The sequence below is a fragment of the Mustelus asterias genome, chromosome 19 (assembly GCF_964213995.1).
Source record: "Mustelus asterias chromosome 19, sMusAst1.hap1.1, whole genome shotgun sequence".
Classification (NCBI taxonomy): Eukaryota; Metazoa; Chordata; class Chondrichthyes; order Carcharhiniformes; family Triakidae; genus Mustelus; species Mustelus asterias.
The window spans coordinates 47,062,600-47,134,688 of NC_135819.1; the positions used below are offsets into that span (position 1 = coordinate 47,062,600).

At 42.0% G+C, this 72,089-nt stretch overlaps 1 protein-coding gene across 1 annotated transcript; it reads left to right on the top strand.

Annotated features, from left to right (window-relative positions):
- The first annotated feature begins 654 nt into the window (after positions 1 to 654).
- On the top strand, positions 655 to 53,503 carry LOC144507926 (pendrin-like). Its single transcript, XM_078235481.1, has 20 exons — positions 655 to 998; positions 8,592 to 8,731; positions 13,556 to 13,666; positions 14,274 to 14,455; positions 14,840 to 15,004; positions 19,143 to 19,295; positions 24,470 to 24,552; positions 24,701 to 24,848; positions 28,693 to 28,806; positions 30,569 to 30,646; positions 32,275 to 32,370; positions 33,219 to 33,325; positions 33,425 to 33,494; positions 33,592 to 33,684; positions 34,885 to 34,980; positions 37,017 to 37,247; positions 40,249 to 40,303; positions 43,501 to 43,646; positions 45,795 to 45,878; positions 50,193 to 53,503. The coding sequence occupies exons 1-20, from the start codon at positions 862 to 864 to the stop codon at positions 50,214 to 50,216; spliced, it is 2,313 nt and encodes a 770-aa protein (XP_078091607.1). The 5' UTR covers positions 655 to 861; the 3' UTR covers positions 50,217 to 53,503.
- Positions 53,504 to 72,089: the final 18,586 nt, after the last annotated feature.

Genomic DNA, 72,089 nt, shown 5'->3' on the forward strand with positions numbered 1-72,089 from the left:
TTCCACATATCGTTTCCTTATCTGTGTGTGTGTTTTTAAATCATTAACTACATTTTAGCTGTGCACCCTCGGAGTGAATTGGGTCGATAATCATTGTCAAAATTAGGATTTAAAGAAAAGGTTTTTCAAACATAGGGAAAAAAATCCATCCGAAAAAAAGTGCTGTGAAGGGAAAAGTTGAACTAATTTTAAAAGGGGTTTTTATGGGGTCAGGAAGTCACGGGGAGTGGGGGTGGTTGGCATCCACGTGTTCAATTTTTTTGGAAGGTAAGGGTTTTCTTTAATCGTTAGACTGTTCTGTTTAATTTTTTTAAATGGGTTTCACCCACAAGAGTATGGGACGGGAGATTCTATGAATGGAACTGGGGTGACACAGTGTCAGTCTATATTGTGGGTGAGTGGCTTTTCTGAGTGTCTATTGATATGAGTCGAGTTGTGAAAACTCTTAACAAACCTCCCACTATTACGCGCTCTCTCGGGTTATTGTAGACTTTCAGATAGTTTTCGTCTGTTATTTTATCCGGAAGAACCACTTTTTTTTGGTAAACTGCTGGAAGGTGGCCGTTCAAATGATCCGACTTTTGAGAGTTTAAAATCGCCGCCCCTTCTCCCTCTCCAGTGGACGGGTAATGCTTTGGTGAATGAAATCCAGAGGGACATGGGAGTGCTTTCCAGTTTAGCAAGTCTGAATATCTTTTACTGATAGAAGAAAATGTCTCGAAACATTGCAATGGAGAGTGAAATGCCCTGGGTGGTATCTCCTCGGGATGCCCAAGCTCATGGTTTGTTTTAACTGGGGATCATTCTCTTTCAGTGTCCAGCCATCTGTTTGCTGAGCAGGACAGCCTTGGAGTAGCCGAAATGCCGACCACAGACAATGTCAACCACAACTACTTTGTGGCCCGTTCAGTTTACTCTGAGAATAGCTTCCTGGAGGAAAACGAGAAAAAGGAAAAAGTCCCCAAAACCATACGTGACCGAGTGGCCAAGAGGTGCAGGTGAGTGAAGGTTCTCCATCCATATCCAGTAAGCGCCCCCCCCATTGTAAATCTCTCTCCCTCTCGCTATTGCGATGCACCTAAAAGGTAGCGGGTTCCGGCTTCCCTTACATTCAGTAACAGTGTCAGTACGTCATCAATATTTGCCAGCCATGAGGTGAAACTATTTTTAAAAAATATCATGGCCAATTGAAAAGAATATCCGAATGAATAATTTCTTTTGAGAGGACATTTTTCAAACGGTGCAACAGTATAAAACAGCCCCCTTTAAAGAAACAGACTTTGAGATAAATCACTTCCTTTTGGTGTAACTTTATAAACAAGTACTGGATGGAGTTAAGACAACTGATATTGCTGCTACTGCTCATCTGGTTAGAATGTAGGGTAGGAATCAGAAAAGTTCATCCAGTCATCTGGTGTAGTTCTACCTAACTAGCATTGTCAAATGTTCCAATACCCATCTTGTATTTTGCACCAACGTGCACTTTTATATTGTTGGTGTAGGAAAAAATCCCATGGCTCTTCATAGAGGTACAATATAATGGATGTCGAGCCAAAAAAAAATTGAAGGTAAAACAAATTGCTGTGGATGCTTGAATCTGAAATAAACCCTGACCAAGTGTCATCCAGACACGAAATGTTGGCTCTATTCTCTCTCCTCAGATGCTGTCAAACCTGCTGAGGTTTTCCAGCATTTTCGCTTTTGTTGTGGATGTTGACCATAAACTTTAATGGATGAGGTAGGTGTTTAAGGAGAATAGGGAGAGGTCTTGGGAGGGGAGGGGATTCTATAACACAAGTCTCAGACAGCTGAAAGCACAGGTGAGGAGTGGGGTTTTGATGGCGTGGGGTAATCCATGGGGCCAGCTAAGAGGAATTAGATAATAAATACAGAGCAGTCATAAATACAGTCTACAGGAATAGTGCCAGAAGACTGGAGGATAGCAAATGTTGTCCCCTTGTTCAAGAAGGGGAGTAGAGACAACCCTGGTAATTATAGACCAGTGAGCCTTACTTCTGTTGTGGGCAAAGTTTTGGAAAGGATTATAAGAGATAGGATTTATAATCATCTAGAAAGGAATAATTTGATTAGGGATAGTCAACACGGTTTTGTGAAGGGTAGGTCGTGCCTCATAAACCTTATTGAGTTCTTTGAGAAGGTGACCAAAGCGGTGGTTGAGGGTAAAGCAGTTGATGTGGTGTATATGGATTTCAGTAAAGTGTTTGATAAGATTCCCCACGGTAAGCTATTGCAGAAGATATGGAGGCATGGGATTGAGGGTGATTTAGCGGTTTGGATCAGAAATTGGCTAGTTGTAAGAAGACAGAGGGTGGTGGTTGATGGGAAATGTTCATCCTGGAGTTCAGTTACTAGTGGTGTACCGCAAGGATCTGTTTTGGGGCCACTGCTGTTTGTCATTTTTATAAATGACCTGGATGAGGGTGTAGAAGGATGGGTTAGTAAATTTGCGGATGACACTAAAGTCGGTGGAGTTGTGGACAGTGCGGAAGGTTGTTGCAGGTTACAGAGGGACATAGTTAAGCTGCAGTGCTGGGCTAAGAGGTGGCAAATGGAGTTCAATGCAGGAAAAGTGTGAGGTGATTCACTTTGGAAGGAGTAACAGGATTACAGAGTACTGGGCTAATGGTAAGATATTTGGTAGTGTGGATGAACAGAGAGATCTCGGTGTCCATGTGCATAGATCCCTGAAAGTTGGCACCCAGGTTGATAGGGTTGTTAAGAAGGCATACGGAGTGTTATCTTTTGTTGGGAGAGGGATTGAGTTTCGGAGCCAGGAGGTCATGTTGCAGCTGTACAAACCTCTGGTGCGGCCGCACTTGGAGTATTGTTTACAGTTCTGGTCACCGCATTATAGGAAGGGTGTGGAAGCAATGGAAAGGGTGCAGAGGAGATTTACTAGGATGTTGCCTGGTATGGTGGGAAGGTCTTATGAGGAAAGGCTGAGGGACTTGAGGTTGTTTTCGTTAGAGAGAGGAAGGTTAAGAGGTGACTTAATAGAGGGATACAAGATGATTAGAGGATAAGATAGGGTTGATAGTGAGAGCCTTTTTCCTCGGATGGTGATAGCTAGCACGAGGGAACATAGCTTTAAATTGAGGAGTGATAAATATAGGACAGATGTCAGAGGTAGGTTCTTCACTCGGAGTGTAGTAAGGACGTGGAATGCCCTGCCTTCAGCAGTAGTGGACTCGCCAACATTAAGGGCATTTAAATGGTCATTGGATAAACATATGGATGATATTGGAATAGTGTAGGTTAGATGGGCTTTTGATTGGTTTCACAGGTCGGCGCAACATCGAGGGCCGAAGGGCCTGTACTGCGCTGTTATGTTCTATGGGAATGAATATAATCATTGTAAAGCTTTCAGGATAGAGAGCAGGTGGAAAAAGTTACAGGCAGACCGATGGGTCTTTCTTCCATTCTGCTAATATCATAATGATTTACATAATGTTCTCTTCAGTGAGTACAGATACAAAGTACTAATTTTGTACCTAAGCCATGCCCTTTGCCTCCACAAAGTCTCTCTTTAATTTCCTTAATTGATCCCACCTGTCTAGCGACTGTTTTATTATTTATGTTTATAAAATTATTTTATTAATCTATTTTCATACACTCTAACCTTTTTTGTTTTCTTTACTTTCTGTAATCAGTTTGCTTCATGACTGTATTATGAGCCTAACATTTATTATAAGCCTCTTTTATTTCCTGTTTCATTTTTAATCTATATCTTTAGTCATTCCGAGAACTCTAGCATTGGTTTCTGTCCAATCTCCCTCTCGGAAATGTGTCTAGTTTGTATCTGAACTAACTCCTCTTTGCCTTTCATTGGTCACCTGTGGTTTTACCTAACTCTACATGGGGCAAATGCACTTTCAACTCACTGAAGTTAGCCCTCCTTCAGTTGAGTGCTTTTACGTTTGAATGTAGCTTGTCCTCTTCCAGGAAAAAGCTTCAGACCTGTGACCAGTTTTCCCAAATGCTTTCCCATGGAAATTGCTTCACTTGCCCCAATACTTGGAATTATATTCCACACTGCTTCATCCCTCCATTGGGCTGAAACCTACTGATCAAGGAAGTTCTCTCTTTTTATATATACACATTTCAGGAATTCCTCTCCCTCTGTTTTGCTAGCAGATTCACCAAGAAATGTAACATGCTCCCCTTATCATCTTGAAAATCGACTAACTGGTAATGAAATGGTATTGAGCGCCCTCCAAAACAGTGTCATGGTGTTGTGCACAGCTCGAGAGAACCTTGAAAATCTTGATCAGAAAATATCAGCTGTTGTTTCACATTTAGCACTTGTAGATCTTGAGGGATGCCAGCTTCAATCTGGATATAGATCTCTGGGACTATGCAGTGAATAGCCAAAGATCACTTTGGTTTGCCTTTACTTGTTGCGATGCCAACAAAGTCCCTATGTAGCCCAACCTCATGACAAATAATATTTATCTTTGGTCCATGTGCAAAACCTCTAGTAGACTGAGCTAGATCTGTTGTGAAATGGAGAAGCAGTTGACAAAGCACTGGCCTGTAATGAATCCCTCAACTGGATTAAGGAGTTGATGTATACGTCTGGTCCATGACATCGGGCTTTGATACACGGCACATTAGAGTGATTGGCAAATGGAGGTTCTTTCACCATGCTGAAAACAAAAACCTGTTGAGATAACTCTAAGGGCACTTGCCGGATTTGGTAGTTTTGTAAGCAAATGCATCTTGGCAGACTTGATACCTGGACCTGGTTGTTCTGCAGTGATCCAGTGCTCTCTAAAGACTGACTAGCTAGTGTGGCTCACAGATGGAATCTGGAGGCATCCCTCCTTGGGATATGAATTTTTCTGACTTGGCTCCTGCAAACCAATATCCTAACAGATAGGAGGTCCTAGCTGGATAAGCAGCAGAACGTGACTCTGGGAAATTGTGCAGCTGTAACTGGTAAATTTCAGATGCACCAGCTGGGATGAAGTGGCGGGGGGGCATCACTCTCGTTGAATGAGTGGATTATGCCCCTATGGGGAGAGTCTGAGTGATTCGTGTGGGATGCTACATTTCTTAATAGCTTGAAATGGATACTTTGTGGCTGGCCTATAAACAGCCTATTTTAAACATTGTTATGGAAAAAAAGGACTTTTAGAAAATATAAGGAATTATTCTATATAAGAAGCATTTTATTTATGAAGTTTAGCGATTAGAATATTGGAAAATAGCTAAAACTTCATGCTCTACATGCAATACGAAAAGAAAAAAATAAGTTTTCTGCTAAGGACATAAAATAGGAACAGGTGTATTCAGCCCACCTGAGTATACCCTATAATATCGTATAGTCATGGCTGATCTTCTACCTCAACTCCACTTCCTACCCAGTTCCTGTATCCGCTGATTTCCTTAGAGGCTAAACATCTTTCAAACTGTATTAAGTTTATCCATCAAGTGAGCATCCACAATCTTCTGGGCTAGATCATTTCAAAGATTCGCACACCCTTGGGTGTAGAAATTTCTCCTCTTCATCAGTCCTAAATGCCTGAGACTGTGGGGCCCTTTGTTGGAGACTCCTTTACTTGGAGAAACGTGCTTCCAGCATCCATCCTGTCAAGCCCCTTAAGAATGCTAAGTGTTTCAATTAGATCACCAACTCAATCTCCTCATAAGAAAATTTTCTTCATCGTGCTTCCTCCAAGAATATCCTTCCTTGAGTAAGGAGAACAGAACTGTACACAGTACACCAGATGCAGTCTCACTAAGACCCTATATAATTGTAGTAAGAGTTCTATACTCTTGTATTCCAATCTCTTTGTAATGAAGAATAACATACCTTCAGCTTTTCTAATTGCTTCCTGTATGATAGCATCCAGTGTTTAGTATAAACGGACACCCAAATTCCCCCGACCATCAACATTTCCAGCCTCTTATCTTTTTTCTATTTTTTTTCTGCAAAAGGAAGTAGCTCCACTATATTCCATCTGGCACATTCTTATCCACTTGCTCCGCCTGTCGATATCTCTTTGCAATCTCTATGCATCCTCCTCACAGGTTGCTTTTCCATCTAACTTTGAATCATCAGCTAATTTAGATAAATTACACTCAATCCCATGTATTACACTTAATCCTTAAACCATTGATGTAGATTCTAAATAACTGAGGTCCAAATATTGATCCTTGCATTACTGCACCAGTTACAACCTGTCAACTGGAAATTGACCCGTTTATTCCTATTGTCTAATCAATCCTCAATCTAATATTATCCTATCCCATCCCATGAGCAAAAACATTTTGTTCAAATATCTTATCAAATTTTTGCGAATCCAATTACACTACATCTGCTGGTTCCTCCTTAGCTATTCTGTTGGTTCCACCCTTAAAACAGTTTGTTTAACAGGGCTTCCCTTTTGGAAATCCACATTAACTCTGTCCAATAATATTATGCTTTTCTAAGTGCCCCATTACCACATTGCTAAAAACAGATTTTAACATTTTCCCTGATATTGATGTCAGGCTGACATCAAACTTGAGTCCCCTGTTTACTCTTCATCCTGTTATGTGGGTGAAACAGTGTTTAGCACTGCTGCCTCACAGTGCCAGGGACCCAGTTTCAATCCCAGGCTTGGGTCACTGTCTGTGCGGAGTTTGCACATTCTCCACGTATCTGCATAGATTTCCTTCCGCAGTCCGAAAGATGTGCTGGTTAGGTGCATTGGCTACGCTAAAATTCTTCCTCCGTGTACCCGAACAGGTGCTGGAGTGTGGTGACTCGGGGATTTTCACAGTAACTTCATTGCAGTGTTAACGTAAGTCTACTTGTGACACTAATAAATAAAATAAAACTAAAACCACGTTTACTACCTAACAACCTGTGGTGACCTTTCAAAAATTTAGGGAATTCTAGAAGATCAAAACCATTGCATCCATTATCTCCGCTACTAACTCTTTTGAAATCCTAGGATTTAGGCCATCGGGATCAGAAGATTTGTCAGCTTTTAGTCCCATTGATTTCTCCAGTGATATTTCTCAGTACTAATTTCCTGAAGCTCCTCATTCTTGCTAGTACAGTACCTTAGTTTCTGAATATATCCAGAATTTCTATTGTATTTTCTACATTGTTTTTATTTAATAACGTCCCTGCAATTTCTCTGTGTAACGTCTTCAGATGTTTTTATAATCTAATTTTATGTCTCTTACAACTTTACTCTTAACCCTCATTCTATTTATTAATTTCTTGGTCATTCTTCACTGAATTTTAAAACTTTGAATCTTCAGGTTTACTACTCTTTTTAGCAGCATTATAAGCTTCTAATACTAATGAATGCCTCTTAATAGCCATGGTTGGACAGCTGTTCCCGCGGGGGTTTTTATTCCTTTATTCCTTTCTTGAGTAAGAATTCTGAATTAATTCCTTAATTGTTTGCCATTGCTATTTACCATCATATATATGTATTTTTATCTAGTTTTTCAACCTACCTTAGCCCTATTGCCCCTCCTATCTACATAGTTTGCTTTGTTCCAATTTTAAGACCCTAGTTTAGGACTAACTGCCTGTCAAACTCAATATAAATGTCTATTGTGAGTAGGTTGGGAAAGCAGAATGTTCTATTGAAAAATATAAAATTCAAAGGCACTTATGGGTACACCTGCTCAAATAAATTACAAAAGAAAAGACCTGTATGAGCCAAACATTTTAATCCGTCACATAAACAAAATTATGTGGATGCTAGAAATTTGAGATTAAAAACAGAAAATGCTCAAAATACTTCTGATGAAAGATCATTGACTTGAAACGTGAACTCTTCTCTCTGCATACTGTCCTTCTCAATAGTTCCAGCATTTCTGTTTTTGTGAACTGTGTGTACTAACTGTTGAAAGAGAAATAAAATCTGCATAATGGGAACTTTAATTTTGGAATGCTGTAAGAAATCAAGGAGACACTATTGGAATGAATCAACTTTTCAGAAGGATTTAGACGGTCTGCAAAGGGTATAGAATTCAGAGCATTAAACTATTGAAAGATGTTACACATTCTTACTGGATACAAGAGGATTTTTGGGAGCAAAGCACAAGTTTTCTAAATAAGAAAGATGCCAAAGAACCAATTATGTAGAAATGGGAGGCAGTTTGTGTAAGAGTGGGTTTATATTGTCAGTTAAAGAAACCAAAAGCTAAACTTATCCTTGTAAATTGCTTACTGATACATTTATAGCATTTAAAGTTGGGTCAGGTCAATCTCTCGTTCGCCAAAGAATGGAAGAAGGTACAGTTTGAATAGGCAAACTAATAGGCAAAAGAGTCAGGTTAGACTCAAACCAGATTAAAACAAGATCTTATTTTAATTAATAGAAAAGGTAAACATATGTTTTATTACATACGTGATATCTTATTGAAATCTCTCCATTTTGTGTTTTGTTATAATATGCCCATAGACTTTCTTATTTAGTTTTGGTCTGGTTTTTATTATGAAGGGCACTGCATGATTTGACTGCACGTTGAGATTGCTCCATATGAACGGAATTGAAATGATTTTGATTTTGCTGCATGTATTAAGAGGTTATAAATTATGATTTTTTTTTTCTTCTCAGTTGCTCAGCTAAAAGGGTCTTTAGTATAATTAAAGGCTTCTTTCCCATATTGGATTGGTTACCCAAGTACAAGTTGAAGGAATGGTTGCCTGGTGACATTGTTTCTGGAATCAGCACTGGCCTAGTAGCAACATTACAAGGTAAGTTTCTTTGCAGAATACATATTTTCTATTTAACTTTATGCCTTTCTGTTAAGGAAATGATAGCTCTCCTGGTCAATGCAGCTGTAGTTTCTGCAATCATTGGTTGTTCTTCATTTAAAATTTTGCCCCTCTTCATTGCATAAGAATCATTGATAATTTAAAACTTGTGAATTAAGACCAAATTTCTTTGCATTACTTTCTTTAATTGAGCCTTTAGTTTTGTTCCATTCCATACATGACACAGTTAATTTCATTTAGTTGTGTAAGAACTTTTCCCACAACTTTAAAATAAATAAAGTATATTTTTCTCTCTTATAATGACATTGTAGGTCTATAATCTGCTATTGAAGAGTAGGATCAACATTTATAAATTGCATTAATCATTACTAGTGCCAGGAACATTTTATTTTTTGCCTAGAAGGACAATTTACCAAGGAGCACATTTGAGCCAATGAAATGAAGCTGGTCATCTTGTTTTTAAATTGCTGTGGTCCCAAAAAATTAGTGTAATTCTCACCAAATAGCGGGTACACCGGATAACACTTGTGACTCGTTGGAGTACCTTTGTGCATTTTTACCTCTTAAAATTGAGATGAAAGGTGACTAAACCTTTTGTTGAATTTAAAACCTTACTGAGAACTTGTTAACATTATGGTCATAATCAAAGCAACTTTAAATTTAAATTCTTGTTAATAAAAAGATATGAAAAAGTGCATTCACATTTGGGGAACAATTTTTGTGCTTGAATAGTTTAAATACTGCATTGTGATCACAATAGCCTTTCTCCATCAAGTGTCTGGTCTAATAAAGTTACACACCTTGAATGCAGTGCGGCTTATAATAGCATCGCAGGAGATGTTAAGTAGAGGCTATCTCTCTGTTCTAGTGCAGATAAAGGAGTTAGATGTTACTCGCCATAAGGTATTCCTGAACAATTGCCTGTTGGTTAGGCTAGTCGCAGAACTATATTTGTATAATCTGCAATTGAGTCTTGAGAATTCTCAGGAGGAGGATGCAGTTTGCAGTTATAAATTAAGTCAAAGTAAATCAGTATGTTCCTCTGGATCCTACTTCCCTCTTCACTTTTCTGATTACTTCCTTCTTCCAATATAATCTTTAGTGTTTCATTATGCCCTCCAACCTTCTCTTTGACATTCTGACCCCTCCACTGACACCTACCCTAAAGATCAGCCCCCACTAAAGACCTCTGCTTTATCCTCTTTCACCCCACTTTAGTTAACGTTGAGCTTGATACAATGCTGAACTCTTCTTCCTTCTTTCCTGGAGTAACATCTTTGGCAAAATATCTGTTCATCATCATCCATCCCCCACCACTGCTGTGACAAATAGATCCTTTCTCCTATCGTCAGAACTCTTGTTTCACCTGGACCTCATCCGCTGCCACCCCGCCTTCTCTTGGTCTTTTCATTTGAAGTTGCTGCTTCAATTTCTTGAGTTCCCTCACCTTTTAACCTACGGCCCTCTGAACCTTTAACGCTCCATCCTCTTGGGTACAACAGTAATGCTATCATTAAATCTGCTGACAAGGATAACATTGTAGTTTTGCAAACAAACCTTCATCTTGCAGAGGCTGAATGTGAACTCTTTGACACCAGCTTCAACCTTCCCTAGGCTATGACCCCACATCAAGCCACTAATTCATTTCCTCTGGACATTTTCCTCAACTGTTTCCAACCTCCTAGCTGGCGACTCTGCACAGCCTGCTTCTACTTCCTCCCCAAGACCCACAAGATTTGTTTTGGCATACCCATTGTTTCAGTCTGTTCTTACCCCAGGAAACGTGTCTTTCTATCTGAACTCATTTTCTTTATTGCCTTGTCCAACCACCTACTCCATACATCTGTTTACAATACCCTTGTCACCTCAACAGTTGGGTTCTGGTTTCCTGGTCCTAACCATCTCCTCTTTGCCATGGATGTCCGGTTCCTCTTCTCCCCCACCACCCCCTCCATCCCTCACCAGGCAAATCTACAGGCTCTCCTTTCTCCTTCAATGGAAACCGAGCTACACCTCATCCACATTGAACAGCTTCTCTTTTTGATTCCCTTATTTCTTCCAAATAAGCTTTTCCATAGCAGTCCTTTTTGTTTCAGTCCTACTCCGATCTCAACCACCACAACTATTTTTCAAGTACATTGTATTGATAGTTTCCTGCTTTCACCCTGAATTGGATTTTTTTTAAAAAAAGTCAAATTTGCTTCCAAATTCTAAGTCTTCCTTGGCTGCCAATGGTTCATCTCCAGCTCTTCTTTCCCCATTCTCAACATCTCTATCTTCATTTCTAGGTACAGGCTGTCAATCAGTATCATCTGTAAGCTGAATGACAGCCATGGCTATCTTGATTGCACTTCTTTCCACCCCTTTTTCCTGGCAAGATTCTATTCCATTTTCCCAGTGTCTTACTCTGTTTGCATCTGTTTTTGACAATGCTACCTTCCAATTTAGCGCACTATTTTCACTGCTCACAATGTTGCCTCCATACTTTTTCCTTTTCCTCAACAGAGGATTCCCCTCTCCCATGGTGGACAGGACTCTTGAACAAGTCCACCTCATTTCCTGCACATCGCCTGTCATCTTGCCCTCTCTCCAGGAATTACAACAGGCTTCCTTTTGTCCTCAAAACCATTCCCTTCCTGACACCCTGGTTCACTAAGTGGTCATCCCAAACACCAGATCTCCTTTCCCTGTAACCTTTCTCTTCCTCCATTTCCAATGCTCAAGGCCTCAATAATTCTCTCCAGTTGAAACAGTTTGATATATTCTACTGGCTGCTCGCAATGCAATTTCCTCTACATTGAGGAGTGCAAACACCGTTTGGGTGATCATCTCCAAAAACCTCCATTCATTCTACAAGCATAATCTTGAACTTTTGGTCAATTGCTGTTTTAATTCTCCACCCTACTCCCACTCTGATTCCCCTGCCTTTCGCTTCCAGTGTTATCCTAATGAATCCTTACTGGTAATTTGAGGAACAGTGTGTCACCTTTCAGTGGGGCACGTTATTCCAAACTCAACGTTTGAGTTCAATAATTTCAAATTATAAATCACTGCTTGAATTTTTTGTTCAGACAGTAAGTTCTGGTAATGATTCTACTATTGTCACTTATAATTCCTCTGGACCCATCTTTTGTTATTTTTCCCATAACCACCTCTTTTACCTTGTACCATAATTCCTTTTGTCATTTAGTCACACCTCAGACGAAGTAGTCCGTGTCCATATGCAGCGCTACCTGGACAATATGCAGGTTTGGGCTGATGTGTGGCAATGAATGATTACTTTCCACTTCAATGCTAAGCAATGGCCAACTCCAATAACTTTGAATCTCCCTTTGATATTCAATCGGATTATCCTCGCAGAATCTCCCACTACCAATATCCTGGGGGTTACCATTAACCAAAAACTGAACTGAACTGGACTAGCCACAAGAATACTGTGTCTACAAGAGCAGGTCAGAGGCTGGGAATTCTGCAGAGAGTAACTCCCCTCCTGATCCCCCAAAGCCTGTCCACCATCTACAAGGCACAAGTGATGGAATACTCTCCACTTGCCTTAAAGTGCAACTCCACCAACAGTCCAGAAGCTCAATACCAACCAGACAAAGCAACCTGCTTGATTGGCACCCATCCACCTCCTTCAACGTTCACTCCTTCCACACTGACGCATAGAGGCAACAAGTATGTACCATCTGCAAGATGCACTGCAAAAACTCACCAAGACTGCTTTTGACAGCATCTTCCAAACCCATGGCCTCTACCCACTGGGAAGACAAGGGAAGCAGATGCATGGGGACACCACCACCACCTGCAAGTTCCCCTTCAAGCCGCACACTATCCTGACTTAGAATTGTATTGCTGTTCCTTCACTATTGCTGGGTCACAATCCTGGAACTGTGGATGTTCGTATAAAACATGGACTGCAGTGGTTTAAGAAGGCAGCACACCACCACCTTCGAGGGCAATTGGAGAGAGGCAATAAATGCTGGTTTTGAGTGATGCCCACATGCCATGAACGAATAAATAATAAACAACAGCTGCCTGACATCCACCTGTCACAGACTTTCCCCTTTGTTCTTTCTTCCACTTTCTTACCCTTATACTTTTTTAAAACCTATTATATCTCTAACTTTGCTTGCACCAAGGAGAAGGTCAGCAACTTGAAACATTATCTCAATTTCTCTTTCCAAAGCTGCTGCGTGACTTGCTGAGTAATTCTAGCATTTTTGTTTTTATTAAAACAGTGACAAATGGAACAACTAGTCGGGAATGTCCACATTAACTTTACTTCTGCAGGGAATTTTAGTTTCAAGGTACACCAGACAAGAACTGAAGAATGGTGTCTGGTGGATTCATGGGATGTGATGTGGTAGCTATGCAAGAACTCAGCCTGGGAAGCAAATCGTGTTTTGCAATGCTCCTTGGTCTCACACTATTCATTTTTCACTGGTTGTACCAGCAGCTAACATTTCTTAATTAAGGGAGAGAATAGTAAAACTGATGCTAAACCTTTGCTGTGAAATAACCATGAAGATAAAAACTAAATATGAGGTGCGAGTATTTATCTAGACTTTTCCCAGTCCAGGACTCCGATATTATCACAAGATAGCACCACAACTTTCCATGACAAACTTTTTTTCACTGGTCTGGTCAAAAATGTCATGAAGCTAGAGTAGCCTCAAAAAACATGTCAAAGTGATGGATTTTTGATCTGAACTATTTTTGTTGCTTGCTGTGAGATTATAATACATAGTAAGATGGTGAAAACTAGTGTTATAGCAAATATTTCACTTCTCTTGAATTTAGGTCTTGCATTTGCTCTGTTGGCTGAAGTCCCTGTTGGCTATGGTCTCTATTCCGCATTTTTCCCCATCCTGACTTATTTTTTCTTGGGAACCTCAAAGCATTTAGCTGTTGGTGAGTACACTTTTTGTCTGAATCTTTGAGCTCTATTATTCTTATACATACCTCTAGTACGGTTATGTTGAAAATAAAATGTAACTGTTCCCTACATTTTCTGAAATGGGTCATCTATTGGATTAGCAAAAATATTTTGATTTTATCTGATCGCGTGCAACTCAGTAGGCCAGTTTTAGACTTGTACAGAATGAGTCTATCCCTAATACAAACCTACCTTTAGAGTTAGGTTGTACACCTGCAGAAGTATTGTTGATCAAATCGACACATTTCCTTTACAAAAATAGAAACTGTAATTTGAACATTGGGATAAGAATTGGGTGACACTCCATTGTGGAGTCTGCAATGCGGACCCTTGTCATCTAGAGAAGTTCATGTAAAAATAATGGATAAGCTACAGGATGGCATCTGGCAGGTGTGAAATCTTACCCCAGGATGAGTTTACACTTAAAAGAAAAGTAGAGCAAATTATATGGGGAAAAGAACTGGTTTACAAATGATTGGAACATCCCTATCTGAAAGTTCCCATTGTATCTTATCCGTTACGATGATATGTAATGGTTGAGATCTGCTTCTGACATAGATATATTTGCTTGATTTTGCACAGGACCCTTTCCAATTACCAGCTTGATGATAGGATCTTTAATTCTACAAATGGCACCTGATGAAAATTTCCTGATTTCAAGTAACACGACAGATCTCAATGATACAGTTGTGGATATCGTTGCCAGAGATGGCCAGAGAGTCATAATTGCATCCACGGTCACAGTTCTTGCTGGCATTATTCAGGTAATAAACTTTTTAATTGTGTACCTATTTCTGCTCATCAGTCAAAATCATGAAAGGTCTGGATAGAAGTGGATAGAAACAGTTCCAATTGGTAGAACCTGAGAGTTTGTGGTGACAGCAAATGAGAGAGAAGGTTTTATAGTTAGGAACTGGAGTACACTACCTGAGAGTGCAGTGAAGGTGGATTCATTCACAATTTTTTTTTTTCAAAAGAAAATAGCATAATTAGCTGAAGAGAAAATATTTGTAGGGCTGCGGGCAAGTGGGGCTAGCTGGGTTGCACTTTAAGAGATCCAGTATGGACACAATAGGCCAAATGGCCTGTCTCTGTAACCATTCATCATTTCAATAGCATTTGTAACCACTGTTTCCTTAACATTTCAGCTTGTGCTTGGGCTCCTGCAAGTTGGTTTCATTGTTCGATACCTCTCCGTCCCATTAGTGGGAGGATTTACGACAGCTGCTGCCTTTCATGTTTTCGTGTCTCAATTGAAAATATGTTTAAGCGTCCCAACAAAGAGTTACATAGGCATCCTCTCGGTCATATACGTGAGTATCGTCTTGCGCTTGTTAAAGAACAAAGTCTCGTTTTTATGTGAAGCAGTTTGTCTGCAATATCAATTTCAATTGTGACTAAGTTTTTAGTTAAAATATGTATAGGAATTGGAAGGTAAGCCTTGTTTTATTTCTTAAACTACTGAAATTGAAACCGTAACCCCCCCTTTTTATAACATCATTTCAATTAAGGAGCAAATTTTGAGGTAATTGGATCTAACTGGCAGGCTAATAATCCTCACTCCATAAAAAGATGTGTAAGACCATAAGACATAGGAGCAGAATTAGGCCACTCGGCCCATCGAGTCTGCTCCGTCATTCAATCGTGGGTGATATTTTTCTCATCCCCGTTCTCCTGCCCTTTCCCCATAACCCCTGATCCCCTTATTAATCAAGAATAGTGAGACACTTGTTAAGAAAGAAATATAAATTCATGTCATTAGCAACAATAAAGCCAGCAGTTAATCATGACTTGTGCTTAAAAGAAGCTGCCAAGAAACCATTTAACTTCCTATGAATTTCCAAAGGTTCTAGCTTTTGTGTGTGAACAAATGGTGGAAAAATTGAAATCATCTTCAAGGAGACTATAATGTTGGTCATGGGGGGAAAATAGCATACTTTTGTTTGGAAAGGGCATCCTTCTAACATGCAGACTGTGTGTCAAGCTTGGAGATGTGCTACTGATGGCATCAATGCTGTTTCTGCAACCGGACCTAGCATGTGGTTCAAATGAAGCTGCACACAGTGTAAGGCAGAATACATGAACTGAATGTTTTAAAGTTAGAGAACAGAACGTGTGCAGACGAGTAATTGTAACTGATGAGCAAAAAAAGGTATTATACACAAGTACTGACAGGAATGTACGTGAGGTCTCAGAAGCAAAGATGATAGATGTACACACTGCAACACTAAGGTATGTACAGCATCGAGCAATTTCTATGGGCCAAATGTAGCAGTATAAACCAGGATTGCTTTATCATCTGCTGGCAGCCAGTGAAAGATTGTTGGTTGTTATACATTGGGCACATTCCCTGTGTGGCAGTGAGACACAGGCAGAGGACAATGAGGCATAAGAGGCTATAGCCAAAGCAAGCATTGGGCAACTTTCCCAGGAGGACAAAGGCCAAAGGTCCTTTGGCCAACTTCTCTTAAGAGTTCATCATTATCCTCACCTTGTACCTGTGGGACCTCATTCCCTACCTCTCCTGGATTTCCCCTCCTGCACTAACTGACAATCACAAACTTCCTTTTTGGCACCTGCACTTTCAGTAAAAGTTTGACTTCTGCACTAAACTATCCAGAGTAGTTTCTCCCCCTCCCTCTGTGTCAGTGTCTTGTAACCTGCACTCCAGCTCATGACCCTGAGTCAGAAGGCTAAAAATTTGTTTTGTCCCTTTTTTTTGTATGTGCGATTTGCGAGCTCTGGACGCTGGTTCCGTTGGAGTTGACCAGCACACAAACTTGGTGCTTCAGCCTCATTTACCTGGCAGAAGGTGGTACCAAGTAGGTTCCTGGCTGCTAGTGTCATCTTCATGCTACTGCCTGCCTCTGCCCAGCAGAGGGCAGAACAGTGTTGTGCTAAGATCACATGGTGCAACCAGCCTACTCCGAAAGGAAAATGGTGTCTCCAAAATGAAAGCTGCACAATAATTTTGGTGGAATTTGAAAAAAAGGCAAAGGGAACACCCAGGACAGAAAGGAGATATTAATGGTGCAGGTGGGCAGAAGGAGAGATGCCACTGTTCTGTGGGGAGCCAGAAGCCCCTCAAGGATCACTATCTGAAGAGAGTATGAGCAGATGGTCAGGGAGGCAACTCCGAGTCATTGAGCTTTACAGCACAGAGAGGCCCTTCGGCCCACCGTGTCAACGCCAGCCATCAAGCACCTATCTGTTCTCGTCCCATTTTCCAGCACTTGGCCTTGGCTTTGTATGCTATGGCATTTCAAGTGCTCATCTAAATACTTCCTAAATGTTGAGGGTCTGGACCAGAGGACCTGGCAGCAGTGCCACAAGAAGTCTAATAACTTCACAAAGTTGGTCAAAGTCAGTGAATGTATCGTCAGGTGACAACAGCTAATCACCATACCAACAACCTTTGATGTTCCTCAGTGCACCATACCCCTTTCACCCAGCAGCAGTCCTTGGCACAGAGGAATCAGACAGCTCATCCAGATAATTGGCCTACTAACCAAGGTCATTCTTAAGCTGTCAGCTTTTTTGAAACTACAGTGTTGATTTTATTTTTGCTAGTTTTCTAGGTTGTCATGTTGAGATACTTATCACTAAACTCTGCCACAAACAATCACATACAAACAAAAGGTTTTGGCAACAAGGCGGGTTTGCTCAAGTAAGACCCATCTTAACATAGCTGTGTTTTCAATTCAGTATAAGATTGGAACAGTTGTCATGTTGTTTGCTTGTGTAGTCTGTATAATTTGAGTTCCACTCGCTTTGCAATCACACACTGGGACATTTCAAATCTCTCGGAGAAGGGAGGAGAACAGTATAATAAAACCCATTTGCCACAGGATACACGTTTTTACTCTACAATTTAATTCAATATTTTATTCCTTCCATCCATTCCTGTCGGCATTGACTCCAATATTATGATACAGTTCCATGGCTAATAATCACCAAGTGGGCCCATGCTTAACTCACCATTAATCATGAATGATGCTGCCGACTGTTTGATTTTGGAGAACCTCCTACCCAAATCTGATTTGTCATTATGTGGTCTCTGTAATCAAATACATTGCATACCTTCTCAACTTTATAGCTAATTAGCTATTTGGCATGATTGTTATTCAGCCAAATCAGTTTCTGCACAACAAGATTTCACATGTAGAAGATTAAATGAAATGTTGATTTGTTTATGGGAGTCAGAGATTACAAGGTAAGGGTGATGTTAGGGGACCAGATCAGAAACTCCAAGGTATATTCTGAAGTTAGTCTAGACCCCAACTTTATTTTGGCACTAATGCGAGCATCAGGTGTTTTGCTCCAGGTGTGATTCTATTGATCCACTAGGAAACTTTTATTAAAACAAATTTTATTTAAGAACACAGTTAGAATATAAGAAAGAATGATCATAACCTTTACCAGTTTAAAATACTTAAACATGACAAACTATAATTCTTAACAGCTAGCTATCTCTTTCATTCCAATTTAAGCAATATCCCCATAGACATAAATCTTTCTTCAGAACCAATTAGCACCAAAAACACACATGCTCACGTGGATACTAGATTTCCAGCCTTTTAATACTCTGGACAGAAACAGAAAGGCACCTGCCTTCTGACTCCCATACAGCAGTTTTCAGAGAAAAATCTACCTTTCAAGCAGCAGACCTTCAGAGAGAGACCTGGTTTCTAGCAGATCCAGTCTCCAAATTTCAGAGAGAGAAAGAGCAACTTCTCTATGTGGCTCCCAAACAAAAACTGAACTGGGGTTCTCTCTGTGAGCCTAGCCCCATCCAGTCACATGACTTTGTTTGTCAAAACTGAATCAAGCCCCCTCTGAAAAACCCCAGGGGAAAACACACTAACCCGGCATTAGTCCAGATTACAACAAACATTTCAGCAACTAAGATCAATTATACCACTGAATGAATGATGGGGCTTCCATATCCAGACAAAATGGAACCAATAATAAAACAAACTGCTAAAGAAAAATCCTGCACAAGAAACATGACACACATAAATTCCTTAAAGGCACAGTATCGTCACAGTGGAAACCGAAACAGGGGAGGGAAGGAGTGTTTAACCACGATTTTTTACCCATTGTGGTGTGGGATAGGCTTGATGGAGAAACTGCACTTTTCCCTGTCCAAATATATATATCAAAAAGTGCCATGGAATCTTGCATAGCCAGCTGAACAAGTTACTAGACTAGATTTAAAATCTTAAAAACAACACTTTCAACAATGCAGCACACCCCTTAGTACTACAGCAAATATGTATTCGAGTCCCTGATGTGGTTAGATTCCAGAACTTGCTATGCAAGAAAGAATGCTACGAGCTGAATCAGCTGGGTTAGTTATGAGAACCTAATCAACGTACCTTTTTCTAACCCACGTGTAAGGGTCAAACTGTAGCATTTGTTAGAACCTCTGCTTTTGAATTTATTTTGTAGACTCTTATTGACATACTCCGGAACATTCGACAAACCAATATCGCGGACTTCGTTGCTGGTTTGATCACCTTTGTGGTGTGTGTAATTGTCAAAGAAATCAACAATCGTTTCAAAGATAAGATTAAAGTACCTATTCCTATCGAAGTGATTGTGGTAAGTAAGTTATGTGGTAACACCAGAGTAATAGTTTAAATCAACCTCATAGGAAAGGGTGGAGCATCAGTGCTTTCTTTTCTCTCCTTTTTCCTCTTGTTTTTCTAAAGACATTGGTTTCATTGCAAGAGGCAGCTCACTGGTACTGTTCTTAACAGAAGAGTCAACATTGAGTGTTCAACAATGAAAGGGTTAATTGGGTTACCTAATGTTGTCATATGATGTCCACCCTGGGGCAGTTGGATCGCAATCAAGAACTGGAATCGGGCCTGATTTTTACTTCCTCTAACCCTCAGGACTGTCATGCCTACTCTGGCATGCCACCTGCAGCTCTGTCAAATTGATTTAAGTCTTTCCAATTCAATTTGGCTTGTGAAATGTTTGGCTTAGTACCACACAATGCCAGGGGAGAAATGGTCCATTTTCTAAACCATTTGTTACACGAGTGAATTCAGTTTTTGTACCTGCTTCGAGACAGGACAAACATAGTGTTAAGACCCACCCTGTTTATTTATAAGACAGATTTGATTCCACCACGTAGATAGATAAACCACCTGCCCATTCATAAACATGTTTAAAAATTGTATTTCGTCTTTTTACTTTTTGGTTGAAACATTCTTTTTTGAATGATTGCGCAAGGTTCATTCGAAGCATTCAAGAGTGGATTAGATGATTAATGGAAATAATATGCAGAGCAACGGCAGTAAGCCATGATGCTCATTTGGAGAGCTGGTGCAAAAATCATGGGCCAAATGTGTTTGAGCCTCTCAGTTGCAATCCAGTAAAGGAAACGCAAGTATGGCTTCTTCATAAACTCTCTTTTCTGATTCAACTCAACGTACATATCCAACACCTAGTGCCACCTGTAACCTCTTTATATATCCCAGTGACTTTTATTAAATAATTAACATCCAATTTAGGACTTGAGTGGAAGGTAACTGTTAACCCATTCCTAACAAAATGGGCTCCTCCGGTTCCATAAAAGTTCCGTGAAGACCCATACAGACACATATGACTTGTCTGTAAGCCTTTTGCCTAGCGAAGTCAAGAAAACTGAGAAAGAAACTACTTGGATTTATATATAACCTTTAACAACCTCAAAGCTTCCAAAAATTCTTCATAAACAATATGGTCACTGTTGTAAAGTAGTAAATACAGCAGCCCATTTTGAACAGCAAGATCCTATAAACAATATTGAGATAAAGGCCAGTAAATTTGGTTTTATTTAAGTGATGTTGGATGAGGGATAAATATTGGCCAGTACATTTGGGAGAACTCCCATGCTATTCAAATAGTGCTACAGCCTCTTTTATACCCAACTGAGAGGACCGATGAGCCTTGTATTCAATGTCTCAGCCAAAAAAAGGTATCTGCAACACAGCATTCCCTTAATATAGTGTTGGGACTGTCAGCATAGTTCATATGCTGAAGTCTCTTGAATGAGGCTTTTGATTTGATTTATTATTGTCACATGTATTAGTATACAATGAAAACCATTGTTTCTTGCACGCTGTACAGACATTACAAAACATACCATTCATAGAGAAGGAAATGAGAGAGTATAGTCATAGCTAGGGTGTAGAGAAAGATTAACTTAATGGAAGGTAGGTCCATTCAAAAATGATGGCAGCAGGGAAGAAGCTGTTCTTGAGTCGGTTGGTAAGTGACCTCAGACTTTTGTATCTTTTACCCGACGGAAGAAGGTGGAAGAGAGAATGTCCGGTATGTGTGGGGTCCTTAATTACATTGGCTGCTTTGTCGAGACAGCGGGAAGTGTAGACAGAGTCAATGGATGGGAGGCTGGTTGCGTGATGGATTGGGCTACATTTACGATCTTTTGTAGTTCCTTGGGGTCTTGATCAGAGCAGGAGCCATACCAAGCTGCAGATGGTGCACCTGTAAAAGTTGATGAAAGTTGTTGCTGACATGCCAAATTTCCTTAGTCTTCTGAGAAAGTAGAGGCGTTGGTGGGCTTTCTTAACTGTAGTGTCGGCATCGGCTGTTCTGACTTATGCAACAGTGCTACCATTGAACCAGGGTTGACACCTTCATAGTGGTTATCTTCATTAAAGACATAATTGCTTGGCATCTACACAATTCAAACGCAGTAATGTACTATATTTGCCTTGAAGTATTGTCATCATAGTTGGGGCTGCCACCAGCAGCTGCTGAATAAGTTGCACAGGCTCTAAGATTTCCCACTGAGGAGCCGGACTGAAGCTTTTGACTTTGATCTCGAGGGAGTGAGAAAGGACATGCTGTTTTATTTATTACTGCCTACAGCTTTTCAGCTACATTAGGATTCCTTACGCTAATGAAGAAAGGGATGGCTCAGCACATTCAGCTGTTTTAACTGCAGATAATGAAATGCAGCAAATTCTGATGGAAAAGGACAAAGTAAAACAGAAACATTTTTGTTTTTAAAGTGTGCCCACATTTTCTTCCACAGTTTGCCAGATTCCTACCACAACTCCTGGATCGGTGCAGTGAAATTATTTTGGGGAGGGGGAAAGAAACCCAGACCCGCTTTTGCTGGGTGCTAATTTCAGAAGCAATGCCCCCTTACTAAGCCAGTCATACCAAGTAGTCATGGCCTCCCAACACTAGGGATCCTGCTTCCTGCTGAAGAGACATGAAAATATTCAGGGTCAGTCAGTCATGTTGGAGGAAGTGCTCCCATTGGGACGAACTGTTCCAAACTAGGAAAGCATCCTGGAATCCTAAAGATGGGGATTTTTTCTACCCAGTATTACCCCATAAGGAGAAAGCAGGTGGCCACCTTCAATATGTCTACAGTGGGGAGGGTGGTCACACCTCATGCTAATTAAGTGACTTCCTGGCAATCACATTGCAGACATGATGTGGAGATGCCGGCGTTGGACTGGGATAAACACAGTAAGAAGTCTCACAACATCAGGTTAAAGTCCAACAGGTTTATTTGGTAGCAAAATCCACTCGCTTTCGGAGCGTTGCCCCTTCATCAGGTCACCTGACGAAGGGGCAGCGCTCCGAAAGCTAGTGGATTTTGCTACCAAATAAACCTGTTGGACTTTAACCTGGTGTTGTGAGACTTCTTACTGTGTTAACCACATTGCAGAGCCAGCACTGGTTGAATTTTTTTTTCCTTTTTATTCTTTCATAGGATGTTGGGCATCTTTGACAAGGTTGGCATTGGTTGCCCATTGCTAAATGCCCTTCAACTGAACGGCTTGCTGAGCCATTTCAGCAGGTAGTTCATAACCATATTGCTGTGGGCTGGAATCTTGTAGAAAAGGCTAGGTAAGGAACCTGATGGATTTTTACAACAATTAATGATATTTGTCAGTTACCATTAGTAGCTTTCTATTATAGATTTTATTAGTTCAGCCTCCGTTAGTAGGATTTGAACAGAGCGTAAGCCTGGGCCTCTGAATTACTCATCCAATTACATCATTTAACCCTGATGAGTGTGAGGTGATTGATGCACTTTGGAAGAAGAAACAAGACAAGGGAGTATTTAATGAATGGCAGGACACTGGGAAGCTCGGAGGAGCAGATGGATCTTGGGGTACTTATTCACAGATCCCTGACAATGGCAGAGCATTTGAATAGGGTAGTTAAGGAGGCACATAGGACACTTGCTTTTATCTGTCGTGGTATAAAGTACAAGAGCAAGGAGGTCATGTTGGAGTTGTACAGAGCGATGGTTAGGCCACAGTTGGAGTACTGTGTGCAGTTCTGGTCGCTACACTATAGGAAGGATGTGATAGCCCTAGGAGGGATACAGAGGAGTTTCACCAGGGTGTTGCCTGGGATGAACATTTTGAGCTCTAAGAGAGACTAGATAGGCTTGGATTGTTTTTTTTTAGAGCAGCGAAGGCTGAGGGGGACATGATTGAAAGATATAAGATTATGAGGGATATAGGCAAGGTGAATAGGGAGCAGCTGTTCCCCTTGGTTAAGGGATCAATCATGAGGGGGCAGGAGATTCAGAGGGGATTTGAGGGAAAAGAAAATCAGAGGGAATCTGGAAAGCATTGCCTAGGAAGGTAGTGGAGACCAGAAACTGTACAGCCTTTAAAACATATTTGGATGAGTACTTGAAATATCATAACGTTCAAAGATATGGGATTAGCGCGTATTTAGTGGTAATTATTGTTGGTGCAGACTCATGGGCCAAAGGGCCTTTTCTGTGCTGTATTACCGTCTCACATAAATCTTGGCATAACCGTCATGATCAGGGTTTTTAACCTCGCGTATCTTTATCAAGCCATGACCACAAAGGGCTAATAAACTTTTTTTTTAAATGTAAGAGATTTGGTAAAATATCAAGTAGTGTTAAAATTGGGTATGGTTTTTAATTGTGTAGATATAGGAGAGCCTTTGGAGCTAGAATTTTACTCGCATGCTGCTGGGATGTATGTTGATCCTGAGTCTATACAAGTGTCTGGTGGTGCCAGAGGCCTTATTACCACCACTTAAGTGCCTGCCCCACTGGGATTGCCATTCAGTCAAAGATGGCAGGCTGCCTCTCCAAGATGCCAGCCTAATCAGTGGGCCAGCAACAGTCTCAGCAGCGCCACTGATAGAGGAGCACCTCACTATTGAGAGGCCTTCACAGTTATGTGAAAAATATCTTGAAAGCTCTGCAGCCGGGAAGTCAGGTCCCAACTTTTAGATGGGTGAATCCAGAGTTAGGGCCTTCGGGGCAGTCAATGCCACTGGTGGGTCCTCTATGGGCTATGAGCCTCCAGAGATAGAGAGAGAGAGAGTCACCCTAGGGAACCTCTGGGTGGCTGTCTCAATTTAGTTGGAGGACTCCCCACAGGGCAGGGCTGGGGGGGAAGGTTGGATGGCAGCAAATATCCAAGCAGGGTCATAAAATAACCATCTACAGGCCAATTTAATTAAATATTTCGGTTGGCTGCCCATCCCAATTAATGGAAGCTGACCTGCTGTATTCCAGCCTTTGATAATATCCCACGGCAGCAGAAACGTGTTGGGGGCTGTCCTCCTGACACCTTTCCCTCATCACTTTATCCTTCTGAGGGCTGGTAAAAGACAGCCCCAGGAGTTCCACAGATTTGAGATCCTGGTATCAAATGGATTAGTCAGAATCTGATTGGTGAAGATGCCAAGAGGTAACAATATCTAAATGTGATTGATATTTAAATACAAATGTTTGCTTGTTCCAGACAATAATTGCTACGGGGGTCTCCTATGGTGCTAACTTGGAACAGAAGTATAATGCTGGAATTATTAAAAGAATTCCAACTGGGTAAGAAGATAAGATTGTTGCATTTTGAAAAGTCTCAATTCTTGTCTTAAATTTTAATTATGCCTTTTGTAGTCTTTGTTACAGACATCAAAACTCTTGTCAGGTTGAGTTTGGAAATTCATGAATTTTTTTTTGCACTTGTCTACAGATATTTACCACCAGTGTCACCAGATGTGAGCATCTTCTCTCAAATGGGAGCATCTGCATTTTCCATTGCTATAGTGGGATATGCAGTGGCTGTTTCAGTTGCTAAAGTATTTGGCACCAAACATGACTATCCCGTTGATGGGAATCAGGTAAGAGAAGGTTTGAATGCAACATCAGTTAATATTTGGTGTCTTAATTGTATTAGAGGGACCTTGTAACACAGTGGTTAACGTCCCTACCTCTGAGCCAGAAGCTCCAGGTTCAAGTCCTACTCGGGACTCGATTGCCACTGAAGGTATGTTAATAACATGGTCAAATCAACCTGTAAATTCATCCAGTGTGGTAATAGTGGGAGCATCTCCATGGTCAAACACGCTTCATGCAGAGTGACAACCCCCAAACTATAGCTTCTGGGGACAGGCTGGCAACCTGTTCCAGGAAAATGTTAGCACTGGGAACAGACATATTGAGGGTGGCACAGTGGTTAGCACTGCTGCCTCACAGCGCCAAGAACCCGGGTTCGATTCCCGGCTTGGGTCACTCTGTGTGGAATTTGCACATTCTCCCCATGTCTGCGTGGGTTTCCTCCAGGTGCTCCAGTTTCCTCCCACAGTCCAAAGATGTGCGGGTTAGGTGGATTTGCCATGCTAAATTGCCCCATAGTGTCAGGAGGACTAGTTTGGGTAAATGCATGGGGTTATGGGGATAGGGCCTGGGTGGGATTGTGGACGGTGCAGACTGGATGGGCTGAATGGCCCCCTTCTGCACTGTAAGGATTCTATGATTTAATGATATGCATGTGTTGTATCTGCCTCGTATCACTAGACAAGGGAAAGCTCTAAATCCAAGTTATATTAGAAGTTAAAATGGCTGTAGCTTAAATAGCTATCATATAAACATTTCACTTGATGCCAAAATTAGTCAACAACATTTTATTGTTTTCCTATAGGTCAAAACTTTTTTTTTGTTAAAGCTCGTGTTTGTCCCCCTTGTCTATCTTTACTGATCAAAAATTGAATCCATCATAATGTTAATTGTTACGTTACTGGAGTTTTACGGAATATAAACCAACGTCCTTCATGTTGGGAAGAAAATTTAGAAATCAAATGGTTCCTAACAGTGGTTTGTGAGCTGACAAGTCATGTTAAGATGATACATGACTCCTGTTGGATTGTGAGGTTACATTGGGTGAAACATAACACTGGCAAGGTTGTAAAATAGGCAACATGTTGTGCACCTTTCCTGATTTGTTTTTTTTCTGTCTATTACAGGTGTGGTGCATAAACAGGTGGCAGATCTACCTGTTGAGCACCGCCATGACCCCCATTCACATTCTGCCCATAATGCTTTCATCTTGGAAAAAATTCTAAGTGTTGAATTTGCGTAAAAACTGGAGTAAATCCGCTGTTTTTTTTCAGCGGGAGTTTAAAAATGAATCTTCTACACTCAGTGCACCTGCATAAATCACGCTAAAAATCAGTGAGTGGGGCTTAATCCAGCTGGAGAGGCCGGCAGTATAGTGCTGAGCGGGCCACTGCGCGTGTGCAGATCTGTTAGTGCCAAGATCGGTTACTATCCAACTCGATCGCTGGCCTCCCTCCCCTCTGACTGCAGAGTGGCAGCAGGAGCCCTCATCAGACCCTGCTCCCTTTGGCACTGCCCATCAGGCATCGGGCCCCCCTCCCCCTGGGCATTGGCACTTTGCCCCTTGGGCAGTGCTGGGAATCAGGCTGCCACTGCCAAGGTACAATGCCCAGGAGGCACCCCGGCACCCTTTGGGGGGGGCCTCGATTGCCCCCTACCCTTCACTCCCAGTGGGGTCGGGCCGCCAGTCCACGCAAGTGGGCAACTATAATAATCCCCATTGGAGTGAGCCACTCCTGGCTGCGGGGGAGAGGCTCGCAGGCTCGGAGATTCCAGTCCTGGGCCTGCTAATTATATTGAAATTAAGATTACATAACTTGTATGGAGCTGACGGCGCTGGAAATCCGGCACTGGGAAACATGCGGAGGCCCGGGCGCCCAGCAGGGAGCCCACGAAATGACCCCGGTGAGAGTCTCCCGGCTCGCTGCACTAAAAAAGCAACACAGCGGAATGATGATTGTAAATTTAATTAGAAGATGAGTGTTAGTTCCGGAATGTAATTCTACAGTTTCTGTTGCATCAAGCCCAACAGGAAACAAGTGAAAATCTCATAGACTATTAGAATCATAGAGTTCCAAGTGCAGAAGGAGGCCATTTGGCCCATCAAGCTTGTACTGAAAACAGTCCCACCCAGGCCCTATAACCACAACTCCATGTATTTGCCCTGCTAATCCCCCGACGCCAAACGGCAATTTAGCGTGGCCAATGCACCTAACCTGCACATCTTTGGAGTGTGGGAGGAAACTGGACACTTGGAAACCCATGCAGACACTGGGACAACATGCAAACTTCGCACAGACAGTTACCCAAGGCTGGAATTGAACCCGAGTCCCTGGAGCTCTGCGGCAGCAATCCTGACCACTGTGCCACCCATAATTAATTAATTAGTCCTGACATCTTTGAGTCAGTTAGGAATTGAGAATTTATTAACATTATGGGGGGAATTTTCGCATCTGCCCGCCATTGTAGTGGGCGGGTGAGCGGACAATGCGGAGGTCTGTTGACCTCGATCAGGATTTTCCAGTTTTGGGGCAAGCACGGGTGGAAAATCCCGCCCTATGTCTGCCTACAATATTCTGATTTTTTAGAAAAAATCATTTTTAGATTGTTCAAATTAACATGAAAGTTTGGAGCCAATTTTACTTTGTAAGGCTAGGCTAGGGATGCCCATGGAGCAGTTCCTAGTTGGTGCTGTGTCTGTATCTGCTGCCTCATTGCAACATTCAGTTTGCCTCACCTTGGGATACTTGCAGGGCCTGGGTGTTTCCTGGCAGGGTCTTGTGCTGGGATCACAAGAGGAGAGGAAACAGGAGTGTGTCTGAGAAGCCTGTATCCACTCTCCCAGCTGCCAGCAAACACACCTTGTGGTTGCTGCTGGGGGCAGTGGGATATAAGTTGCACTGTCTGTATTCATCTTTGGGCTGTTCTTAGACCTCTGCATACTCTCCAGTCCCTTGAGCATCTTGGTACAGACTGCAGGAAAAGCATCTTTGGGTATATCTCCATTGGGAAACTTTGTTTGGAAAGAGTGTTCTGCAAATGAGGCAGTTGGCAAGAATACCTGCCGCCTTATTGCCCAGTTATTCTTGCCTGTTTGCTGTGACCTGGGCCCTCTTACATGTGTTTAGCATGTATTCCTTATATGTATTGTAATGTTGTGGAACTAGAGGCCTCATGCATAGGTGCAATAAAGATTAGAATCTATCAACAGGTGTCAGGTATTATAGAAGTGACAGTAGCAGGTTCGGAAATAAGAACATAAGAACATAAGAAATAGGAGCAGGAGTAGGCCATCTAGCCCCTCGAGCCTGCCCCGCCATTCAATAAGATCATGGCTGATCTGAAGTGGATCAGTTCCACTTACCCGCCTGATCCCCATAACCCCTAATTCCCTTACTGATCAGGAATCCATCTATCTGTGATTTAAACATATTCAACGAGGTAGCCTTGGCCACTTCAGTGGGTAGAGAATTCCAGAGATTCACCACCCTCTGAGAGAAGAAGTTCCTCCTCAACTCTGTCCTAAACTGACCCCTCTTTATTTTGAGGCTGTGCCCTCTAGTTCTAGTTTCCTTTCTAAGTGGAAAGAATCTCTCCACCTCTACCCTATCCAGCCCCTTCATTATCTTAATATTTTCTTAAGAATATTTCAAACTGAATATAATAACTGAACAGTTATCTATTGTGTGCATTGATGAAACATGTTCTGAGGAGAAAAACATGTCTGACAACATTTAAAATGTCACCGAGTTGTATCAAAGTGGTAAGAAGGATGATCGTTGGTATTAATAACAGCAGCAAGGGAACTGTCATTTAGATGTGTATTTATATAATTGTGCAATCTTCCAGGAATTCATTGCTCTAGGAATTTCCAACATCTTTTGCGGCTGTTTCTCAAGCTTTTTGGCAGGCACGGCTCTGTCCCGGACAGCTGTACAGGAAAGCACAGGCGGCAAAACTCAGGTAAAATAAATAAACTTGGATTATGTGTGTGTTTCTCCTTTGTCAGAGAACCTCATGGCAACATCACCCTTGCATCAATTGAGTGACTTGCTTGGCCAGTCCAGAGGGCACTGACACAGGATGGAGTGAATAAAGAACTAACATAGCAAGCAAAAGTAGTGGGTTTGATGTATTGTCTGGACTTGCAAAAGGCATTTGATAACATACCATGTATTAGACTTGTTAGCAAAATTGAACCACAATGAACTAAAGGGATGGTGGTAGCGTGGATATGGAATTAGCTAAGAGAAAATGGGGAGTAGTGATGAATGGGTTTTTTTTTGGACCGGAGGGAAGTATATAGTGGTGACCACCCACCCCAGGTTGCCGATTGGGACCACTGCTCTTTTTGATATATATTAATAACTGTGACTTGGGTATAGAAGGCATTATTTAAAAATTTGCAGAAAGCTCAGAAATAATAGTGAAGGGAATAGTAGCAGTTGCTAAGAGGACATAGGCAGATTGGTGAAATGGACTGACACGTGGCAAGTCCAAATTAATGCAGTGAAATGTGAAGTGATACATTTTGGTCAGAAGAATGTGGAAAGGTCATATAAAATAAAGCAATTTTAAAGCAAGTGCATGAGAAAGGTGATCTAGGGGTATGCCTTCAAAAATATTTGAAGATGGCAGGGCAAATGGAGATGGTTGTTACAAATACATCTTAGATCCTTGGTTTTATAAACTGCGACAATAGAGTATAAAAGCAAGAAAGTTATGCTCAGCTTTATAAAACACCGGTTTAAGTCCAGCTGGACGATTGTTCCAATTTTCGACACCATATTTTAGTCAGGAAGTCATGGTCTTTGAGAAGGTGCAGAAAAGATTTACCAGAATGGAACCAGAGATGTAAGACTTCATTTACATGGTGAATAGAGAAGTTAGGCTTGTTCTCTATTAGAGGAGAGAAGCTGAAGAGGAGATTTAATAGAGGTGTTCAAAAGCATGGAGGATTTTGATCGAGTAAGCAAAGGGAAAACGGTTTCCAGTGGCTGAACAGTTGGTAACCAGAGGCCAAATTAATTGAAGAACCTGAGGTGAGAACGGGAGAAGTTATTTTCTACAATGTATTTTGATTTGAAATGCTGTAGCTGAAAGGTGGTGAAAATAGATTAAATACTAACTTGTAAAATAAAACTGGATAGACAATTTGGGCAGTACAGTGGTCGGCACAGCTGCCTCACAGCATCAGGGACTCAAGTTTGATTCCCAGCTTGGGTCACTGTGTCTGTGTGGAGTCTGCACGTTCTCCCCGTTTTTGCATATGTTTCCTCCGGGTGCTGCGGTTTCCTCCCACAATCCAAAGATGTGCAGGTTGGGTGCATTGGCCATGCTAAATTCTCCCCCCATGTACCCGAACAAGCGCTGGGGTGTGGCGGCGAGGGAATTTTCACAGTAACTTCATTGCAGTGCTAATGTAAGCCTACTTGTGACAATAAACTTAAAAAGAAATTGAGGGAAAATTCATGGGTGGATAATACTGTCAAAGAGCCAGCACAGGAAACTAGTCGTCCATTCTGCATCATTTCATTCGGTGGCGGGCAGCTCTGTCGGTAACGGTGTAACGAATATTTGTGATTGTGCGTCAAAGCTTGTGGACACGTTGAGATGTTCTTACCTGTGTTTTTGCAAGCCTTTTTGATATATGCTATATTGCAACAGCAATTTTACCTGCGAACTTTGATAATTCTATAATATCTCACATCTACATTTATTGCAGATTGCTGGGCTTTTAAGTGCGGTGATTGTGATGATTGCCATCCTGATAGTTGGAAAACTACTTGAACCCCTGCAGAAGGTAACCTCCTATTATTTCATGCCCAGAAGAATGGGGCTGATTCATGCTAACATCCGAAGATCGCTAGACAATTGCTGCCTGGTTCAAAACTTTGTTGTCCGGAACGATACGATCAAGAGGCATTGATAGGATCAGGTGGCAATTTGGGAGGAGGAAACGGTTGAGGGCATTTTGCAATCAGGAACTACCTAAATTTTGAATCTATTCCTGCATGTACGCTCCTACCATGTTGAGCTTAATATGGTTGCCTGTCAACATACCCATCAACTAAACCTGCTCTTCTCAATGTATATTTGGGATTACAATGGAATAAAGTGCAAGCAAATTATTTCCATACGTGTTTTCTGTCTACTGTGTGTAGACAGAACACTCTGTTTTCCTATTAATCTTTATTAGTGATTGTGTGTTGGTGTATCCTTTACAATTTAATTTACTGCTCTTGTGGAGTGCTATCTTAGTGGGAGGAGTATGAGGTGATGATCTTGTGTGATGACTCTAGCCCTATCCAGCATTAGAACTGCTCCAGCCCTCCAGCTAGCACACCTTGAATCTTTTGAGCGGGTTGGCTGGGTGTGGCGCTGTGGTTACTCTATACCTCCTTTCCTCTATGTCATCTCTCGCCATGTCTTGGCCTGCATGCAATTCTTCAGGATGACCAAGGAGCTACACATGGGAATAAAATAATGGTCATCGTGAGGACTGTGAAGCTGGTCACCAGGTTTCTCTCACACTGACAACCTACACTGTCACATACCGAAAGGAAAGCCCTATACATTGTTCTGAACAGTCACAATCACAGCTTTAGACCTCTTATCCTATAATATACTCCACAAAGACCTGCAAAATCGCCATCTATTCCACAGCGTACTATAGCATTCTAAATCCTGAATGGAATTCTGCAGGTCCTATGATGCATCATGCAGAACATTTTCAAAGACAAAATACTACTGCCCTTTAATGAATTCCTTTCCATAAAGTCCCTGTTGGGTATAAAATCCTGAGCCTAGGCAGCTGGAAAGCAGGGCGGGATCCCATTCAGTTGGTTTTTCTCCTTTGCTGTCACCTTCACTTGCTGCTCCTCCTTTTATGCTGTATCCTTCAGGTGATTCCTCCTGGAGTCTTGATCCAAATCTCCCGAGATGAACTGCTAGCTGTTTGCCTGGTTATATGTGATGGGATGTGCCAACTTCACAATTGTCTCCTCCTTCTGTAAAGAGAATCCGTATAAAAGAGAAAAGGAACTTCTGCCTCCCTGCAACTCATTTGCCCCTTGCAGTTGGGGCAAATGCACTTGGGTCAAATTCTAGTCTTGAACTAATTCTTGCAAAGTCAGTTGGCCACTTGCATTGTACAGGCCTCAGAATCCCAGCACCAGTTTAGCCAAGATCGCTGAAATTGGCATTTATATTTCATATTACTGAGAATTAATGAACTCTCAGTATAAAAATCTAATTCAAGTTATTTCATGATTTATTTGAGTGTGAATACCCCAACTTTAGTTACACCATACCATTCTGGAAAGCTGTGGCTAAAAATCTAAACAATGACTATAATTCAGTTTGATGCATTTGTTTTTTGAAATGCACAAGCATAATACATTTAATGTGTTTTCTTAACTAATTTCTCAGGCAGTATTGGGAGCGATTGTCATTGCCAATTTGAAAGGAATGTTCTGGCAAACCTTTGACGTTCCAGTGTTGTGGAAACAAAACAAAGTTGATTGTGTAAGTATTTAATGAACAATACTATTCTTGTAAAATATACCAGTCATTCGAAAATGTAATGTACAACCTTCATGTTAAGTTATAGAAATGTGGTGATATTCTGTTATGTGGGATATAATTTACTTATTATTTTATCGGAACAAACACTTGGCATAGAATTCTCCTTGTTGTGACATCATGAACAAGGAATATTACACACCCCTCAATTTGTGGCATTCCTGCAATAGTTTTAGAAAATCACACGAATAGGAGTTGCACGCGATATTTTCTACACCCAGGTAGCTTCCCAACAGTAATAACTAAACTTACAATAACACTTGGGAATGATGATGAAGCTTAACAAAATATATTTTTTCATTAGCCGTATTGTGCTGCAGAGTACATCTTAATGTTTATTTATTAGTGTCACAAATAGATTTACATTAACACTGCAGTGAAGTTACTGTTAAAATCCCCTAGTCGCCACACTCTGGCGCCTGTTCAGGTACATTGAGGGAGAATTTAGCATGGCCAATGCACCTAACCAGCACGTCTTTCGGACTTATGGGAGGAAACTGAAGCACCCGGGGGAAACCCGCGCAGACACAGAGAACGTGCAGACTCCGTACAGACAGTGACCCAAGCCAGGAATTGAACCCGAGTCCTTGGCGCTGTGAGACAGCAGTGCTAAGCACTGTGCCACTGTGCCGTCCACTGTGCATTATTTTTGTTGTGTATGCATTACTGCAATGGTAAAAATGTCTACAGGATTTGTGCCATACTATTGGCAAATGAAGCAATCTTTCAAATGCCACAGTTATAATTTATTAGAAGAACGTAGTCTAACTCATTATCTTGTTTTTCTGTAGCTAATCTGGGTGGTGACGTGGATTGCATCTATCCTTTTGGGGCTAGATCTGGGGCTTTTAGCTGGTGTGTGCTTTGAACTTCTCACTGTTGTGCTTCGAGCCCAGTTGTAAGTATCTGAATAACATTTTATCAGAATGAAGCTCTATTTAGTTCATCACTTACCACATGGAATATTCATCCATTTAATTCAATGTTAATTTTCTAGCCCTTTTTCAGCTGCTTTAGGGAATGTGCCGAACACTGACATTTACAAGAACACGAAGAAATACAAAAATGTAAGAACATTTAAATCAGATTTTATTATGATACTCTGAAATAAAATTTATCCTTTTCTTATCTAGTGGAAAATATTTTTTTCTGGCTTTTCCACAGCTCGTTGAACCATCAGGAGTGAGAATCTTCAAATTTTCTTCCCCCCTATTTTTTGGGAGTATGGATTATTTTAAAGAGAAAGTCAATGGTGCAGTGAGTAAATTCACAAGTCTAATACAGAATAGTTTGAATATTCATTTTGGCTGTGATTCTCCCATCTTGCTGCGCTAATTTTTCAGCGCAGCGGGCTGGGAAATCCTTGCGTTGGCCGATTCATGGGGTTCATGCGAGCGTTCGCACCCGGCTTGTGTCTCCCAGTGCCAGATTTCTGGTGGCATCTGCTCCGCACCAGAAATTGTCAGGGAGGCGCAAAGACCATTTACATGGTCATTCTAATATAGTTTAAATATTATCAGCGGGCTTGGGACTGAAGTCTCTGGGCCCGCTAGCATCTCCCACTCCACCAGAGTATTTCACTCCGGGGGATTACAGTAGTTCCCCACTTTCGGGGAGCTAGCGGCCCAACCCCACTGGAGTGAAGGGGGGGTCAATCGGGGGGGTCCCCCAGAGGGTCAGGCAATGGGGGGGGGGGGGGGGGAAAGGTGCCCCGTGGGCATTGGCACCCAGGCAGTGCCAGCCTGTGCCCCAACGCTGCCCAAGGGGCAAAGTGTCAATGCCCAGGGGCATCTTGGCATTGCCCATCAGGCATGGGACAGTGCCGGGTGGGAGGCCTGATGGGGGCATGGCCTAGGGGTGGGGCCTGATGGGACAGTGCCTGCTGGGACAGGGCCTGGGTGGGGGCAATCAGTGGGGTGGGGGTCCCGCTGCCACTCTGCATAGGGATCGGTAGGGGAAGCAAGGAGGCCAGCGATCGGGGCAGTTTGGGGCTGTAGGGCCAGCCTGCTGGGGGTGGGGGGTCGGCACTGCAGGTGCAAGGGAGTTGCTGTTGGGGGGGTGGGGTCGGGGCTGGGCCCGGGAATGGTCAAGGGGGCAGTGATTGGACCATTGGGAGGGAAAGAGAGCTCTCATTGCGGGTGTTGCGGGGCTGGCCAGCAATCGGGTGGCCATCAGTGTGGGGCCACTGCATGTGCGCCGATCTCAGCGCTGACAGATCGGTGCATGCGCAGTAGCTCGCTCAGTGTGCTGATTTCAGCCTGTCCAGTGGGGATAGGCCCCACCCCCTGAAATGTAATGATATTCACACTGGTGATCTCGGCAATGCACAGAGTGTGGGAGATTCTTCTCTGAACTCCGGACTGAAAAGAACAGTGTGAATTGCTCCAGTTTTCACGCAAATTCGACACTTTCTGTTTTTATTTGTGTTGCTTATTATTCTGAATGGAACTGTTTCAGGTTGGATTTAATCCAGTTCGAGTGTTTAATAAGCGAGCTAAAGCATTGAAGAAGATTCAAGCGCTTATAAAGAAAGGTCAATTAAGAGCAACAAAGGTAAAGTCATATACCCTGTTGACGTTACACTGTTATCCTTCTATAAAGCAAGGGTCCAGTATAATTTCAGACGTAGCTTTCTGACTCTCTTTATTCTTCACAATTTTGCAGATACCTCTGGCCATTCCATCCTTTTCTATTTCCTGTCCTCTGCAATCAATTTCTGTGACATGTTGTTTTCATCTGGTTTTGCTCTTTGCTGCAATAATGTGGGCATTATATTGCCAAGAGTGGCTTCTCATCTTTTTCAATCACTCTCCCACATATATACGAAGCACACCCATTTCTGAATGCTAACAGCATTCACTACTCTCTCTGAATAAGTCAAAAGTTTCATCCTGCTCAATATTGTAAAACTAGCTGTCTCTGACCCTGACTCCATCAACACCTGGAAGTATGGAATCTTAGTACTGCTTAAGCCAAGTTCAAGTGCCTCTTCCAATTCTATTCCATCATTTCTTCCACCTCCACACAGCAATGCCTACTCCAGAGGAACCCACCCACTCCTCACCTTCTCTATTTCATCTTATCATCTTCATCCATGCCTTCATCACCTCATCTTTAGCACCCTCCATGCTGACCTATCAATCTGAATCCTCAAAAGTTACAACCTATTTTCTCCACTGTACAAAAGTTCACACTGGCTTCCCACTAAAAGTTCTCTATTGCTTGCAAATCTCTCCATAGCCTCTCACCGCTCTGTCTCTGAATACCGCCTGCTTTATGTAGCATATGCACCCTCCACAAACACTGGCCTTCACCATGTGTTCTGCTTCCTCTCTCCCACAATAGATGGACACTGTTTTTGAATTTGTTCATACAATGTGGGTATCACATTTGTTGCCAACCTCTAATTAATTCTCAATTCCAGATTTTATTAATTGAATTCATATTCCACCAATTGCCAGGTCATGCCTTGGCCTCTGCATTACTAGTCCAGGGACATTGCCACTACGCCATTGTCTTCCCTTGATTCAGTCACTACAATCCTACCCTCCAGTTTTTAGCAACCTCCTTAAAACTCTTATCCAACTGTGCCATTGATTCACCATCTCTTCTTGACCCATCTATATTGACAACAAGATCCATGCAATAATTGCCAAAGCAAGCATAGCCTTCAGCAGGCTTTGAACATCAGTTTGAGAGTGAAGAGGAGTAAGTCTGCCTTTCAAACTGAAAGTCCATAAAGCAATAATCCTACCCACTCTGCTCCATGCATGCGAGACTTGGACAGTGTACCAGTGTCATGCCAAGAAATGTAACCACATTCACTTTAACTGCCTTTGAAAGTTTTGACGACCAAATGTTTGAAACTGAGGTGCTCACCTAAGCTGACATGCCACACATCCACACCATATTGAGGCTGGCTACATGACCAACTCCATTGTGACAGAGTGCCTGACACACACACCAAAATAATTTTCTATGAGTAGCTTGAATCTGGGTGAATGGGGTGTGCGCTCATGGTGCTCAAAGCAAACATTACAAGGGCACTCTGAAGGCTTCACGTAGGAGTTTTGATGTCAACTTCAAGTCCTGGGAAGTCCAGATTTACTGTACCTGGCTCAATGAAAAAACAGTGCGGCCTCCTTTGAAAGCAAGCGCGTATTAAAATCATAGTTGTCTGTGGCATCCTGCCCTATTGGCAGCAGAGCCTTCTTGTCACAGATCAGCTTTCGCAGTCACTTATGCACCCACAGGAACCTACCAGATATCAATATGGTCACCTTCACCCCAAAAGGGTGAAGAAGATCTAATTTCCCCACCTCTTTGACATCCACTTTCTGTTTTGTTCTTGGTCTTGAGCATTGTTTTTAGATGTCCTCTTAATAAGTTAGGAATGCAAGTTATTGATGAATAAAAATGTATCCTTTATTTATGTTTGTAATAGAAAAAGCTTTATTCCAATTTGAGCACACCCTTAAAAAAAATCATGTTTAAAAAATAGTTACTCCATGTTTTTATTTACTTGTTGAATTTCATGATGAGTCATTAGTCGTCCAGATACATTTTATAATTTGATTATCCATCTTTAGGAAGGCATTGTAACTGATGGAAGTGTCTCTAATGAGGCATTTGAAGATGACGAGGAGGCTCTCGAAGAACCAGAACAGGATGTTCCAACGAAAGAAGTGGAAATTCAAGTTGACTGGAATTCTGATCTCCCCATCAAAGTCCTCGTTCCCAAAGTTACCATTCACAGTCTTATTTTTGATTTAAGTGCGGTGTCATTCATCGATCTTGTAGGAGTCAGAATACTTAAAATGGTGAGTAAATGTTTATTGATACAGAAATGGAAACTGGAAATGCTGCATAGGTCAGTCAGCATTCTGTAAAGGAAAGCCCAATGTTTAGGGTAGGATCTATCATCTTGGGAAGAATGTATCCCAAAACATAAAAATTAACATTTGAGGGGGCAGAATTTAATTTTTTTAAAATAATCATTTGGTTATGCAAAACCTGAGTATTGTTGGAAAAAGAGACATGTCATCAAATCTTTTTGTCTTGTACTCATCAGGATAGCTCACAAGAAATTAACAATGTAAAGGGAACATTAATTAATACTGCATGAGAAGAGAGTGGTATTTGTTGGCAATTGGACTCTGGTAGAGGCATTGCCATGGAGAATGCAGTATAAATTGTTGTTGCCCCTTTACTGTTGGTAATTTTTTGTGAGCTAGCCTGATGAGTGCAAGCTGAAAAGCTTTCATAGCATGTCACTTTTTATTCAGCAATTGTTTTCTTTTTAATTCAGGTTTCCAATATTTGCTTTTTTAACCATATTATTAGAATATGTTTTAGAAATAGCACACTGGATTAAATAGACGTTATTGATGTATCACTGCATTTTCAGATTAGAATCATTGGTTGCCCCATGACCTCTTCCCCTCTTCCAATTTGGGTAGTTTAATGAAAAGTATTTGAGTGATGGCTTCTTACTTGCAACATGTTGTCTTGGGCACCTAAATTTCACAAGTTTTCAATATCTGCTGCCAGTAGGTGAGTTTTACCACTAGAAGTAAGAAGCCATTGGTATATTTATTCACCAGTCCAAAGTTCACACTGTTGAGTCGTTCTGGAGTGGAGCGTGGCTCAGTGAGGCTACAGCACTGAAACTTAACCCTGTGACCCAAATCCATTCAAGCACAACTGAGACTATCCTATCCATTCCACTTCAGCATCTGGCACAAAGATATTTATAATACCGGTGATCATTATCATGGAGTGCTCATGTTCTTGAATAAGTCAGAATATAAACCCATAAATTAAATAGGCTATTCAGTTTATTGGATGGAATTCTATGACCCCATCTGCCAGTGGGATTTTCCAATCCTTTTGAAGTCAATGGACCTTTGAATGGTTTGCTGTGTTTTCTGGTCCCTGCCATGACCTGGCCTATAAATTCCACCAGTTGAGTCTGTTCTGTCATATTGTTAGCCATAACAGCTCTAATCTGAATTCCCTTATTCTTTAATAGCCTTCTTTTCCAGATAAGTATTCATCTCTTTTTATACTCCGCTTGATGCTATCACTTGTTTCTCTTGAGCTACTCTACATCTTGCAAAAATTAGAGGTTGTAATTGTAAGAAAATTGCAAATAAATCCAATAGGGAATGCTAAGAGAGTGGTCAGCATATGGAACTTGCTACCACATGGAATAGTTGAGGGGAAGAAATACATTTAATGGGAAACTATATAAGCACGTGGGAAACTATACAAACACATGAGAGTGAAAGGAATAGATGGATATCTTACTAGAATGGGAGGAAGCCTTGTGGATGATGGATCATAGAAGCCCTACAGTGCAGAAGGATGCTATTTAGCCCATTGAGCAAGCACTGACAACAATTCCACCTAGGCCTTATCTCCATATGCCAATGCATTTACCCTGCTAGTCCCCCTGCCGCTATGGACAATTTAGCATGGCCAATCAACCTAACCTGCACATCTTTGGACTGTTGGGAGGAAACTGGAGCACCACGGAGGGAACCAATGCAGACATAGGGAGAACATGCACACACAAAGCCGGAATTGAACCCGGGTCCCTGATGCTGTGAGGCAGCAGTGCTAACCACTGTGCCACCCTAATCAACCATAACAAAAATTGTTTAGGGCTGGCTGGCTTATTTCAGTGCTGCAAATTCACTGTAATGCCATCTTATTAAGCTGCTCTTCGTGAGTTTAGTTTTAAATGATTGTCCCTTAACTTTCTCATTTGCATAGGTTTTAAGCCAAAAACTCACTCCTTTTAGTCCCAGGTATAGCTCCAGAAATATCCATTGTTGTTGTTCTTGCAAAAATAAGAAGGCAGATTACTACCTGAAATTGGGAGAGGGGAGTGTGCAGCGGGATCTGGCTGTCCTTGTACACTAGTCACTGAAGGTAAGCATGCGGTAAAGAAGGCAAATGGCATGTTGGCCTTCATTGCAAGAGGTTTCAAGTACAGGAGCAGGGATGTGTGGTTGCAATTGTACAGGGCCTTGGTGAGGCCACACCTAGAGTATTGTGTGCAGTTTTGTTCTCCTTTTCTGAGGAAGGATGTTCTTGCTCTCGAGGGAGTGCAGCAAAGGTTTACCAGGCTGATTCCGGGGATGACGGGACTGATGTATGAGGAAAGATTGACGAGGTTAGGATTGTTTTTGCTGAAGTTCAGACGAATGAGGAGGGATCTCAGAGACTTATAAAATTCTAACAGGTCTAGACAGGATAGATGCAGGGAGGATGTTCCTGATGGTTCGAGAGTCCAGAACCAGGGGTCGCAGCCTGAGGATTCAGGATAGTCCATTTAGGACGGAGATGAGGAGACATTTCTTCATCCAAAGAGTGGCAAGCCTGTGGAATTCATTACCACAGGGAGTAGTTGATACCACAAACCTTGTATACTTATATACTTGGTGTTTTCCCTATTTGTATTGTATTCTCATCTTTCACTCTTACATACACAACGTACTCTCTTTCTCTCTCTCTCTTTAAAGATAGCAGATGCAACTTAATCCCCATTTGCTTAATCCGTGCCCTTTTTACAATTTTTCAGTATCCCTCCTACATTAGCTTATCTGGGTTAAGTGTAAATTCCTGCAGTTATTCTTTGGCAGATTATCATTAACTGCCTTTGTTTGCTGGTATTAAAAAAACAAACTATAAGCTTGGCTGTTTCATACAATTTGTTCCTCTGGTCAATGTGTGATTTTTATCTCAGCAATATTTATATGATCTGGTGTGCAGATTAGCCCTTGCTGACATGTTGCTGCTGATTGTTTATTGCAGGTTATCAGACAATTTGAACGAATAGGCGTTAAGGTGTATTTGACAGCCTATGACGGTAATTGGTTTTCATTATTATGTTTTTTAAATGTTCAGTGAAAACATTGGAGAATGATATTGGAAAAAAAGAGTACTTGATGGAATAAAGCTTGAAATGTGCAAAGCAACCTCAATAAATTATTTCCTTTTTCAGAGAATTAGGTTTCTTTATTCTCTCCAAGCTGGTAGCCACTTGAAATGCCTAATAAAAAGAGTAAAAGGATTGTGTCAATCTGAAGCTGTGTTCGTTCAACTGATAGCTTTCATTCTATTTTGAATGCAATCAATGATCTCAATACAGTGAGTCCTCACTTAAAGTTGTGGTTTTGTGTTCCTGAAAATAACAACTTTAAATTAAACAACTTTAAGTTAAACAACTTAAAGCGAATCCTAGGTCCACAATGTTAAAACTCGAGTTAGGTTGCTTTGAATGTCATTCAATGTGAAATTTGAAATAACATAATGTAGATGTGTAGTATGCATTCCTAGCTGAAATAACTTGCAAAATAAAATAAATCACTAAATAGAGAAGCAATATTGTATAAATTCAAGTTGGATAATATTCACTAATCTCTCTCTTCTTGGGCAGTCCCTTTTGTTCAGTTTTGACTTGTTTTCATTCTGGTTCTGCTGATGGGTCCAATGGGTAATTGTAGACTTTGCCAAATCTGGAACATGTGTTTCTTGGAGGGTCAGTTAGATAAATTGTTTGCAGGTTTACACTCTGCCTCCTTGACTTCCTCTCTGCATGTTCCCGGCAGTTGTCTTTGTGGTTGTTGTCTTCCTAAATGAAGCTTCTCTGACTTTGGTCAGTCACCATGAGGTTAGTGGGGATGCTTGACCTCTTCACGGATGTTTTGGGGACACCCCTAAGGCCTTGCAGTGGAGGTGTTATTGAGTGATTAGCACCCTGATGCTGGGCTCTCTCACTGCCTTTAAGATGGCTTCTCTGCCTCGCTTGCTGCAAAGCTGAACAAGGGCAAGAAAGTAATCAGGAAATTGCAGAATCAGCCTCCTGAAGAGTAAGTACTGGATGCTGTATTTTTCACCCAAATAAGTGCTGAGACAAGGAAAACAATTTTACCTGTGTGCTGCAGCAAATGCCCCCCTCTTGGCCTTTAAAACAGTCTCTCTCTGTCTCACCCAATGTAAAGCTCCCCAGTGTGCACACCCGGGGCTCCAAAATTAAAATCTGCTTGTAAAATCAAGAAGCTGACTTTCTGCACAAAATGAGCAGCCCAAGTTTCAACCTCTTCCTTGTGAAAAAGAATAACCTGTTGATTTGGGTATTCTTTGTTGAGAATTTTACTTCAGGGTTTTTTTTTTGTTGTAAAAGATCACGCTTCCTTCCAGTGCGAACAAACACCCCCTGTCGCACTCGCTTCAGAATGATGCCGATCAAGTTATGGGTTCTGACATCATATCAACGCGCAATGATGATGCTAAATGACTTGCAGCAGCGCAAAATGACATTAAATCAAAATTGAAGACGCAAATGATGAATACTGGCCTTAAAAATTGCGTGACTTTAATGCAAAATGACTTGAAGCAGAGCAACTTATAATGGGGACTTACTAGATGGCTTTGCAGTGATCACTATGGAAAGTGTATGTGTGGATATTGAGGACAGTATTATGCCTAATTATGATATCCTCCACAGGTGGACAGCCTGAGGTTGAGGCTAACACATGAATAACGCTTGTTTGGATGAGGTGTCAGATAATAATCACCAGCCATGAAAGAATGGCTCGCTAAGAGAATCTAACCCTTCAGGAGCAGCAGGGAGAATTTTTTTTAAAATTGCTTTTGTGAACCAATGCAGTCCAAACAGCATGGGTACACCCACTCTGTGGTGTTAGGGAGAGGACGATGCTGAAGTAGCAGAAATATTGTTCCAGGTCAACTTAGTGATTGATTTGGAGGGTACTTTGCAGATTGTGGTATTCCCATGTCACTGCTGCCCTTCTTCAAGTTGACAGAGTTTGTGGGTTTGGAGGATGCTGTCGAGGAGCCTTAGTGGATCCCTAGCAAAAAAATATACACAGGTATATAATTTTTAAAGTGAAAGACCTCGTAGGTTAACTTTGTACATATCATAGAATCATAGAAACCCTACAGTGCAGAAGGAGGTCATTCGGCCCATCGAGTCTGCACCGACCACAATCCCACCCAGGCCCTACCCCCACATATTTTACCCACTAATCCCTCTAACCTACACATCCCAGGACTCTAAGGGGCAATTTTTTTAACCTGGCCAATCAACCTAACCCGCACATCTTTGGAATATCTGCATGTGAGATTTTGCCCAACATTCCTTTCAGAGGACTTGGTCAACTTATTCCACATTTGAATTGGAGGAATGGAATATCTTTGCATTCTGTGCAACCTCCTTCCTATCTGGAGAGCAAGTGCCTTATATCCTGGAATACAGAACACATTATTCTGCTGTTGAAGTATAAATGTGTTCACTGCAGTCCATCGCTCAGATCAGTTAGAACTGATCAGTCATCATGGAGTCTCGGGTCATTTAGAAGACTGGACTACTTTCAAGAGGGATAATCTCGCCTCGCCCTACCCTTCCACCAGAAATCAGAACACCAGCCCCCACCACAATGCCAATGCCAGTGCTTTTTGGCAAAACTATTTGAAGTAACAATCTTAATCTCGTATAAAACCCACCATTCAATGTGAGCATTGTCAAAGAAGGTCTATGAGTGCATATCTGTCAGCTTCGCTATTCAACGTATCGTACTTTGCGAGAGATCAAAAATAATCCTTTTGTTTTGAAAGAAAGGCAAAAAGTCTTTAATTCATCTGGAGCTTGACGTTTAAGGTTATGTGGCACCCTGACCTCCACTTTTACAGCAGTCATAGTTACCTAGATTTGCTTGATGGGTCAAGTAGGTAAAGCATTGTACTCCAGATTGGTGATCCATGCCTTAGAAGACTGGCTGGTAGTCCTTTAATTTTAATACTCACAATTCATGCAGATCTTCCAGGCACTAATATCACCTATCCAGAGGCTACCTTATAAGATTCAATTCTTGATTTAGACTTTATCTCCCAATTTATACAGAAAGGAAAGGATGTTGATATCCACACTATTTTTACCAGTATATTTAGTGGCATGACATACTCTGCAAAAAAAAACAATGAATTGTACTTAAACTCGCTCCCAGCCTCATGATTTTAATATTTTTATCATTCTAATTTCAGACCACATTGTGGGGAAAATGGAGAGCTGTGGCTTTTTTGATGACAATGTTAAAAAGGACATCTTGTACCTCACAGTTCATGATGCTGTTGTTTACATACATACTCAGACTATGTATAAAGACATACAAGATCCTATTTTTGAGAAGGTAGGAGAACGTTACAATGTTCACTAACGGATTTCTGGTTCTATTGATAGGAAATCTTGTAGTAGGGTGTTGTAGATCACAAGCTGTTTACTTGCAAAACATAGCGCTTACAATTCATAAGAAATGGGAACAGGAGCAAGCAATTCGCCCATCAATCCTGCTCCACTACCCAACAAGACCATGGCCAATCTGATTGCGGCCTCAACTCCACTCAGTGTTACATTTTTAAAAATATTCATTCGTGGGACATGGGCGTTGCTGGCTGACCAGCAATTATTGCCTTGGAAGGCAGTTGAGAGTCAACCACATTGTTGTGGCTCTGGAGTCACATGTAGGCCAGACCAGGTAAGGACAGCTGATTTCCTTCCCTAAAGGAATTAGTGAACCAAATGGGTTTTTCCGACAATCAACAATGGTTTCATGGTCATTTGTAGATTCTTGATTCCAGATATTTGTTATTGAATTCAAATTCCATCAGCTGCCGTGGCGGGAATCGAACCCGGGTCCCCAGAACATTAGTTGAGTTGCTGGGTTAATAGTCTAGTGATGATAACATCAGGCCATCGCCTCCCCTTTTGTATTGTAGCTACTGTTAGGGGGCCTACAAACTATTTCAACCAGTGATTTCCATCCGTTGCTATTTATCTCCACCCAAACTGATTCTACAAGTTGACCCTCCAAATCAGAATAATTTCTCACTACTGTTTTGGTCTCATCCTTTATTAACAGAGCCAACCCACTTCCTTTTCCTTTCTTTCTGTCCTTCTGAAATATCAAATACCATTCGATATTCAGGTCCTGGCTATGGTCAATTTGCAATCATGTCTCTGTGATGGCTGTCATGTCATACTCAATTATTTCTATTTGTGTTAGAAATTAATCCACCTTGTTACAAAATTCTGATCAGATACTCCCTGAAGATCTCACAGTTTTCCCCCAGCCTTTCCTGAAGTGTGAGAACAGTCAATGCTGGCTATCTCCACCTCCAGAGGGATTGCATTAATATTCCTTTACTGTTCAGTGGACATTTACGGAGACTGAGGCAACAAAGAGTTAGGTTGTGAGAGGGACAGGGATGTATATTGGACCAGAATTCTGCATTCTCTTTGTGCTTTCTCATTATCCTTTTTCTGTTGTCCATTTTGAACTAAATCCTGTAAAATATAGACATTTCTGTTAGGATGGGAGCACTGTCGAGGAAGGAAAGAATGAAACACAATAGATAATATCCATTAAAATTGACAATATTTTGTAGAAGAGGGACAAGTGGCACCTGAGTAAGCCAGTATGAGAAAACTAAAAGAAAGAAAGGGCTTCTATGTAATGAAACTTAACATGTATCTTTTGGGCTAAAATGCACAAGCTTAAAGGCGAGATCTTTTGGTTGTTCACGCCGGCGGCGCAACCCCGCCATGGATTTCACAGCGGTGTGGGGGTAGAATCAATGGGAAATCCCATTGACAGTGGCGGGACCAGAGGTTCCCAATGGCAGGCCTCCTCCACCCACTGAGAAACATATCACAAGAAGGCCAGAGAATCTCGCGCTATGTTTCTGCAATGTGTGTGCTATACCTTGGCATGTCGGACATGGAGGCAAAAATAATATATCATAATTCATAACGCATGTCACTTCTGATTAATCAGGAGCCCTAATCCAGCCCTCCGAAGCTTCCTCAACAAGTGGACGGATTGGTGCTGTCCATTTAAGAATTCTGTCCCGATCACACCACACCTCACATTGTCTGAGACAATTTGTAAGAATATCTTGATGGCACAGGGAGGTATTTGCTCTGATGTTAAGATGGCCTTTCCACTTTTATTATCATATTAAATCACCGATGGTATCCCGCAGGCCTTACGGATGGCGCTCCCTTAATAGCACTGTAGATGTGGAAGTGTATATGACACAGTTTGTGTTCCAGCAACTAATCATCATCATGAGCACAATGGATGATATAAATACACTTGCTATGTTGAGCATGATTTAGTGAAAAAGCACAATAATACAAAATATATTGTGCAGTGTTAAACTTACCCTTGTCATTTCTGTCAGATGTATTAAATCTTTGTTGCGTCATAGTTATCTATATATACTCCCCTTTGTTATTCTGCGACAATACTAATCTGTTAACTTATTTTCCTTTTTAGATATCACTCATGCAAGAATCAAAAGAACCAATTCCAATGTCAGAGCTGGAAGATGATGTGGAAGAATTAGAAGATCAGAATCAGGTAAATGCTTTGGTATTCAAATATCTAGTATATGATAGCCTAAGAATTCTCTCACCTGAACAACTCATTTCCCAAGGGCACAATCTCCTTGGATGGTATGATTAGGCTTTTCTCATCCTTGCGCCTCAGTTTCAAAGGTAAATGAATTGGTTTACTGAGAAACTGCAAAAGCAGCAGCTTAACGCATAGTGCAGTCTGAGCTGCAAATAATACAGCATCTATTTAGCTCAGTATACCAGAAACAATTTTACAGTATGTGGTAGCAACAGCCAACACGTGCATCATGAACTTCACTTGTCTCTTGTAACTGGCTTCTATCGAACTGCTCCTTTTGGTTTTTTGAATGCATCGCCCTATCAGGAGTCCGGCCGGGCCTGGAGTAAACATTTGAATTTTAAAGAGAAAGCAAGTAAGGTACAGTATTAAAATTGCCATGAGCACAGGCCTGTACCTGTGATAATCAAGTTCAATTGGGATTTTCAAAATGGAGATAATAAGGGCATTGAGGGATGTGGAGCTGAAGTGCCGATCAGCCATGATTTAATAAAATAGCAGAACAGACTTGAGGGCCTGAATGACGGACTCCTGCTACTGTGGAAAATTAGCCAGATCCTTTTACCTGGATTATAGATGCTGCACTGTTTATTTATTTAGTGTCACAAGTAGGCTTACATTAACACTGCAATGAAGTTACTATGAAAATCCCCTAGTCGCCACACTCCGGTGCCTGTTCGGGTACACTGAGGGTCAGTTTAGCACGGTCAATGCACCGAACCAGCATCTCTTTGGGAAACCGGAGCACCCGGAGGAAACCCATGCAGACATCGGGAGAATGTGCAGACTCCGCAGTCACCCAAGCTGGAAATCGAACCCGGGTCCCTGGCACTGTGAGGCAGCAGTGCTAACCACTGTGCCGCTGTGTAATAATATGAGGGTGAATAACAGCGAAAGAGAGCAGGTTATAAGAGGCAGAGTGAAAGACAAAAGGGAATAAGAGCAATATGAGAGGCAGAGGGGAAATTGAGAAAGACCGATTTAAAAGAGGGTAAGTGGTGAATATGCGACGGGGAATGAGAGGAGAGAAAATAAAGAAATGAGAAAAGAAGGATAGAGAGACAGGGAAAGAAAAGTACAACAGTAAAGTACAATTTCAAGGAAGCGTTTGGAAAAACCATGCCAAAACTCATTACTGTGCAAGGTTTCACTATCTAGTTCATGGTATGTGGATCTTGATTGTAGCTGCAATGAGAATACTGACTACAGTATTTTTAACACCTGTCAGGATAAATAGTGGTCATTTTCCAATTTTGTTTTTGCTGCCAGAGGGTGCACTTTGGAAATTAAGCCATGCATGAAACATGATTTTCTGACCATTTAATCAGAAGTTTATATGCTGTACATGACTGAATTTCCAATACTTTCTCTTGACTGGCAATGCTTCCTGCTGGAGCACCAAGTTGGAACGTTGTGTCCAATATCCTTTTCTGTCTCTTAAACATGGAAAAGTTGGCTTGACCTGATATACGAATCCAGCCCATTTAAGCAAGGCCATTTGAATCCAACGAACACTTTTGTTTCATGAGAACTCAATATTACAATAGCCAATTTTCTCCTTGGCAATCACCCAGGGCTGCACTCACTCATGGATGGTTGAAAGCTGCAGGGCTAAACTTGATTCATGGGTGATTGAAAGCTGGAGCTGTATCTTTGTTATTACTTGGCTGAAGTAAAAGAAACAAGCTATGGCTCATTTATTATCAGTTCTTAACCCGGATAGCTCTCTACTGCATTACCATTCAGGATGACCTCTTTCTTGGTGTTTTTTCCCCCCAGCATTTTATGTCCCCAAAATCCATCATTTCAGTAGTTGTAGGGATTGAGTACAGAAGAACCCATTACTGCTACCAGACGTCACCAGACATCTTGCCCAGAGTTCTCTGAAATTCCCCAATAGCTAGGTTTAGAAAGGCAACATTTAACAGCCACACGGAGGTTTCTGATTCCTAATCAATGATTGAGTTATCTGCTCTCAGCCAAGGTGACAGTGGGCCTGAGTAAGGAGTGGAAAATCATTCCTGATTTCTGTTATTGATATTGTTAAGGCTCTGATAAGTGATTATAGTTGGGCTTTGGGTGAAGAGTCATAAGATGAAATTTTCTCGTCCTGCCTGCCCTGGAAATCATAGCGGGCAGCGGCAGAACATGGACCATGCAAAGGTCCATTGACCATGGGTGGAATTTTCCAGCCTTGGGACAAGCGTGGCCGGAAAATCCCACCCATAGAATTTTACAGCACAGATATAAGCACCTGTCTATTCTAATCCCATTTTCCAACACTTGGTCCATAACCTTGTAAGTAATGGCGTTCCAAGTGCTCATCTAAGACATGACTAGGTTTGACTGTGTTGCCCTCACAATTGAACTGCGTAGTTCTACATCTGAAGAATGGCTTACTCAGTCATCTGTAATAGACCAGATGGTACCCATTGAACCATATCTATTGTGGATCAACTGGTTGTCAATAAAATGAGACAATTTTCTTTTTCAAGCACTTAAAAGTGTCAAAGAATCTTTGCCAGATGCACCGGATTTGCAAATTTAGCTGATAGTATCCTGAGTAGGACTTTGGCAGCTGTTACTGAACAACAAACTGCATCAAATGCCAGAATTCCACTGCCCCACCCACCATGGGAATCAGAGGAGGCGAGTGGGGCGGACAATGGGAAGGTCTGTTGACCTCGGGTGGAATTTTCCAGTCTTGGATAGAGCAAAGCCGTAAAATCCCACCCTAGATGTCTGCTTCAGCTGCTTATCCAGCCTTGCCTGCAGTAAGGTGCGAATGTTGGAATCAAGCTTGCACACTGCCCTCCATAGTGGAATAGCCTGTCCAACATTCACTAAGAATTACATCTGAAGAGCAACCACCTCAAAGTCTTCAGTCTATCTCTGAAAGAAATAAAATCAGTGAAATGGCCAACTAAACTCCCAAAGTGCTTTCCAATTAATGCACTAAAGACCTTTGGTAAAATCAAAAATAGTTTAATAAATTTGGGTATCTTTCTTTGACGATATTGTCCAATAGAATATGTGACCAGCTACTGGTGTGGCTGTAGCCTTTTATCCACATCAACTAATTTTAATTGAAAATTCCTTACCCATAGTACAAATAAATGTACTTCACATCTAAGTTGATGTGTTAACCAAATATATCTACCACCATTATTTCAAAACAGTCTATCTTTCACCAAAGTTTGGACCTCTGACGCAAATTTATCCAACAAAACCCATATTAATGCAGCTTCTAAGCTTTTTTCCAATAGTCGCAAGTGGTACTTGGAGTTCCTTGGAGTGATTTACTGTGAAAGTTGACTCATGCAGCAAGACACACATGACCTGTGTTCTCTGCCTATAATGCAATTTGATGCTACTTGCCCCGTTCTATGACATGTCCTGATTAGTTGCTTGTTATTGGTTGGCCTTTCATTTGCTGGCTTGGAACAGTTATTCCAATTAGTTAAGCTGACCATAACAACAGCTCCTGTCTCCAGACAATGCAGCTGGTGTTTCCATGGTGTTGAAGTCAAGTGTTTTTACTACTTTTCCCATGCTATTTTAACAGACGACCAATAAGCAGGAACCAAGGAAATAGAGCACACACACTGATTAGAAATCGCTTGCGTGCAGGTTATTGCCTTACCACCTTAATAACAACAACTGCAAGAATGGCACAGTGGTTAGAACTGCTGCCTCACAGTGCCCAGGTTCAATTCCAGCCTCAGGTGGCTGTCTGTGAGGCGTCTACACGTTCTCCCCCTATCTGCATGGGTTTCCTCCGGGTGCTCCAGTTTCCTCCCAGTCCAAAGACATGCAGGTTAGGTGGATTGGCCATTCTAAATTGCCCCTTGGTGTTAGGGGGTTAGTAAATACATGGGGTTACAGGGATAGGACCTGTGTGGGATTGTTGTCGGTGCAAACTTGATGCACTGTAGGGATTCTATGATGAACGTACACATGCTTACGCAGTGTGAATATGACTTGAAATCACACCCCAATCAATGTGCCTATTATTTGTGTTTTATTTACAAATGAAAAATACATCCGGATTCTCAATTAGCCCCACATTCCTCGTGGTTTAATTGTTAGATAAAACTATTCCAGGAAAGCAGTTTGCAGCTAATAACATCTTAAGATCATTGCTGTTATTCATGTTCCATTTCAGCAAGCATTAATGTTTGCCTTTTTTTAGCTATTACAGTTCAATTTACTGCTCTGGAAAAAGACTTGTCATGATTAATTTCAAATATTTCTTTACAGGGCCACCGTGGATTCAGCTACTAAAGCACATCCATGCAGATGTTCCTGAACAATGCAAATTTCCTGGCCATACATACGTGATTATTCAACATACTGTGGTTACACATTGCAGCTTCAGGCTGTCTCCCATACCATACAGCTGTAGTGCTATTATACAGTTAGAACATGAATGATATTTGGTAATCTCAGAATCTATTTTTATGTATATAAAATGTACTACAATCTTGCCTTATTATTCTTGCAGTGGTGACTGTAATTGTTTTATCTGGGAGTTAAAATTATTCATTGTTTCATCGAATAATGGGCATCATGTTGTATGGATACTAGTGATGTGATGACATTGACAAGCAAGGTGTAGTGTTGCACCATAGAATAGCCTAAATTAACCTGCAGTAGAATCTCCCCCATCAGTTAAATCTATATCATGCAGGCCATTCACCATTGCAAGTGTTTGATTGCACTGTTTATTTTCTCCCCACAGCATAATAATTGCAATTTTTTTTTAATGTTCTGAATGATTTTTTTATTTTTTGTGATGGTCTAACACTTTTTTCCATGTTTCCTACAATGTCATGGAGGCTAAGTACTTGTAGTAGTAGTAGTTGTAGACCCTTTTTTAGGTCATGCTAACAAGATGTCAAAATGAACCTTGTACAGTGGCACTGAACCAACATTAACCCAAAATGTGACATTTAGCCAACCATATCCACCAGGCTCCGAACGTTTATCCTCAAAGTGTTGTTATCTCTCTGTTTTGGGTTTACTTTATAAACACTAAGGGTGAAATTTTCCCAATCCCACAGATATGGATTTGGAGGCAGGACTGGAAGCATAATGAGAGAATATCGCATTGGAGCGGCTTGCCAGCACAGCCCTGCCTCCGCATAATCTTGAATATAGAGGCTAACCAGCTGCAGTGAGTAGTTAATAGGCTCAATTATGTGCCCACTCGGCAAATTAGTGGCCCCACTGGAATCTTCCTGACAGCAGATGGGGCCCCTGGCTGAGCCTCCAGTCTGGTCAGTGGCTGGAGGTGGCCTGCCACTGGCAGGCCAGTGAAGCTTCCTCTTGCTTTCACCCCCACCCTGCTGCTAAGCCAGTTGCCCGAGGACCTCCGCTGTGCCCACAGGCTATCCCGTGGGGTCAATCACCCTCCACAATGAAAACTGTGACCAACCATTTTTTATTGCACATTTATAATTCTTTAGAGCTCGTGGTCTCCTACCTACATCAGCAGCGTCCACCTATCCCTGTGGGGTGGCCAGTTAGAAATCACCGTAGGCCTTTAGGTCTCTGGGTTCTCTGGTCGTCTTGTTCTGAGTTGGACAAGGTTTCGTGACAGGGCTTCTTAGTTGGCTGGCTCCTGGAAGAACACTACAGATGGCCCACCACATCCAGGTTCCTGATGGTTAGGGGAACCCATTTATCCATGTAAAAATCCAATGTTAAGTGCCTGGTTTTATAAAAAGAATTCCACAGCCAAATGCTTTTCTGCATAGCATGTTCATTGAACTGTTCACAATTCAGATATTATCTATCATAACTGAATTCATAGCACAAGAGTATAATGCAAATCATACACGTGGAACATTGCTGAGTATTAGAAAACAAAACTATGGAATTATTGAATCTTAACTATATATCTATGATATTTTCTGATTCTTGTTAGAATTTTCAAAAAATGCTTAGTAGCCCTTGCAGGGTTAACGTGATTCTTTATGTTAGATGATGTTTGTAGTTCTCAATCTTTCTTAAAATTAAAATTTTAATCATGCTGCAGGGAAAAATATGATGAAGACCTCGCAGAAATATTTTTGGAAATAAAATTGTTAATTTGGGAAAAAAATTCTTTATCAATGGTAATAATTACTTTAGAATGCAGAGGTGATGGTTAGATTTCTTTTGTGATTGTAAAGTATAAATGTTGTAAACTAGTTAAAATCGGACTGTCTCTATTGTGTTTGGTGTTTGTTTACCCACAAGGCATCTGGAACTTTCAGAAGCATCATGATCAGACTTATCTTAACCAGAATATGCGAGAAGTTTTGTAAACTCGTTTTGGAGCATAAGCATCTAATTGGTTGCCGTCAAAGACATTGTACATCTTCTTGTTGGTATAAAAGAGTAATGTTCCAAGACGGCTATCAAGAACTGTATTTCCTGTGCGCAGTTTGGAACTTAGAAGCGACAGCAATGTAATTCAAACTAAATATTGCAACCAAAATGCATCTGTAACAATTGTTGTCCAGTTTACATTTGATTTACTGTTCATGAGCTCCTAAACATGAAACATTGAAAAGATAAGAATGAGACTTTTCAATCTTGGCATGAAGCGCTCCAGTCCAGTCAGTCTTGAGTCTTATCAGCAGGTATGTCGGTACATATAGAACAGCCTGATTCAAACCTACGGTAACCCATTGTCAAGATGTGATTTATAACATTGTATACAATTCCGAGCCAACCAAAGAACACTGAAGAGACTTCAAAGAACATAATTTAGGCTTTATTTTCGGACCTAAAGTCATAATGCTGAACGAGAAATTCAGGGAGCTGAACTTACTTTCATTAGAGATAAGAAAATTGAGAGGACGTATAACTTGACATTTTGAAACGAATGGAGTTGGAAGCAGGGCTCTGTTTGCACAATTGAAAGATAGGAGTACAACATAATAAGTCTCGAACAAAAACTAGAGATTAGAGAGTTTTATTTGTTGTATAGCAGATAGGCTGACTAAGCTCCATTAAAACCAGTTTGCACTCTGTTTATTAAGTTATTTAAGATGCTCATATGTACAGTGGAAAACAATGGCTTATATATGCTAATTGGGTCACCTTTTGGGGGAGTTGCAAGTGTAAGCTTTAAGACTGGAATAATAATCCACAGATTTTCTTGATTCTCCTTGCTGCTTGGGACAAGTGTTAGAGTGTTACCCACTCGGAAGGTTTCTTCATCTGTGATTGGCTGGCTGGGTAGAGTCCATTGATTGTACACGGTGATTTTTAACAGCTGAAAATCATTTACCACTTTGCTTTCTTTTGGTTTTTTTTGAACTTGGCAAAGTGGTTAGTATGATTCATCTTTTCATGTAACTGAAATCAAGGGAAAAGGTCAATAAGATTATTTCTTCCAGCTTAACCTTTTGGTTTTGAGTTCTTTTATAAGTTGACTTGCAGAGTGAAGCAATACCATTTACTGTCAAATCTTCTTTTAATATGTTTTTATGAAAGAATGTTCAGTTTCTGAATCAGGATGTGAAATTAATATCTTAATCATTTTGCAACAAGTTAAATAAAATAAATATTGAATATTTGTAATATTTCAATTTTACTTATTTTAAACAATTTTATTCTGACAACCTCCGAGTGCTGTTACTGAGGTTTCAGCATGGGGATCAGACAATTATAAATGATTTTTGCATTCAGAGTTGGTATTTTCGAGAAATGTTGGTTGATTACTACTTAACGTGCTCATTATACACCTGTTCACTTTCTTGGTGAAAGTGTTAATCTTTTTTAAATTAATGCCGATGTTAAAAGACACCAGTAAGTTACAAAATGAGAGGGTAGATTAAGCAGCGTGATAGTTTCAGACTGGGCTCGGTGGCCGCTCTGAATCTGGTGTTGAGACGATGTAAATACGTTGATGGATAGTGCATCTCTGTTCTAATGGAATCAGCGACTACTGGGGGTTATTCCTTAAATCATTGCCCGTGGCAGGGGAATGGGCAGTCAGCACACAGGACTCAAACTTGCAGGTAGAATGGAGGGAGAGAATGTGGTCTGCATGGGCTCTGCACCTCTTTGACCTTTGTCCTTTTGTGGCCTGCAGAAAATCAGTTTTTTTTAAAAAACAGGTTAATTGACTTGTAACCTGATTCTGTCTCTCTCTCTTGCCAATCGACCAGTGACTCAAATATAGTCATGACTAGTGGATTCCAGATGAATGATTTCAACTCGATTAGATTATGGATGTGTGAATTCCTTTCTCAGCCAGTGTTCATTATCTGAGGTGATTAGTTCTATTGTGTAGGCCCCAACCTGGTGAATACACCAGGTGATTACCTGGATGTTCTGTGAGTGGCTCAGGGGATGTTCCCATTCACCCTCCTTCAAGGTCATGGTCTCCGCTGGAGTTTTCTAAAGTTGACTCCAATGACTTTGCAACGTACAAGGTACAGTCATGCAATATTTCAGCCATCTTCGAATCATTGGAATGCAGTTTCAGTCTTTTAAACTCAAACAGTGGTTTTCAGCCAGTAAATCTGTAACTTCATTTTTGATATAAAGCATGCTTTAACATTAACAGGCACGTAAAATTAAGATCTGAAAAATCTACAGAGCTGACAGGATGTTTTTATTGTCCTTTCACTCCGACATATGATTGATCTGAAACAAAACAGCATCCTCACACAAATAGACTTTCCTGAGTTTGCATTGCTAATGGGGGGAGCTTTCAATACCTTGCTCATCAGACACATGGGGCAAGAAATCAGACTTGTTACTGCCCATTTTGTTTAGCTACAGCGAGTGCACTTAGAGCTCCAACAGGGTGGCTATTGTGCATATGCCCATTACACCAGCTGTCATGTTGGTAAGGGTGTGAGCTTGCGTGTCATATGTGCAGAGAAGACTTAATATCAACTGTGCCATCTTGGAGCTCAGCAGTCCAGCTCGTGTACTCTTAATCTCACACTTTGCTGCAGCAGAAGCAACCCCCACCAGTGCTAAATAAAGGGATCATCAGCTATGTACAAGTTAGTTGTTGGTGTCTTGTGTTGATTCATACAGTTCAACTAGAGTTTGCAAGCTTACAACAGCTGCAGCAAATGTCACTGTAAAAGAAAAATACTGGAAACTTGAAATAAAAACAAGCAAATGGTGTGCCAGAATGGAGAGTAAAACAGGCTGGATTTTACCGCCCTGTCCGCCACGGGAATTGGAACGGGCGAGGGGCAGACAATGGAAAGGTCCGTTGAACTCATGCAGGATTTTACGGTTTTGGCTCGAGCAAGGCTATAAGATCCCACCCTTGATGTTTCAGCTAAATTACCTTTCATGTGAAAGGTCATCACCATAAAGCACCAAATAATGTCGACAGGATGTGATGTGCAGGATGGACCTTTTGCTGACTTCAAGACTTTGCATAAAGCTATTGCTCCTGGCCATGGCTGTATTGGCAGGCTAGCTCCTTGAAATGGAACATGACTGGGAGAAGAAGCAGAGGCAGCACAGAGCAGTATAAGCTGCTAAGACAGGGAAGAGGGAGAGCAGGGCCTTCAGCTGAAGGCCATATTCAGCCGTGGCGTTCTGGGAACAATTCACGTTTCTGAACTTCAGTGAGAAGCAGCTGCAAGATGTTTGTGCTTCAGTTTGCCCTCACTGAAATCTGCCACAGCTACAGCCTCTGCGCAGGGCAAAGAATACATTGGCAGCAGCTGTAATGGTGACTGCGGCAATGAAGCTTTATGCATTTGGCTCCTCGGCCAGAGCTGAAATATTTGCAACGTTTCACCATGTTATCTGTTGTGTGAAGGAGTTCACCATTGTACAATTAATTCTTTCTTGCCAGAAAGCAGCAAGTGGAGAGAGAGCAGGCAAATTGCTAGGGCAGCAGGCTTCTCCACAGTGCAGTGTGCCACTGATGGCAGCACATCGCTTTGCAGACATCAGGGCGGAATTTTCCAGCCGCGCTCACCCCAAAACCAGAAAATCCCACCCGTGTTCAGCGGACCTTTCCGTGGTCCACCCCTCGCCTGCTGCAATTTCCGTGGCAGACGGGACAAGAAAATTCACCCCCAAATGTCAAGCCATGTACTGACAACAAAAGGGATTTCACTTCCTCAAAGTCCTGATGGTATGACACCATAAGCAGCAAATCATTTTGGCGCAGGCTTGGAGGGCCAAAAGGCCTGCTCCTGTGCTGTACTGTTCTTTGTTCATACAGACCCATGCTGGTACCCTGCAGTACTTGTGAAGCCTTTATTTTGTGCCAACTGCATTTGAGCCACTATGGCAAACCAAGGAGTGGCTACTGCGTAACAAGGGCTATCCACTGATTCCGGTCTGCAACCCATGCAACTGTGCAGATTTTCTCTCTCTGCTGTTCCCCCCTAAGGTTTCCTGCTCTCAATTATTTCTGCAGGATCCCCCATTGGAAAATTACTCAGAAACATAATCAAAACATGGTAGATGTGTGTTTCCTTTGTCTGTTGATGCAGACTACCGCAGATATTGAAGATAAGACTCCAGAACATCCTATCTTACCAAAATGAAATCGACGTCCACCAAAAAGACTCTCATATTAACTGTACATATGTAAACAATTAAACTTGGTAATGTAACCTATGTTCATAGTGGGTGAGTGTTAATGTTTAGTGTTTAAAGTTTGTTCTTGTACTATTGAAGTAAAGGGGGAGGGATGTTATGTATTGTAAACCAATGCATCTCTGATTAGTTACATGACATGTAGTGACAACATCAGAGACATTCACGGGTTATTCCCTCTGTTCCATCCTGGACTGTTCAACAAGCAACTCCTACTTAATAAAGCTCAGCTAACTGGTTATGAAACCCACTGTGTGGCAACCCTTTCATCCTTTTATCTTGCTGTACAAGTGAGCTGACCATATTAATATATAATGGAATTTGGGAAGGATGTTGAGTGGGAAGGTGTGTGTCGGAATATGAATTGCGTCTTTACAGGATCTACAATTTATAAATCCAAAGAAAATGCAGGATGTGCACGGATAATTTACAGGCAGACCACCCACAATTTTTCACCTCTATTTGGGAATTTAGATTGAATGCAGCATTCCCCGGTTTCCTGACGTGTGCAAGTGGAATTTCTGTGGATGAGCTTTCTCAGTGAGGTGTTTTCTCATGGTCATTGAGGAGGTAGAGGGGCCAGTAACCATTTTAAACAACAGATGATCTGTTGCTGGCTGAACAGCTCACCCAATGTTATTTAAAAGCACTCAGGTTATATATTGAACTTCCTGTAGATCTTCCATGATGTTGTCTGGTATCTTCACTGCATTTTTGACCCTCCGCGCAATCCCATTTTGAGTCTGGGAGCTGAGCACAGGGGAAGGGGATGAGTTGCACAATGGGAAGATGGAGCAGAGGGTGAAAAGGACGTAGGAATATTAAAATGTGATGACTGGACTTTGTGTGGAATAAGGGTTTGCTTATTTACCAATGAATTGTGGGAGGGCGGGTGCAGTGAACTGTGTTGGCCTGGGGTGATTTTCTTTGAGATGATACTTCTAATTTACAATTAATAAATCAGATCACCGTAACAGGGAGTTTCACAGTAACTTCTTTGCGGTGTTAATGTAAGCCTCACTTGTGACTAATAAATTAGCTTTAACTGTATCAGAAAGCAACCTTTGTTTGCTCAATCCAGATGCGTCAAAGAATAAGAATGTTTCATGACTCATCGGGCAGGTATTTTTTGACTTGATTCTTGGGATTTGGGTAAGGCTGACAAGGCCAGAATTTATTGCTCCTCAAGTTCATCAGAGGGCAGCTAAAAAATCAAACTTGTTTTTGTTCTTTTGCGGATGTGGGTGTTGCTGGCAAGGCCAACATTTGTTGCCCATCCCTAATTGTATTTAAGTGGATTTCTAGGCCATTGTAGAGGGATGGTAAGTGTCAACCACATTGCTGAGAGTCTGGAGTCGTATGTGGGCCAGACCAGGTAAAAACGGCAGATTTCCTTCCCTAAAGGACATTAGTGAAGCAGATGGGTTTTTACAACAATCAACAATGGTTTCATGATCACCATTACTGACACTAGCTTTTCAGTTCCAGCTTACTAATTGGATTTAAATTCCACCAGTCTCCATGTTCCCTCCAGCATTAGCTTGGGTCCTAGGATTACTAGTCCAATGACATTACTGCTATGCCACCATCTCCCCTTAGTCTTGTTGACGACATTGGTTAGGTATGGCAGACTTCCTGCCCGAAAGGACATCAGTGTGCCAATTGGATTTTTATGATCACATGATAGCTTCATGGTCACTTTTATTAATGCTAGCTTTTTATTTCCAGATCTTTTTTAAAAAACTGATTTAAAATTTTTAGACTTCCATGCTGGGATTTGAATTTACACTCTCTGGATTACTATCCAGACCTCTTGATTACGAATCCATTAATGTAACCACTATACTATTATACCTGTGCTAATTTGTAGAGGATTATATTGTTTTCTTTTGTATGTTAAACTACATTCTGTGAGCTGCAGTTATCCATGTGACGTGCAGTATTACTTCTGCATTCTATGAGTCAGCACAATCCATCCAACACAAACAAGATGTGAACTTCTCACTCCTATGCATTCCCTGATGACTGTCTTCTGGGCATCTTTGCCTGTTCTAGTTCTCCTGTGCAGTGCTGTCCCAAAGAGTGTAAGTGGCTTCTGACTTTCAATGGAGGAGCCAGCAGATGACCTTACAGGTCAGCCTTGAGCATCTCTGGGCTTTGTGGGCAGGCTTCAGGCTGCCCCCACCTCAGCCTGATTGACAGCAGCCTGGGTTGTCTGGTTAAGAGGCACCAGTAGGAGCACTGTCTGAGTGGCAATGCTGGAAGCATGGATGCTGTCAGCCTGAGAAAAAAGCAGCAGGTTCATGCTCCATGTGGCCGCTGGTACCCCACCAGGATGGCACCTCAGCAACCCTAGTTATCCGCTGAAAGGGTTAAGATTACTGGACTGCTGTGAAAGCCTACAGTCTCCTGTGAACACTGAGACATGCACAATGACAGCAGTCTGAGCCTGCGTAGCGGAAACATGGCTCTCAAGATTTCCATCTGAACTTCCATGGCATCACTAAGAGTTGAGAAAATTTCACCTGTACTGCAGGAGAAACCGAGACAGTGGCCATAAGATGGTCAGTCTATCAGTAGTATGGAGTTGACCACCACTTCCACTGTGGAAAGGATGAGCTCTGTCCCATGTCCCCTGCCAAGTTGGAGCCTCTTTACCTGATGACAGTGATAGGAAACAATCCAGCAGGCCTGCCAATGTCTTGAGTATCTCATTGTGCATCACCATCATCACAGCATTCTCTGCAGGTCACCTATCTGAATTCCCTGTAGTAGAACGTGTGCATCAACTCCCCTTTTGGGCATCTGGTTCACATGCCAATCTTTCTCCTGGCCTGGCTGCAAACTACTCATGCTCAAAAACTCACAATGTGTTGACTATAACTCTATACCACTCCCTAAGGTCCTTGCAGTCCCAAGATCTGAGCTGGTAACTGCAAGTCTTAGATCAACTGATGGTTCGTTCTCACCACTTTTCGTTCTCGCTTATCCTTTGCCACCTGCCTTTGCTGAGGTTGTCCAGGTGGCAGTGCTTCAGTATCTGAGAGCATACAAATAGTAGGTGGGGGGTGGGGGTTGGTACTGGGTTATGGGATGGGTGTAGGGAGGAAAGCAGCATCGCCATTGTCAGCTTGCATTTGCAACATCTCAGGCGGGGGGTGAGGAGGGAATTGAATGGGATCATCAGGTTGTTACTCACTATCTTCCTGTACAGTCTCTGCTGCACTGCCTCCTGCCTGATGATGCATAGGGCCATTTCCTCCCTGGAACTTGGGGGATGGATTCCTTAAGCTCGCTGCCCCCACCCCCACCCCCACCCACCCACTCTCTAATCTCCCGTCTGGTGATATGGGCAACATTCTCCGTAAGGAAGCGGGCACAGTGGTGATTGTGCGGCACTGTATTTGGGTGCTGTGCCTACAATAGTTGAATAGCTGCATGTATGTGGAGGTGGGGGAGGTGGATATGATACTGGCAGCATTGATTGATATGTCTGTGTGAGGAGAAATATTTGAATGTTAGTCGTGAATGTCAAGGTATGCTGCTAAATGAGTGATGAGGGTGTGGTATAATGATCAGAAAGAGGGTTTGTTGATCTGGTGGACATGTGATCTACTGTGAGGATACAATCACTCATCTGGATCACTCACGTGGTCATTGTATTTCTTCCTGCCATGCTGCTATCTCTGAATCTCTGGGCATTCATCTCCGAGGTAATGTGCTCCCATTCGCCCTTCAAGCTGTGTCCTAAGGGCTTCTCTCCCATTCCGGGAAACATTTCCTCCCTCCTGCAGTCCACCTCGATGACCAGAGCCTTCAGTTTGGGGGTCACTAAAGTGGGGAGATCAGTCCCTTGTCTGCTGAGGCATTCTTTCGCGGCAGTACGGTGGCACAGTGGTTAGCAGTACCAGGGACCCGGGTTCAATTCCAGCCTCAGGTGACAGTGTGGAGTTTGCAAGTTCTCCTCATGTCTGCGTGGGTTTCCTCTGGGTGCTCTGGTTTCTTCCCACAGTCCAAAGATGTGCGGGTTAGGTGGATTGGCCATGCTAAATTGCCCCTGAGTGTCAGGGGGATTAGTACGGGTTACAGGGATAGGGCCTGGGTGGAAATGTTGTTGGTGCAGACTCGATGGGCTGAATGGCCTCCTTCTGCACTGTAGGGATTCTTTGATTCAAAATGATTTTCCATCAGTTATGATTACAGATCTGCAACATCCTGCACACAGCACAGAGAACAGAGGAGCATTGCGAGAGTCTCTTAGCCTCATGCTTCTATCATCAAGCTAGGCCACTAGTATTGAGTTTTGTCCGCCTTGATTTGATTGTGAAATGCAATCTCCAGACTCAAAAAACAGAATAGATTCTAGTGCTTGACACTCAACACAATGACTTAGTCTATAGAGTTGTAATGTGACAGATGATTTTAAAGAGGGTTAATGTTATTCGGTTCATTGATGAAAGTAGATTTGACTATTCCTCATCTGTCCATGGCACAGGTCAGAGAGAATCACACATTCCTGAATTTGGTCTGAGATTCATACTATGTGTGGTCACTTTGAGGGTCTTTTCACTCTGAAACATCTGGCCTTCATCTAATGCTGCACCCATCCTTTTATTAGACCAGAGCTATAACCAAATGGCAGTCTTTTACTGCTTCACTGGTACAGGCAGCTCTATCCATGTCATTGTTGGTGTGAAGCGAGACTGATTCTTCACTCCTAATGAGATTCCTATCTGAGATAACATCTACCTGCTTGATACTGATTCAATCACCCCTGTCAATCCTGCAAAGACATGCTTAGCTTTCCTTTCTTAATATCAACAAGAGGTCATGTAGAGTGCGGACCATCTGATGTGCCGGGAGCTAAATCGGACAGTGTCTGAAAACAGGCTGGGGCATGGTGAAGTGCAATTATCTCGCACCTATTCATTGCTAATTTCATTCTGCCTCCTGATTTGAACGATTTCATCATCAAACCAGGATTAAACACATTGTTAATTGGCTTCAGACATCAACAGGAAGCCAGCATCATGAGTGGCTAGCAACACAAAGTGGTGTGTTATGGGAGCAGGAGACACTGATAGTTGTTTAGGAAGTGAATCTAGCCTGGGAAACTGTGGTGAACCATCGTTGGTTCCCACTGGATAGTGCTGAGCCAGGGGCTGGCCAGTACTACAAGGATGTACATATGTTACTGTTGGGTTGTGCTATTGTTGCTGTTGGGGTTAGGGTGGGGTTGTTACACCTTTGTACTTTAGTGTTGTGGCACATCCCAGTCGGGCTCCGCCTCCTGGGAGAGGTATAAGAGTCCCTGCTCTGGCCGGGACCCCTTCAGTCTGGGATAGTGTATTTAAGTTCTGGTAGCTTCGTTAACAGTAAATAAAAGCCTTTCATTTACTGAGCTTCAAGCCTCGTGTCTGAATAGCGCATCAGAAACATTGAAGATAGGCACAGTATGGGAGAGGGTGTGCTCCAAAGTCCTTGGCTTTTGCACCAGAGGTGAACTCCAAATTTTGAGGTGTGGAAGCTCTAAGAAAATGTGTTGGCCATGTCGTTTCTAAATCTACTGTGATGTTTTCTTATGTATTAATCATTTGAGGTCTCAAACATCCATAAAACTATACTTTTTAAGTGAAGTATATTACTGCCTGTATATTGAACCATGTCATTAGTCTTTAGCATAGCTGGTATTTCATTATGCAACAGTTTATTTAATTGAAAACTATTAAAATCATGAATTATGAAACACTCTCTGTACTTCTGACGAGGGGATCGTATATAGACAAAACACTGCTTTTTTTGATTTATATTAGTAACCTAGACCCGGGTGTCCCTCGATCCCAAACTGTCTGTGTGGAGTTTGCACATTCTCCCTGTGTCTGTGTGGGTTTCCTCTGGATGCTCTGGTTTCCTCCCACACTCCAAAGAGGTGAGGGCTAGTTGGATTGGCTATGCTAAATTGTCCCTTAGTGTGAGGGCAAATAGTAGCGTAAATATGCGGGGTTACGAGGCTAGAGCCTGGGTGGAATTGTTGTCAATGCAGGCTCAATGGGCCGAATGGCCTCTTTCTGCATTGTAGAGATTCTATATGGATAGCCTTGACTATATGCTGTAATTATAGTCCTTGATGCCAGCCCTCTAAGGCAGGGCAATAAGCTGATGACCTAAATTGCTTTATCCCCAGGCTGTTCATTACTTCTTTAACCAGCTGTGACATGAAATTCAAACCCTGATCTGAGTATTATTTTGGTAATCTATATCTTGTGAAGAATTTGGTTAACTCTTCCACGATCACCTTTTCTGTAATTTTCCTTAAAGGAATTGCTTCTGGAAATCTTGTAGACACATCCATGATTGTCAGTAAATACTGATTTCCACTTTCAGTCTCAATCAAGACCCTGTTAAAAGATTCCTCAAATGTTGGAATTAAAGGTGCAGGTTTAATTACTGCTTGAGGTTCTCCTTGCACCTGATGTGTGACATGTTTGACAGAATTCTCGTACATGTTTGACAGAATTTGACTACACAGATCATAGAATCCCTACAGTGCAAAAGGAGGCCATTCGGCCCATCGAGTCTGCACCGACCTCAATCCCACCCAGGCCTTATTCCTGTAACTCTACGTATTTACTCTGCTAATCCCCCTGACATTAGGGTCAATTTATGTAGTCCAGGTCAATGTGAATATTTTTGTATATTAATGTGTGTGTGTTGCTAAGTCCCAAATGTCCAGCCATTGGGACTTCATGAGCCATTCTCAGAATTTCATTCCGGTAAACAGATGGTAAGATTACTTGCTGCACTATTGCCCACTTTTCATCTGCTGGGACATGAGGCAGTCTCCATTTCTTCATTAACACGTTGTTCTTAATAAAATAATGTCCTGGAATGTACTCTGCCTCTGTTTCAGTATAAGCTGTTTGGTATAACTGCTTTAATTCTGGATTCTGCTGCTGTACCTCTCACTAACTTCACTGAACTAAACACCTCAGTCTGTTCCTTCAACCTTCTTCTCCTGAGTAACTTTTCCAAAAATAGATCCAGCCAGCTGAATTTCAGCATCCTCCCCATCTTTTAGATTCTTCCTCTTCCTGCTTGAATTTGTGTGTCTGTAACTTCATCACCACACAATCTGGAAACAATCCAGAATGCTAATTCTGTAAAATCTGTGCTGGCTGTGACTCTACAGGCTGCTCTAATGCAGTAGACATAGTCAATATCTGAGATCCAGCTATATCATTCCCTTGAATAAATTGAACCCCTGCAATGGGCAATTTCTCTACTATCCCAATTACTTCAACTCCATCTGCCATAGGCACTAACTGAAGATTCTTAATTAATTCAAATTCCTCCAAGAGATCAAAATCACCATCTCTCCCTTCATTTATTTAAGTTTGACTTTAGACAGTTAACTGTTTAGCTTCTTTATCTCTCTGAAGATCTCTATCTCTTTCTCCATCCTTCTCCTCAATCTCCTGTCTATCTGAAGTTCCAATTCAAGCTTTCATATTTGTATCTTTTCTCCTCCTTTTCCCACATTTCTTTTCCCCATGAAAGCTTTTTTTATTTTCTCTTTCTTAAATCACCTTTTCTTTTCTCTTTTTGCTTTCTTTTCTCTCTTTCTTCCAATTGAAGTATTTTCAGTTCTGGCAAGGTGGCACAGTGGTTCGCACTGCTGCCTCACAACGCCAGGGACCCGGGTTCGATTCCTGGCTTGGGTCACTGTCTGTGCAGAGTCAGCCTGTTCTCCCCGTGTCTGCATGGGTTTTCTCTGGTGCTCCAATTTCCTCCCACGGTCCAAAAGACATGCTGGTTAGGTGCCTTGGCCATGCTAAATTCTCCATCTGTGTACCCGAAGAGGTGTTGGACTGTGGCGACTAGGGGATTTTCACAATAATTTCATTGCAGTATTAATATAAGCCCACTTGTGACACTAATAAATAAACATTTTCAAGTTCAAGCTGCCTCATTTGCAACTTAAGTCTTACTACCTTTAGCTGTGAGACAAATGTTCCGGGTCTCTTCCAAGTTTAAATGTTGGGTAAGTACTTTAACCTTATCAGCCTTATGGAAACTCCACTTTTATTTCCACCTGCGCTTTATCTGCTAACTCTCTCTATTTTGTATTAGTCAGAGATTTCAAATACTCCATAAGCATATCCTAGCAATTGCCAAAGCCATTATTAAATACTTCAAAATGAAACTGCTGAGTTTTGTATTCTTCTTGGACTAGTATCCAATGGATGCACAAATTCCAAGCCATGGAATTGTAATAATCCCACAGAGTCCCCACATTTGTAATGACCACAGCAGATGTTAATTTCTGAGCAAACCAAATCACAGAGGGAAACTTGGCTTCTAAAAACCAAGAAGAAAACATAATGATCTCAACAGCAGGAAGCCCAGTCACACTTTGGGGATATAAAAGTTAAAAGTAAAAGGTTTATTAACAAGAAGAAAAGAAAACTTAAGCACACAAGATTACAGTTGCACAGGTAGAATTAGTTTTACAAAACATTCCCCCAAAAGACTCCTTACTTGGTCAGACCCACTAGTAAACACCTTCCAGGCAATGCTCCCTGATAAATGTTGGACTGTAAGAATCCAGTAATATTACCCAAGGCAAAACTGCTGTTGCGTTGATAAAAAATATACTACATGACCTCTCAAAGTTTCTTCTGATCTGTTGTGGAAATCCAAGAACTTCAGAACAAGACTTTCGTAGCCCAAGATTGTGCTGGTTTGACTGGCTGACTGACTCAAACTTCACCTTCCCCCAGCCCAGAGCTGTGTCCTTGATATCGTCCCCATATAGCCAACCCCAAACCCCCTTAACATCTCTCCTTACATATCTTTTTTCCCTGTCATCTTCGATTTGATTTGATTTATTATTGTCACATATATTAGCATACAGTGAAAAGTATTGTTTCTTGCGTGCTATACAGACAAAGCATACCATTCATAGAGAAGGAAACGAGAGGGTGCAGAATGTAGTGTTACGGTCATAGCGAGAGTGTAGAGAAAGATCAACTTAGTGCGAGGTAGGTCCATTCGAAAGTCTGACAGCAGCAGGGAAGAAGCTGTTCTTGACTTTTGTATCTTTCTCCCGAAGGAAGAAGGTGGAAGAGAGAATGTCCGGGGTGCATGGGGTCCTTAATTATGCTGGCTGCTTTCCTGAGGTAGCGGGAAGTGCAGACAGAGTCAATGGATGGGAGGCTGGTTTACATGATGGATTGGGCTACATTCACGACATTTAGTAGTTTCTTGCGGTCTTGGACAGAGCAGGAGGTATACCAAGCTGTGATACAACCAGAAAGAATGCTTTCCATGGTGCATCTGTAAAAATTGGTGAGAGTGGTAGCTGACATGCTAAATTTCCTTAGTCTTCTGAGAAAGTAGAAGCATTGGTGGACTTTCTTAACTATAGTGTTGGCATGGGGGGAATCAGGACAGGTTGTTGGTGATTTGGACACCTAACAACTTAAAGCTCTCGACCCTTTCTACTTCGTCCCAGTTGATGTAGACAGGGGCATGTTCTCCTTTAAGCTTCTTGAAGTCGATGACAATCTCCTTCATTTTGTTGACATTGAGGGAGAGATTATTGTTACCACACCAGTTTATCAGATTCTTTATCTCAGTCCTGTACTCATGTCTCGTCATTGTTTGAGATCTGACCCACTATGGTGGTGTCGTCAGCAAACTTGAAAATCGAGTTGGAGGGGAATTTGGCCACAGTCATAGGTGTAGAAGGAGTACAGTAAGGGGCTGAGGACACAGCCTTGTGGGGCACCGGTGTTGAGGATGATTGAGGACAATTCCATTGTTCTCAGCACTTCTTTGATCTTAGCTTCTCCAAAATATAACAATCTTTCACGTGTTCCCTAATGCCCCATTTTAAGGATCAAATACAATTTAATAACCTTCCCTTGTTTATGAAACATTTGCCGACTGTAAAGGCCTTTTACTCCCCTTTGACATTTAGCAGCTGGAAGAAACAGGTCCACATCTATCTCCTAATGCAAAATTCCTAAATCTTATTTACTTACTCACAAAGCCATCTGACCTTGGCTTCATTGCAAATGCATACATTTAGCACCTTTATTCCTTTTTCTCTCAACGCTTCCAAACAAATGGTCTCCAGTGACCTCTCCGCAGCTTAATTAAATAATTTGTACGCAGACACACAATCTTCTTTATAAAATTATACAATATTCCTCCAAAAATAGAATGCATACAATCCCTATAATCCCATCGAATCTGCACCAACTCTCTGAAAGAGCATCTTACTGAGGCCACCTCTACACACCAGCACCCCCATTCCGCCCCATCCCCATAATGATGTGGAGATTCCGGTGTTGGACTGGGGTGGGCACAGTAAGAAGTCTCACAACACCAGGTTAAAGTCCAACATGTTTATTTGGAATCACGAGCTTTCAGAGCGCTGCTCCTTCATCAGGTGAGTGGAGAAGTAGATTCACAAACTCGGCATATATAGGCAAAGTTTGTGAACCTACCAGGATCTAAAATTAAATTTCTTTCCCTCGCGCTAAGTTTCTTGAAGCTAACCAATTGTGCACCTTGGATTTCCTATGGTTCTCCACTGAGGTGGGTCTGGTTCAGGAGACAAATCAGGCACAGGGGCAGACCAGTCATAACATTGAGGCAGGAAGACATGTCCATGGCCCTCTAAGATCTATTTTTCTGAAACTGCATCTAAGAGATGATTGGGACAAGGGGAGCTTGCATTACCGGTTCCTCTCACGTTGGAGAGTTCACAAATTGAAGCAACAAAGCAAGGGAGGCAAAAGAAAGTATTCTTACAGTCTAGCATCAGACCTTTTACTCCGGAGGCCTCTTGACACTGTTCGCCAACAGACCAGGAGTCCCAAAGCAAGTGTCTGATCCGGCAGCTATAGGCCTCTTCGACCTGCACCCCTAGTTCTGTTCCAGCCCTCATTTCTCAATGCAAGACCTTGCTGGAAAGGAACCAGTGCGAGGTGTTTGACGGGACCATCCTAATGATCCAATCCACCAAACTCAGGCATACATGCTTGGGAGCACCATGTATGTTCCTCTATGCCAGGACAAGGAGTGAGGGAATTCTGGAGCCTTGCTCATTCAACAGTCCTGCTACTTTCATAAGGAGCCGGTAAGCGTTCTCCAAGGCGGCCTTCACGACACACAACAACGCAGAGTCGCTGAGCAGAAACTGATAGCCAAGTTCTGCACACATGAGGACGGCCTCAACCGTTCATGTCACTTTATCTGTAACCCCCACGACTTGCCTGGGCTTGCAAAATCTCACTAACTGTCCTGTCTGGAGACAATACATATCTCTTTAACCCTCTCTCCACTCACATTGTCTGTACCTTTAAGACTTGATTATCTATAAAGATTCGCATTCCAACCATTATTTTGTAAACTGAGTTTGTGCCTTTATATGCCCTGTTTGTGAACAGAACTCCCACTTACCTGACGAAGGAGCAGCGCTCCGAAAGCTAGTGGATTTTGCTACCAAATAAACCTGTTGGACTTTAACCTAGTGTTGTGAGACTTCTTACTGTACTTTCATAAGGATGTGGAGATGCCGGCGTTGGACTGGGTTAAACACAGTAAGAAGTTTAACAACACCAGGTTAAAGTCCAACAGGTTTATTTGGTAGCAAAAGCCACACAAGCTTTCGGAGCTCCAAGCTCCTTCTTCAGGTGAGTGGGAATTCTGTTCACAAACAGAGCATATAAAGACACAAACTCAATTTACATGAATAATGGTTGGAATGCGAATACTTACAACTAATCAAGTCTTTAAGAAACAAAACAATGTGAGTGGAGAGAGCATCAAGACAGGCTAAAAAGATGTGTATTGTCTCCAGACAAGACAGCCAGTGAAACTCTGTGGGGGTTACAAATAGTGTGACATGAACCCAATATCCCGGTTGAGGCCGTCCTCGTGTTTGCAGGAACTTGGCTATCAGTTTCTGCTCAGCGACTCTGCGCCGTCGTGTGTCGCGAAGGCCGCCTTGGAGAACGCTTACCCGAATATCAGAGGCCGAATGCCCGTGACCGCTGAAGTGCTCCCCAACAGGAAGAGAACAGTCTTGCCTGGTGATTGTCGAGCGGTGTTCATTCATCCGTTGTCGCAGCGTCTGCATAGTTTCCCCAATGTACCATGCCTCGGGACATCCTTTCTTGCAGCGTATCAGGTAGACAACGTTGGCCGAGTTGCAAGAGTATGTACCGTGTACCTGGATGATGTTCTCACGTGAGATGATGGCATCTGTGTCGATGATCCGGCACGTCTTGCAGAGGTTGCTGTGGCAGGGTTGTGTGGTGTCATGGTCACTGTTCTCCTGAAGGCTGGGTAGTTTGCTGTGGACAATGGTCTGTTTGAGGTTGTGCGGTTGTTTGAAGGCAAGAAGTGGGGGTGTGGGGATGGCCTTGGCGAGATGTTCGTCTTCATCAATGACATGTTGAAGGCTCCGGAGGAGATGCCCTAGCTTCTCCGCTCCGGGGAAGTACTGGACAACGAAGGGTACTCTGTCCACTGTGTCCCGTGTTTGTCTTCTGAGGAGGTCGGTGCGGTTTTTCGCTGTGGTGCGTTGGAACTGTTGATCAATGAGTCTAGCGCCATATCCTGTTCTTATGAGGGCATCTTTCAGCGTCTGGAGGTGTCTGTTGCGATCCTCCTCATTTGCATTGCTCAAAATATTTCATAAGGAGGCAGACATCTCTAATCTTATCGAATTTTTGGCTACTCAGTGCTGAGCTCAATGATGGAAATAGATTTCATTAATTTGCATTAGTCGTTTGGTAGTACAGAACTTGAGTATTGCTGAAAAAGGAGAGTTTTTCTGTCGAAGATTTCCATCTTGCACTCATCAGAACGATTCGCCAGAATCCCAAATGCAAAGAGAACAACAATTTATACTTCATGAGAAGAGAGTGCTGATTAGTTGGCAATTGGACTCTGATTAGGAGAGGTGCTGCCATGGAGAATGCACCAGTTAACTGATGACTGACAGTTAACTACCAAGCTTTGTTTCAATTGAAACTGGTCAGGTTGAGTCTGATTGATCAAAGCATTGCCCTGGGGCATGAACCAGAGAATGGCTGTCACCTTCGACATGAGTCTTGTTTCAGCAATGCGCAAATTTGCATTAGTTCTTGGAACCAACAAGAAATCTCACAATGTGGAACCGATCTTAGATTTATATTTGGAATAAAAGTATTTTCATATTAGTATTTAACACGAAGGTAACCTTTTGATAAGCAGTTTCTCCACTGCTAAAGCACATCTGACTTTTGCCCAATGCTCTCGAGCTTTCTGTAAACTATAACTGCATGACAGTGCATTACCACTTCTGTTACCACAGCAGTTGATACAATCTCTTTCACATGAAATTATGCAAGGTTCTACTAGGGATTTGATGCGGATCCAAATTTGCAACTTCCTGCTTGATATCATTCCAAATGTTCCAGGCAGAGAACTGAGTTTGTGTTTGTCTTTCTATTCAAGATGCTCATATTCCAATGAAAGATGGATAGCCTGCTTTGGCCTTACATTGGTTAAAAATATCTTACGATGAGTTATTGATTGTTTCTATGCGATATGGGGAGTTGTCTAATTGCAATATGATGTCATTTTGTTGAATGGTATTGCTAAATGTTGGTGATCTTTTTAAATGCTTCTGCAAAGAGGAAATAGTAAAATGAATAGAAATGGGGAGGACGATTTGCCCCATGTTGGTTGACTATCCAAAAAACTAAAAAATACTGCAGTGCAGCCCCCTCCCCAGCCCCACTGTCCCCGCCCCCATCATGATCTTATTGACATTGGTCCTATATTTGTCTTTTACAAATTTAAAATCATGTCCCCATGTCCAGTCGTGGTTTACTTTGAAATGATGTCCTGGATATGAGCGGCACGGTGGCACAGTGGTTAGCACTGCTGCTTCACAGCACCAGGGACCTGGGTTCAATTCCGGCCTCGGGTCACTGTCTGTGTGGAGTTTGCACATTCTCCCCTTGTCTGTGTGGGTTTGCTCCGGTTTCCTGTCACACTCCAAAGATGTGTGGGCTCGGTGGATTGGCCATGCTAAATTGCCCCTTAGTGACAAGGGGATTAGTAGGGTATATGTGTGTGGGGTTACGGGTTTAGGGCCTGGATGGGATTGTGATCGGTGCAGACTTGATGGGCCAAATGGCCTCCTTCCGCACTGTAGGGAATCTATGATATATGAATTCCGCACTGTTGAATAACTTCTCTATAAGGTGGTGTCATCTCTTCAAGCAAACAATCCCAGTTTCTCCAATCCTGATTCTTTTCGGTCAGTTTTACTTGCTCCTTTTCAGGGTTTGTCTTGAATTCCGATTGAACACAAGAAATAGCAGCAGGAAGTAGGCCACCAGGCCCTTCAAGCCTGTCCCACCATCCAACACGGTCAGGGCTGATCTATGCCAGCCTCAACTCCATTGCAGTGCCATTTCCCCATTGCTCTCGATTACAAGAACACATTGCTCAGCTTTGCAGCAATCCTTCATGAGAAATTTTGCCAAAGGTGCTTTGGAAGTCTGAATACACTCCACTGGAAAATTAATTGCAAAGTCAGGTGCAGCAAGGCCATCATTTACAAGTTTACCTTCAAGTCATACACCAATCTGACTTGGACATTTATCACTGCTCCTTGTTGGTGTTGTGTTAAAAGCTGAGAATTCCCCTCTTGCCACCAGTGTGGGGATACCATCAGTCGCAAGCGGGGATCCAGTTTGCAAATCCTTCCCCTCTTTCCTCTCTTCTGTTTCTCTTTAAATGCCGTTTATCTGTGTTATCTTCCAGTTCTGATGAAGAATCCTTACCTCTAACATCAACTTCTCTTTTCCAATCACTGACAGCGTTCTGTAAGTCAAATAGTGAAGTAACAGTGACCTCTGTAGGCATGAGCTGGTGCTGCAGTGTTCACTGATAGAGAAATGAAAACAGAAAATGCTGAGGGGGAAAGCCTCAATGTGGAAAATGTAAATACTCTGAGAATCATGGATATTTACAACACAGCAGTCACTTGGTCCACATGTCTATGTGAAAGAGAGCTGGCTAACCCAACACCACTTTCCAGCTCTGGGTCTGTAGTTCCTTGTCGGTTAACAAGTGCACACCTAAGTATTTTGTTAGTGCTGCAAGGATTTCTCCCTCTTCCACCCTCTCAGGCAGTGACTTCCAAATCCCCAACACCCTCTGGGTGAAAGACTTTCTCCTTAACTATCCTCTGATCATCCTTTCAGAGTATCATCAAATCGATGAACTCGTGTGCAGGGTTGAATTAACTAATTTCAAGCAAAGGTACAATTATTTATTTAATTTTGAACGACAAATAGAAGAAAATCAAGCTGACAACAGGGATTTAAAATGATAAAGGAGATTCCTGAATGATTGCAACCATTATCACCAGGGGCCCAGGCCGCTTCTAACAGCTGGGAGTCTAAAATGGCTCCCCCCTTACCTAATGTACCGGACACCTGGAGGACCACAGGCTGGGTGAAGGGAAACTTTTCACTTGGGAATCTCCGCACAACCATC

What these genes read in the sequence shown, in the direction of transcription:
- LOC144507926 (XM_078235481.1), top strand. Translation starts at nt 862, where the DNA reads ATGCCGACCACAGACAATGTCAACCACAACTACTTTGTGGCCCGTTCA. An exon ending in ATCCCGTTGATGGGAATCAG is followed by an intron (nt 24,849 to 28,692) that starts GTAAGAGAAGGT and finishes GCAATCTTCCAG; the next exon opens with GAATTCATTGCTCTAGGAAT. An exon ending in ACACGAAGAAATACAAAAAT is followed by an intron (nt 33,495 to 33,591) that starts GTAAGAACATTT and finishes GCTTTTCCACAG; the next exon opens with CTCGTTGAACCATCAGGAGT.